The sequence below is a fragment of the Bidens hawaiensis genome, unplaced genomic scaffold, assembly GCF_021521415.1.
Source record: "Bidens hawaiensis isolate Kalapana, Puna unplaced genomic scaffold, B.hawaiensis_p1.1 tig00009413_1, whole genome shotgun sequence".
In the NCBI taxonomy this organism is placed as follows: Eukaryota; Viridiplantae; Streptophyta; class Magnoliopsida; order Asterales; family Asteraceae; genus Bidens; species Bidens hawaiensis.
The window spans coordinates 279,649-351,737 of NW_027491695.1; the positions used below are offsets into that span (position 1 = coordinate 279,649).

Below are 72,089 nucleotides of genomic sequence, written 5' to 3' on the forward strand. Positions count from 1 at the left end.
TTAACACGACTCTGATTTAAAAAGTTTGATTCGTGTATTAATCAGGTCGTCGTAGTAGTAATAATAACAATAACAATAATAATAATAATAATACTTCATTCCTAAAACTACCTAAATAAAATAACATTAATTATTAAATATAAATAAAGGATGAACCTCCCTTATTTACTCGAAATAATAAAAGAATATTAGTCGATTATTACTCTCTCAACATATACGGTAACAGTATACAGCGTCGTCTGGTACATTCGAACAAGTTGTGTTTTGTTTCCACGCTAAACCGTTTCCAGGGTATTTCTATTTCGCCACAATAGTCGTTCGATTTTACCGCCAATAAACGGTTACCGTGATGGCCGGAGTTGAAGTGAAGCAAGAATACACCGAGTTACCCAACGCCAACCGGAAGGACGATTCCGAGATCCCGGTGATTGATTTGGACAGTTCGGATGACGATTCGCCGTCGTTTTCTGGTAATGCCAAGAGATCTAGGGTTTTAAGTGGTGATGTTAATAATAATAAGCGGAAGAAGTCCGGTGACCCCGTGGTTCTTCCGGTAGGGTTTCTGGATCCTCTGCCGCAGACGGTGCCACGTGTCAATGGAAACCGTGTGGTTCCGGAGCAGAGCTGTAAGCAGTTTTGGAAAGCTGGTGATTTCGACGGACGCTCTGCTGCTGCTGATTGGACTGCTTCTTCAGGTATTTCAATTGGATTTATTTGGCAGTTATTTTATTATTTGCTGCTTTTAGAGATTGGTAATGATTGTGTTATTAATTTTGTTTATTTAGTTGAGTCAGATTTAAGATTATGGTGAGTGATATTATGGATGCTGCGTTTCTTAATTTGTAGGTTATAGATTGTTAATGATATTTTAGTTTATTCATAACTGGAATCATATTGATTTTAGGGGATTCTTACAATCTAATCTGTGTTGTTTGTATTAATGAGACAAAAGAAAATAAGTTTTTATCAAAACATCACAGTACTAGAACTGCAGGGGGGCTATTTTATTTTAATTATTTTTTTTTAACAAATTTAAACTAGATAACTTAATGGGTAGTAGACCAGTAAGCACTTCTTAAGACACTCGTTTTCGCCTGGCTTACAGGTTAACAGACATATATGAGTCTTTTGCTGTTTTGGAATTAGGATGCTAATTTTTTTAAGTTAATCCTACATCTAAATATGACATTACAAGTATTACAAATGAGCAAGCTTCACCGTGATTTGTTTGAAAAAATATTGGAATCAAGTTACTAAGTTAGTGAAAAATGACGGTATACTCTTGTAGATGGTAGGCCAGACTATTCTCTAGTATATTGCAGTAGCAAAAGTTACCGTGCCTCAAGGTATTGTAAGCTGATATTCAATCATTCTTTAATCTGGAAAGGCATCAAATAGAAAGCAAGTTTGATAGGTTTATTAAGTATCATGGTTATACATTTAAAATATTTTTTTTAGCACCAGGGCAGTTAGTAAGTTGTTGATTACTCTGTATTTAGTTGCAGTTATATGCTTCTTGGTTTAATTAATGACAAATGGACAATATGCTGAATATTTCATTATGCACTTTAACATTTTATTAACTACATGTCTCTGAGGCTTGATCTCTATGTTTGTTTGAACCTTGAAGTTTGATCAAATGCAATGACCTGTAATTGCAAGCCAGTGTACACGTCTTCCGTTTTGACATTTTATTGAAATTGTTTGAATGCGAAAGTTTTGTGTAGGGGCGTAGGGCCTAATGGCCTATAATTGCTTTTCACTTTACAATTTTGTATTGTTAAATATGTACTTTATTCTATGCAGTCAATATCGGTGGTATCTCGGTTATCGGCCCTCATGTGAAATATTGGTCAGAATATTGGTACCGATAATATTGACCGATGTTTCACCGATTATCACCGATATTTCCAATATCAGTGTTTAAGTCTTAATTTTCAACTTTTAGTGTTTAATGTTAGTGTTTTGAGTCTTAATCTGTTCCTACTTGCTACAATTGTTAGCGTTTTGCAAGTTGCAAAAGGAAAATCTGTTAATCTTAAGAGAGTATACTGAATTGTTAGTGTTAAAGTGCTATATATATAAATTCTGCATGATATTAAAATTATCAATATCCCACCGCGATAACCGATATCTCAAATATCGGTCCTCTACTTTTTCCACATTAACTGCTTAGACTTTATTAGAAGCTCAATGTTTTATATAACTAAAGCAAGTTTTATACCTCACTTTTTCATGTCTATAGGTGGTATGGATCATTTGAGGGTGCATCCAAGGTTTCTGCATTCCAACGCAACTAGTCATAAATGGGTTCTTGGCGGTAATGTTATTCCATCTCTTTGGTTATTTGCATGTAGTTTATTTTTCGTTAATTCACTTTATAGGCGCTTATTGGTTCTATATTATGTACTCATGCAGCTTTTGCTGAACTTTTGGACAATGCACTAGACGAGGTACTTTTCTTATGCATGTGTGTATATATATCTATATATGGTATATCTACTATATAATAATAAATACTTTTGATGTTACACTTATTGAGTCTGCGGGAATTATTTTACTGATTTAAATTTTGTTATCAGGTTTGTAACGGTGCTACATATGTGAAAATTGATATGCTGACAAACAAAAAAGATAACAACAGAATGTTGTTGATTGAAGGTAAGCATCGCTTAGCGATCTACTATTGGATTTTTTTTTGTTAGTTTTTTTTAAGTATTTCGCTCCCACTATTTTGTAGATAATGGTGGTGGGATGGACCCAGAAAAAATGAGACATTGCATGTCTCTTGGATATTCTTTGAAAAGCAGGGTCAAGGATACAATTGGACAGTGTAAGTGGCAGGTTTGAGTTTTGATTAGTTAAGAACGGGCCAATTTGAGTTGTGTTTTATCTTTACTGGTCAGATGGGTAAGACTAAAAAGTAGTTAAGATGGGAAGTGGTCAAATGGAGCGGGTCGAAAGTTGCCCAAGTGTAAGTTTAGTTCTTAACAAACCATTTGATTTCATTTTCTTTAAAAGTTCAATTGTGGTCAAATCTCAACAAAATTAATTTTAAAATGGTACAAATTTTGGACAAAAAGTGCCAATTTTGACCAGAATCTGTTTCTAACCTGTTTAACCCACCCATTTTGTCAGCTATGTCTTTTTTGTATTCTCGGGTCAGGAAGGCTGTAATTTGGCATCTAGAACACTGTGGTTCTTTTACTTACCACCAAATTATTTTTTTAACAGATGGAAATGGTTTCAAGACAAGCACCATGAGGCTTGGAGCTGATGTTATCGTTTTTTCTCGATGCTCTGGGAAACATGGAAAGAGGTTTGTGATCCATTTATATCATTGGCCTGCTTTTTTGTTAGCAACATGATAAGTGTACTGGGTTGGACCGAGTTTTGCGCATTGTTAGTGACCATGATAGCATTTATGTTTCTGAAGCTGTTTAGCTACATTTTATTTTACAAAAACCACTAACTAATAGCATTTAATTTGATATTTGCCTTGAAGGCCTACACAGAGCATTGGCCTATTGTCCTACACATTTCTGCGAATCACAGGGAAGGAAGATATAGTAGTTCCCATGGTAATTAATTTCACTAACTAAAGTTATTTTTTAAATTACTAAGTCCTAGAACTATATAGCCCTTTAAACCTTTTCATAAAATGTTATCTCAAGACAACAGGTAGGTAGCCATGTGATTCTGTGTTTTGTTTAATTCATCTTTTTGTAGCAAGTAACTTACCTTTACTGTTTATTTGTTTATTGTGGTTGTTGACACATCAAAAAGCTTGATTATGAACAAGATGGAGGAGCATGGAAGAAGATGAAACGATCTTCAGCGAGTGATTGGAACAGAAATCTTGAGGCTGTAGTACAATGGTCTCCATTTTCAACTGAATCAGACCTCTTGAAACAAGTAAAGTTGTTTAGTCGCATGGTTTATATACATTAATAGTGTTTTTTAATTATTTTTTTAAAACACGCGCCTATTAATCTGGTATCTAGTATCTTTTTTAAGGAATATGTTATTGATTTATTTTACTTTTATTTGTAGTTTGATCATATGAGGGATCAGGGTACACGGATAATCATTTACAATCTATGGGAGGATGATCAAGAACAGTTAGAGCTCGATTTTGATACCGATAAACATGTTTGTTTATGTTAGCCTTAAATCTACGTAACTCTTTTATGGGTAGTACATGATCAGTATTTCTCAATTGACGTTAAAATTGCATTTTGCAGGATATTCAAATTAGAGGTGTTAATCGAGACGAGAAAAATATAGAAATGGCACAACAGTATCCAAACTCTCGACATTTCTTAACGTATCGTCACTCACTCAGGGTAAACCATAAGTTGTCATTATAAGCTTGTAACTACAAACTCTACATATTGTTCATTGATCATGGTTTAATAATGATATTTTTTTAAAACTTTTCAGAGTTATGCATCAATTCTCTATCTAAGAGTTCCTCATAACTTCCGGATAATTCTTCGCGGGAAAGATGTTGAGCATCATAATATAGTTAATGATATGATGATGACAAATGAGGTCACATATCGCCCGCAGCCTGGTCAAGAAGGGGTTCCCAAGGATACAAATGTAATATTAAAAGATTTAATTCTCTTTTGTTTGTTTTTAATCTGTTAAGAGGTCAAACGGGTGTGTTACTAATACAGAAATCTTACTTATTGCTAAAAGATAGATTATAATTAAATTAATATAGTATTTGTAATAATATGGTTTCAACCAAAATGGAAAACTGCTCACTTTGACCCGTTTTGACTGGCTCGTTAACCACCTCTATTTGAAAATTGTTTCTTGCTTTTTGTAAGTTATTTTATAATTGTTTTTCTCATTCAATGAACAGATGGTTGCTGTAGTTACTGTGGGGTTTGTAAAAGACGCAACAGCTCATATTGATGTACAAGGGTTCAATGTTTATCATAAAAACAGACTCATTAAGGTTTGGCTTTTCTTTATATTTACGGGATGTGCATGGGATGATTTGGTTTTCAGCCCCAATCGAAACCGAAAGTTTTGGTTATTGTAGTCTTTTGACTGATTGGTTTTTGGTTCATCGGTGTTTTTCTTGGTTTCTTTTCGGTTATGGGTCGGTCAACCAGTTTTTTTTTCAACTTTTAACTTTGGGCTTGAAAATTTTAGTTATCCACTTAATTCTTGCTGTGAAGCTGTGATCCCGTATATGCTGTGATTTTTTTTTCTATTTAAATTATTACATCCTTTTTATGCATAAAATCTCCTAGTCAAAACTATATTCTAAACTACTTTCTATGATCTTCATAAAATAGATTTTGTGACTGTAATTTAGCTACTTGTTATTAAAATTAAAACTATAAAATGTGTATTTTATATTTGATAGATTGTATATATGCATTTAGTTAATTTGGTTATGACACACTATAACCGAAACCGACCCCCGATGTTCAGTCAATAGGTTAAAACATAACCAACCCATTGGTTAGTTGTTCGGTTTGGTTCACAGTTTGGTCCAGTTTGAAACTTTGAACTGGCCATGTAACGGCGCTGGCTGTTCAAGCCTTTTCTTTTCATATGTATTTTTAATTTCTAAAACATGTAGTCATGTTTATGTAATATAATCATGAACTTTTCTTTATTATTTTAAAAAAATTAAAAATAATGAAAAGATCGTTCCAACCACCTAAATCGAATCGTTAAACCGACAAACTGTTACCAGCCGACCAACCCAACCTGGTTGGTTTGGTTTTTCTTTTCTTGAAACCTTAATTAGTGGTTTGACCATTTTTCATAAACCAATGTTTCTTGTTTTACAGCCATTTTGGAGAATCTGGAATGCTGCAGGAAGTGACGGTCGTGGGGTCATAGGTTAATATCTATGCCTGGAAAAAGTTTTTTTTGTGCTAATTCACAAATATTTTTGATGGCTTTATTTCTTGCTGTTGGTTAGGTGTATTGGAAGCTAATTTTGTTGAACCAGCTCATGACAAACAAGGGTTTGAACGCACTACTGTTCTTCAAAGACTTGAAACACGCCTTATTCAAATGCAAAAAACATACTGGTATGCATGTGTGTGTGTATGCATATATATATATATTGTTGATGCTAATGTGTTTATTCTAAATATTTTATTTTATAACTTAGCTAAGTAACATCAAACATTCTTGATTCAGGGGTACATACTGTCACAAAATAGGCTACGCTCCCAGACGCAACAAGAAAAATTTGGAGAGAGGTATTTGTATTATTGTTATAGTTTATTGATTATAAATCAATGTTCATAATTTGAGGTGAAATGCTAGAAAAGTATTCTGGCACGTGGTTCGTTTTTAGTAGGATGCATAATGCAAATTTATGGTTAGGAAAATGTGATACAGGGATCAGAGTATTGGTTTTATTATGCTAAATTTAATTTATGGGGAGTGAAATATTAAATTTCACAGCATTAGAGAGCTCATATATCTCTTATCAAACCTTTTTTTTGTTCAGTATTTTCTATTTTTTTGTTTGACACTGTATTATTTTAAGTATCTTCGGTAACATAAATTTTAAAGTAACTTACACGGATGATCCTTGTGGTTGGTCCAAATTTTGGATTTTATCTGTAAAATTTTTAGAGTTATGGATTTGGTTTCCACCCACCTAGTTTGCTTAATAAATGGTTCGTGGGTCAATTAAGATTCCTATTTTGCCCTATTTGATTTCCTGTTATTATTATAGTCGTTATACTGTAACTTTTAATAATGGCTAAATAGTAGTCTTACCTCACCCATGGACCGTTTATGGAAGTAAACTAGGTGGGTGGGGACTAAATTCGTAACTTTTAAACTTTAGGGACGAAATCCAAAATTTGGATCAACCAAACTGACCATTTGTGTATTTCACTTGTTTTTTTAAACTATATTATTAAGCTTAGAAAATATATCTTTTAATTATCATCTTAATTGATGTTTTGTTGATTTTTTTAAGTTTTAATTAGTACCAAAAGAAATCAATAACCTATATTGTATGGTTTTATCCTTATACACACAATGTAACATTTTTGTGGTTATTCTAGAATCTTCTCCTGATTACACACCGGAACCTTCTACAAGGAAAAGTGTCAGGAACATACCGACTCCACAAACAGACAAATCTGCTTCACATAGATCTCTGAAAGAGCCAGTAATAACCAAACCAAATGGTAATGTTAATATTGGAGAAACAAGAGAGAAACTTAATAGAGTTCCAAGTGCAAGTTCTTCCGAGTCAACATCACCTTTGACCGAAAACATTCGGGATGTTGATTCACAAACTGCCATGAATAAACGACTAGCAAACATTAGTTGTTCACAAACGAAAGTTCGTTCAGTTTCGGCTCTCGATGTCCAATATCCTGAACTTTCTGCAGCTGCAAAAGTTATACAAGTTAGCGCGCCACCTCATCTAAGGGTAATTTTGGAATATCTTTTGTATTTTAGAAAAATATACCTTTTCTTGATTCTAGTTAGGGGTGTGCATAAATTTGTTTCGTGCTCAAACATAACCGAAAACAGAATATTTGGTTTTTGAGTTTTTGGAAACAGCCTGCTTTTGGTTTTTGTTGTATCATTATTTGAGATTGAAAATTTTGGGCCGATAAATTGGTTCAAAATAATGAATTTGGGCCTAAAACATTGGTTGTAAATCTTTTTGATAATTAATATATACTTGATATACATTCGTGCAGTTTGTCTTTTTCAAAAATATTGTTGAACTGATACAATGTGTGTAATTAATGCAATTTGTTTTTTTTAATATAAAATTGGCAGTCTTTTATTGTTAACGGGAATGCAACAGCTCCTTCAAGTTTTAGCAATGTCAATTTACATCTGTTGATGGAAGAAAACCTTCAGTTGAAGGAGAGGTGTGTTTATTGTTTTTTTTCCTTTTTATTATTTTATTTTTTGTAATTTTGTTTCACGTATTAATAAATGTTTTTTAAATTTTCATAGATTGAAAAAGAGAGAAGAAGAGATATTAGGTGATCTGTTGAAGGATCTAGAATCCGAAAGAAACCGCTGCAAAGAACTTGAAGCTCAGGTAATTACCGTGTTTTCTTATTTACTTATAAAGTAGCAATAATAATAATAATTATTATTAAAGAAAGTTGCACAAATGGTTTTTATGGTTTGACAATTATAAAATCTGGGGACCAAACTTGCAGTATTATCAAACCACTGGAACTATTTGTGCAATTATTTTTTATTTTTACTTTGCGCAAATGTTATTCAATAGTAATCAAGTTTCTTTGGGAGGTTTAACCACTCTGGTATAATTTTGTTTCTACCGGGTGATATTTTGAAAGATTGACGTGCACATGTATTACCTGGGTCACATTTGTTGCTGACATTGAGTTTATATTATGATTAGCTGGAGGAGGAAAGACAAAAATACGAGGCATTAAACAAGGAGCAAGATAGTATAATCGCGATATTTTCAGAGGAAAGAGAGCGTAGAAATGCCGAGGAGGAAAGTTTAAGGAAGAAATTGAGGGTTTGTGTTGCTGTTGCTCGTTGTTTAATATTTATTTATTTTATCTGTAAAATGATTGAAAATAATTATTAACGGCTGTTTATTTACTTTTGTACAGGAAACGGAGGCTACAAACAATGACTTGATGGAAAAGGTTACACAGTTGGAGTTGGAGAAAATGAAAAGTTTGGGGAATAAATGGGGGCAGTAGGACCATAGTGATTATGCTAGGCAGCGTTTTCTATTTCGTTTTTTCTTTTTCGGGTTACTTTTTAGAATTTTAGTATGTGAACTTTGAATGGGTTGTGATGGTGATCAATTAATCTAGTGAATGGTTAAATTCATAGGCAAGTTTATATGCTTCAAGTTATGGTGAGCTTAATTGATTCTTTTGACTAATGAATGTTAGTTCATGGTGAATTTTGACCATAGTTTAAAGTTTACGATAAATGATGTCTTGAGCCAAAAAAATTGCAACGTTTTAAGTCAAGAAATTGGTTCTCTTTGATTGAAATTGGTTAAAAAGCATGAAATCCAGCAAATCATTTGTTTTGGAAAAAGTTGCAAGGCGATTTCAACAAAATGAAGGATCCACTAATCAAAAGAAAATAGCATAATTCAAAACTGCACCATTTACTCCAATTAAGATATTTCATTTTATTCTTTATGAGATAGATGTCTGAAGGAAGGAACTCGTTGAAAGGTGGGTTTTGTTACCAAGATAAAACATATTGAGCTTTTCTCAAACAAACTTAACGTATCCAGCTTTTAAGACTTGTATGGTTTAATTTTCCACAAGAGATAAATTTGGTATAAGTAATCACTTTATAAGCTTATACTCTTAGTTGAAGTGTATACCTTATATTGCTTGCAAACCATGTTGCAATTTAAAGAACTTAATGCTCACATGCTTAAGAAATTTGACAACATGCCATCATCATCAACTCAAGGAGTTGTTTCTATAAGTGATATCAATCATCTTTATCGACTTAAGTACTTGATCTCATGAATTGAGATTTAAAATTTGAGATCTAGAGACTGGACATTTTGATTATGATGAATTATTTAGGAAAGTTAATTCCATCAATGCAGATTTGTATGAACTGTGAAAGTCGTACATATGTATTCAAATCATGTATTACGATTAGGAATAACTGGGTCGCTTCTTCATGGTTTCACATGCGATTAGTAAATGAGTTAGGAATACGGCTTGGATTAGAATCCACTTTGAATTTTGAAACTCGAATCCAAGTTCATTATTTTAAATCTGCTATGTTAGGATTTTCGACTTTATGAGTTATTATCCTTAATCTATTCATTGCTTTCATTATTAACGTGTGCTAGTTATCTTTTGGTTACACGAGCTGAACTTTTAGGCCGCTTATCTTTTAGTTTGATTCCTGGAAACCGCTACAAAGCGGAGGTAACGCTTGCTAATTATAAGGCATACTAATCTTGCTATTTGGGGTTCCATATGACTGTGTCATGGAATTTGCTTCCGACTTCTTGGTTTTTAATTTTGATTTCCCCCTTGTACTTCAAATAATATATAAACTATTTTAATATTCATTTAATTTGATTCTTTAATCACCTACGTTCGTTAACTTTTAAAAGATTTTCTTTTTGTTGAAAACGCAATTGTATTCAAAGAGAGCATTTTCTTGTATACTAAGATATACGATTGCCAATATCTTCTATGAATATCATGACTTTACATATAATTAATATTATTTTTCTTTTGAAATATTTTTTCATTTGCTATAGCAAGTACATGTACATGTAACAAACCAATACAAATGAAATAAAAAAGAAAGGTAATAATAATAATAATAAGTCGCCAGTAGATCCATCTCCTGTTTTCCTTATCTTCAACCCCATCAAACCAACACACACAGAAATGGCAGGGATAGGGTTATCGTTACCATCCAAATTCACTGACACACCTGCAATAATCTCATCCTCCTCAGCACCTCCTCTTCGATCTTCCGTTAAAATGACTGTTTCCGTTGACGAGAAGAAGAAGACCTTCACTCTTAAGAAATCCGAACAAGCTTTCAATGCCGCCAAGGTTGCTTTATACATCTATCTCCATTCAATTTCCTATGATCTCTTGTTTACTTTATGATTTTGCTAATAACTTTTAACTAATTGCTCCCCTAGTGTAGTGTAGCCGTTTCATTTTTAATTTATCAGACTTTTCGATTGCTTAGGTAAATACAATTGTGTCTTGCTTTCTGTGAATCTCTTCTATATTGTTTTTGTATAGTCATACAGATTAAGGTTTTCAGTATTGGTGCTCATTAACAATTTTGTATAAACTACTTCAAAAAGGGGCTAGCAGCACTACTTGTTTCTCGCTTGCCTTCTATTTCGATCTAAATTAAATCTGTGATATAACATTTTAATTATCTACTTAAAAAAGCTTTACATGGTCTTAAATTCATACTTTTCTCTATTATTATTATTTCGGTATAATTAGATGGATTATGGTTTTGAAGAATGATGTTCATTACCAAATAGGTTAAATGTCTTGAAAATTACCCTGCAAGTATTACATTCATAATTATTTGGGCTAACTGCCTGCACCAAAATGCGTTGAGGTTGAAAATTTTACAGTATGATGTAATGGTAGACCAGAAACCAGGAAACTGCTTACACGTCACTGCTAACTTGAACCAGAATGTAATCAACTTGACACCTATTGTAATTCTTTATATTCAGACTATATATTATTTCAAAAGATAAAAGTTTATTATTTGATTGCACCCTGTGTAATGTAATATACTTGCCAAGTTTATTATTTGATTATTAACAATGGAACATCCTGGTTTTAAATAATATCTCATTCCATTTAATGTCATCTTATGTATTTTATTATTATTAAATGAATGTTTGCTTATTGGCAGGAACTGATGCCTGGAGGTGTTAATTCCCCGGTCCGTGCTTTCAAATCGGTTGGTGGTCAACCTATTGTAATTGACTCGGTCAAGGGTTCACGCATGTGGGATATTGATGGGAATGAATATATTGATTATGTTGGTTCATGGGGTCCCGCAATCATCGGTCATGCAGATGATGAGGTAACATAATACATATGTTTATTAGTTATTACAATTTTTTTTTGTAAGAGTACTTTAAATCACAAAACTATATTATTATGAAAATCAGCAAAAATGTTAAACATATACCCTATATAGTTACCAATCAAACATTCTTAATAGGGGTGTGCATGAAACCGAAAGAACCAAAAAAGTGAACCGAAATATTGGAACTATAACGAAATCGACGGTTTGGTTTTATCTTTTCGTAAAAACCAAATTTTAGGTTCAGTTTTGGTTTTGCATGCAACTTTTTTTTTTCCAAAATACGGTTTTGCCTGTAAATAAAACCATAAAAAACTTTCTGAATCGAATATATAGTAATTTATAAGAATTTAATAATTAGTGTAACCCAAATATTTTAGCCCAAATGTATAATAATCAAGGGTCAAGTTATTCTACAAAGGAAAACAAAAATGAGAAGGATGAGAAGAATTTGTAGCCACACAAAAAAACCCTTCGAAACAATTAAAAAAACTGAATAAAAAAATCATAACCCAAAATTTATTAAAAAGAACGAAAAAAGTAAAAACACAATAATGTTTCCATTGTCTTTCCCGTTCTCATAAAAAAAAACACATTGTAAGTGAAAAAAGTCGTCGTGTCTTTTTGTTTATCATTGTGTTTTATGTTTATTTTTGTCATTGATTGTGTCATTTTTTCTTTATATTGTGTTATATTACTCAACATTGTGCTATGTTTTGTTTGGCATTGTGTTATATTTTTCGATCTATTGTGTCTTTTTTTAGTTATAATTGCGTCTTTTGTTCATTTTCGTCATTGTGTCTTCGATCTCGGCATTGTGTCTTTTCGTCAAGTTTTTTTATATATTTTTTTTTGAACGTGAATGATGGCGGAAACATTTTAGTTTTTTAATTTTTTTTCGTTTTTTATTTATATTTTGAGTTATGATATTTTTATTATTTTTTTTCGAATTTATTTTAAAGGGTTTTTTGTGTGGTCATAAATCCTTCTCGCACTTCTCATTTTTGTCTCCCTTTATATTTTAACTTTACCCTAATAATCAATTGTCATTAATTAACAAAAGGATTTAGGCCCAAAATCGTTATTTTAGGGCAGATTTTTTTTTTTGACCCAAAAATTTCAAGTCCAAATGGTAAAAAACCGAAACCGAATGGTTTTCAGAAACTCAAAAACTGAGTTTTTGGTTTGGTCTGGTTTGAGCCCATCTACCCAAACCGACTAAGCTTGTAAACGAACATGAATAGAGCATGTTCGTAAAACTGTTGGTCCGTTTAACTTTAATTGAATAAAAGATCGAAACAACTAAACAAAGTTTTCTTGTTCATGTTCGTTCATTAAGAACATGAACATGTTTGTGTTCGTTTATGTTCGTTAACATTATAAATGAACAGCCCACGACAGTAAACAAATGAACTTGACTGAGCATAGATGAACAAACATTACTGAACTAAAACCAATTAAAAGTAAATGTGAAAAATAATGTTTTGGGCCTAAAAAGTTATTAAAATTAGACTAAATGGTAATGGGCCAAAAAAATTTAAATAAGTATGTTAAAGAACATAAGTGACCCAACTTAAGCAAACGTAATGTAACGAACATTAATGAATGCAAGCAAACGAACATAAACAAATTTAGATGTTTAAGAACGTTCTCTGACATAAATAAACGGATAAGACACGTGTTCATATTTTTTCGTTTAACTAAATGAACAAAATCGTTTGTTCATATTTGTTAAATAAGCAAATTTCCCGTCTAACGGTTCACTAACGGTTCACTGGACGTTCAGTTTGTTTACAAGCCTAAATCCGACCCATTCGTGCCCCTAAATCTTTCTTTTCCTTAAAGGGTGTTTGGAGGATAAATGCGTCGTTTTTTTCCATGCTTTCCACAAACTGCAAATGTGATTATGCATAAAAATTTCCTGATGTATTTTTTCTAAAAATAACCGAGTCACAGGTACTCGCAGCCTTAGCCGAAACAATGAAAAAAGGAACCAGTTTCGGTGCACCATGTCTTCTTGAAAACACACTGGCTGAAATGGTCATACAAGCCGTACCGAGCATAGAAATGGTTCGGTTCGTAAACTCAGGAACTGAAGCATGCATGGGCGTGCTTCGGTTAACCCGAGCCTTCACCTGCAAAAACAAAATAATAAAATTTGAAGGATGCTACCACGGTCATGCGGACCCGTATCTAGTCAAAGCCGGAAGCGGTGTCGCCACTCTCGGCCTCCCTGACTCCCCGGGCGTCCCCAAATCCGCCACGTCAGACACTCTAACTGCACCTTACAATGACATCACAGCTGTCCAGAATCTCTTCGACACACACAAAGGCGAAATCGCAGCGGTTATTCTCGAACCAGTTGTCGGAAATGCGGGCTTCATTAAACCAACACTCGAGTTCCTAAACTTTCTTAAAACCGTCACGAAAGAAAATGACTCTTTACTTATATTCGATGAAGTCATGACGGGTTTCCGTTTGGCGTACGGTGGGGCCCAGGAGTATTTTAATATAAAGCCTGATTTAACGACTTTGGGAAAGATTATCGGTGGCGGTCTTCCAGTGGGTGCGTATGGAGGCAGACGGGAGATAATGGAGATGGTGGCACCGGCAGGGCCCATGTACCAAGCGGGGACGCTCAGCGGGAACCCGTTAGCAATGACAGCTGGCATTCAAACGCTCAAACGACTTCAAGAACCGGGGAGTTATGAGTACTTGGATAAAGTGACGGGCCAGCTTATCGAGGGGATTTTGGATGCAGGTAAACGGGCCGGGCACGCTATAAGTGGAGGGCATATTAGTGGTATGTTCGGGTTCTTTTTCACCGACGGTCCGGTTTATAATTTTGATGATGCTAAGAAGAGTGATACGGCGAAGTTTGGTAAGTTTTATCGGGCGATGTTGGAAGAAGGTGTTTATTTGGCTCCTTCCCAGTTTGAGGCAGGGTTTACGGGGTTGAAACATACAGAGGAGGATATTCAACGGACGATAGATGCTGCTGAGAAGGTTTTTAAGGATCTTTAGATTCGGCTGTATTGTAGTTGAGTTTTGTTCTTTGTTTATGTTTAGGCGGTGGTGTTTTTGATTTGCAGTTATGTTTGAGTTTGACGTGTCTAGTGTACGTTTATGTTTTACATTATCTATAAGGTAAATTAATTTGTGGTTACTTGCTTATCCAGGTTAACTAGGATTCTAAGTAGTTACTTGAATCATATCATTACATTAATTAAGTTACTAAAAGAGAACATATTTTATATCAAGTGGCCGAATGTTTGAACGCCAACAAACAACTTGACAGAAGCAGACTGGTTATGACCACTTAATTACAACCAATCTTCCATATAGTACTGAAGAAACACGGATCTACTTCCCTATACGGGTCTTAGATCCAATGAGTCCACAAGGTAGAATACGATAACAACCAACACGATATGAGCACAACTCCCCAAAGTCCAGTGACTGGAACCTGCAAAACAGATACCGTTAGCTCGTTACGGGAAGGACAAGAGGGGGGTGGGGGGGGGGGGTCTTCCCGTAACCACCCTCCAACGTGAGAATAAGTACCGTTCTGAAGGATATAAAGGAGCACAACTCCCCAAAGTCCAGTGACTGGAACCTGCAAAACAGATACCGTTAGCTCGTTACGGGAAGGACAAGAGGGGGGTGGGGGGGGGGGGGTCTTCCCGTAACCACCCTCCAACGTGAGAATAAGTACCGTTCTGAAGGATATAAAGTACTTAACTATATAGAAAGAGTACAGTGGGAGTGAATGACTACCTCATGAAGATTGAGAGGATATTTATAGCCGAAGGATGTGAGAAGGTGATTGGGCCAACTATCCTTTTCAGAAGATGCTCATGTAACCACCTGGACACGTGTCCTCAAATGATAGGTTCAGTTATACGTCGCATGTGCATGTATAACAACCCTGAGACGTGTCCTAATTAGATAGGATGATAAATAACCCTGGCCATGTGCACGTTATAACGGACTTGCCAGGTGTCCTTTATTTATTGGACAAGAGATCACGTATTGTCCAAGAAAACATCCTGGCAAACCTTCTAGAAAGTAATTAGTTAATTACAGCTGTCCTGAGGCATTACCTTCTGGTCATCCAAGCGGACGGAGGCTTTGTCCTGCGGATGACTTCTGAGGGTGTCAGGATGCTTCCACATAGGTCGTATGGGTATTCCTTCCTTAAACGGTTATGCGGGTGATTCATATGTTCTGCGGGTGCCTTACGAGGATGAATCCTCTGACCCGCGGGGGTTCTTAAGGGTATTTGGGTCTTTTTGGTACCCTACCTCTATAAGTAGAAACAAATAAAACTCGTAAGAAAGGAGCTGCAATAGACTGACATCATATGTGCTCCATCAGTTTCAAACCGTCATCATAGCAAACCATGAACATCTTTCAACACATAAACTGCCATTAAAATGAGTACATTCTTATCATTTCAACTCGTAATCAGAGCATCACATCAAAGTCACATAAACAATTGATCTATTTAAAGAGGTTCAAACCTCCGGCAATCAATCAATCATCATAACCTCGAACCCCACACGTTGCAAATCCACGGCTGCCATACACGACCTACACGACCCAAAAGTCGCCGGAAACATAGCAACCATAAATAAGGCCAAACCAAACTCCACTAACAATGAACAACAAGCGATGGACTAAAGGCCGACAATTGTTGCAAAAATTAACCAATTTCAAGTACAACACATGAACCACAATGTACACTCGGATGAATCCATTTCAAAAACCATGACATTAACAAATTATACCAGCCAATAAACAACCGATGACACACGCGAGGGTGAAGATGAAGGTTTCGATAAGAACCTTGAACATCATTCAAGCCATAAACACCCAAAAATGCCACTAAAATGAGAATAATCTCATCATTTGAACCCATAATAATCAGAGAAAATCAAGAGGGTTCACCAGCAGAACACACCACCGCTATCAAAATAAAACCCAACATCACCGTTAAAAGAAAGCAGATTTCGGATTCCAAAACTGAAGCCAGCAACAGCCGTGATCGGAATTCCTATGAAGATGGAGAGAGAAACTTTCTGAAAGAAGAGTGATAAAAAGAAGATAAGGCAGGACAAAATCCTGTGCAACCTACACATCTTAATGCACGTGTAACTCAAAACACCTCATGAAATAAGTACAAAGCATCATACACACAATACAACTCTTTAAGCACAATTTTGAAGGAACAGTGAAAATGTGTGGTTAAGAAGTTACAAATTATAATATATAATAACATATATAAATAGTTAATTATATATTATTCTATATTAGTTTTGTAATGGTTCATAAGTTATACTACCATTACTAGTTAATAAAGGATTTCCCTTTGGGTATATATATATATATATATATATATATATATAGAATAAATTAACATCATAACCTAATTTTCAAAAACAATTTTATGTGTCTCATCTCTCCTAAACCGGGTTCCTCTAAGAGTCTTAACACAATCCTTAACTACACATCCTAAAGGAGAACTCGATCAAGATGACAAACATGTCGATTACATAATACAATGTTGCGGTTACTACTCTCCCCGCTGTAACATGTTCATATGTTTAATATTTATCATGTTTTCTATTGCTTTCATGAAGAACTGATCAACATGTGGCATCACAGTGATGTTAATTAATCAGTTCTTCATGTTTTCTCTAACTCTGAAATTGAATCAGTAGACATGGACTAAAACTTGATAAACCCTAATTTTGTTTTCGGTTTTATTGATTTGAAACTAGTTTAATCTCGAAAAGAGTTTTTAAAGTTGCTAAAATTGCTAAAATTCATATTTATAAACTCAATGTTTTCGACATCCGTTAAAATTCATGTTCAACGTTTCGATTACGAAAAATCTGATAAATTAATCATGAATAATTCATAGGGTTCTTAGAATTGTTCATGATGTTCATCATAATTTTGGCAAACAATCTGTTTAGTTGGTGAAGAGATTTTGGTGATTTGTTTTCCTAAAAAAGTGTAACTTTATCTCCAAGTTTGAATAATCTAAATTAATTAATTGATTTCTAACTAAATTAGAAGATAAAATCCACACATTAAAATTTAAAACAAATTTTGAAAATATATCTTAAAATTTTGAAGCCAACCTTATAGGGATAAAACAGTTATGAGCAAGAGTTTGCGGGTTTTTCTAAATGGCTTGCGGGTCTAACCCATAAACCCCATAAACTTGAAAACTCACTAATTATTGAGAACTAAAATGTTGGAAACTACATTATGGAAGCTCATTGTTTCCGAAAACTCTAATTTCTTAGAATCACAAAAAAAAAAATTCTTGATAACCCACCAAAAGCCGGAATAATAAAACCCGAGAACTAATTTTTCTGGATTTCAATCCCGTAAACTGACTTTACCAGAATAGATAATTTGCTATTAACTAAATAGTTTTGTAAATACTTAAGCATTATAAACTTTTACAAAACTAAAAAGGCTTAACTTGAATGAAATTTTAATGTATCACTTGTGCCCAAAGTTGATTTGTTACATCTACCTTATCATTCAAGTCTAACTAAAAGCTTTTGCTAGTTTTGTCTAAAATGGTACAAATGTCTCGCTTCTACCCAAATGTGACGTGTTACATTTTTATCTAGCAAAACTAGTCTGTGCATAATTAAAATAATTGTTTCACTTTTGCCCAAAGACGATATAATAACCCAAAGTTTGTTAAAGATAATAATTTATAATAATCATAATATTTCTAGTTCTAGATTGATAGAAGTATTATCTAAATATTATTAATATATGTATATGTTTATTATATAGCTTTTCATTTGGAATATTTGATAACATGGTATAAGAATATATATATATGAATCATGAATTAAATCAAAAAGTTAGTTACCAGTTTATCACACATCTTTTGAATTTTCAATCCTTATCTCGTCATCATCATCACTTCATTCAACTTGCCTAAATATATGGAACTCCGAAGCCTTCGTTCCTCAATCGTGATCACCGTTTTAAACCCATGAGTTTGCAAACAAACTTCATAAAAACCCTACCGCATACTCTCACATTCTCCCACCTCTCCGACGTGTGACGACTCGGTCCTGCTACAAGTTGTCCGTTGGCGTCTGGCGATACCACTGCCGACAACCATCATCCCTGTAAGTGGACCACCGTTCGAGCCGCCTTCAATTCGTTCTGAACCGACATCACGCTTTCGTGCATCACCGACCGTGTTCTACTGCTTAGGTAATCGTCCGATCCCTTTCTTCTGGTCCGTATATGTTTAAGTATTCAAATATGGCGCGACACCTATGATCGTTGATTTCTTTCGACGACTAACACACAGACCACTCGAGATTTGATTTTCAAAGAAATATTCATGCAGATAGTTTCAATATAAAAGAGTTTGATTGGTTTTGTTTTTGTATATCATAGCTTGTCATCAACAGTGTGCACATGTAAATTAATATGAAGTGCTATATTATAATAATGGGTAATAGGTCACAAATTCAGAATTCTATATGGATGCTTTTAATTTATACTAACATTTTGGATGCTAAAACAAACAGTAGGAATTAAGATTTTCAAAATTTAGCATGTGTTTTGAAAAGGGTGTTTGTCGGGGAAATCAACGAATCACCCATGTAAATTAAGTTCACGAATCTAAAGTAAAATGCCAATAAACCGTAGGTTCTCATAATTGTTGAAGACGAGCCAACTTGTTTACTTTTGTTTAAAAATTAAGGTACGGATTCTGGTTTCTGTCACTCATAGTATAAATTTTATTTTGTTACTTGGTAGTACGGTTCTAGTTTCTTTCACTTATAGTATTAATTATATTCCGTTACTTTGTAGTACGGATTTTTGTTACGCGTCATGTATATTTTGAGTTCAGTTATTTATATAATATATTTTAGTTATATGTTTTTAGTTTTAGTACTCTGTTACCCGAGAATTTTCTGACTTGTCGTTGGGGCGTCAACGGCATGGCACTTGTCGTGACAGTGCGTAATTAAAGTTCACGACGTCTCTAACTAGTACTTGTGAAGTATTAGGGCCACTTAGGGGCGTATGGATCGATCCTAGTTCTGTTCTGATTTCTGACTTCTGATTTCTGGGAGATGGAACAACGCGTGTACGCCACACGTGCTATCTCATTGGTGTATAGATTAGCTAACTGTGTGCCCCTCTGTTTTTGTTTCTGGCTCAGTGTAATTCTGTGTACACGACTTATTTTATGGATATGTTATTGTCGTGTAGTTTGATATATGTTTCTGCATCTGTTTCTGTATATATTTATTATTATTGTTTTATATCCGAATCTGTTATTTAGTATTTTGGGTTATATCAGCATCTGTATTATTATTATATTTAGTATCTGTATTAGTTCAGTTATGGTTTAATACCAGTTCTATTTCTTTCGTTTTTTCGTAAGTTCGTCTTTACATGTACTATTGTTCAATCCATTACTGGGCAATTTTTGGCTCAGCCGTGTTTTCTTTGTCTGTGTTTTCTTATTTGTTCACAGGTAATCCGGGTAATCAGGTAAATCAGTGATGAGAGTAAAATGAAGTTCGAGAATAAAGACTTTTAATTATTTCGTTTATTTCAGGATTTAATAAAATTTGACTTAGGAATTTCTTTTGGTTGTTTTTAACTCGTTGGCTGTCCTTGGATGCTATTTATTTCTTTGAAATGGATTTTGTTTGGTTTATGATATCTGTAATAGTGACACGTCAGCCTTTTCCGGGTTGGGGTGTTACAGACGATGTGTTACAATTATTTTGCACACATACTTAAATAAATTTTAATTCTGTCCAAAGGTGATATATTTTTTGTTTAAGTAGAACTTTTAATTATATTATATTAGTTTGATATTAATAATAGACATCTCACATCTTCAATAAAATATAATGTTCTTCGGATTAATTATTCCTCATTAATCTACCGATCATAAATTTTAATCTGCATGATTTTAATATCCCATAATATTACTCACTATAATTATCTTCTATAAATAACAATCTCATCCAAATCATCCACTCTAATCTCTAAACACAATTGAGTTTTGCTTCATAAAGAGTTTAAATAACATTTAGCTCTTCTCGTTTTGATTATACCTCAAGACATGATATGACAATCCTCCCGCTCTTTCTAATAACAATCATTATATTGAAAACTAGAGCATAACATGGAATAGGTCAAACATAATGTTTTTATGATAATCAAGAACTCATTTAAATAAATGCTATCAGTAGGGTCATTCTAGATTCAGTTTTCCGTAAGAATAATCAACATAACTCCTAAGATACATGCACTTCTATAAATACTAACTATAAGGTTAAATTGCATTACTGAATACATCATAATGTACAATACCATGACCCATAAAGTTAAGGGCTTACACATGAAAATATGTACACTTTTCTAATGCATTACATACTAAAACTTTCTACTAGTACAATTTGTTGCCTTAAAAATGAACTATAACACTCAGAAGTAACAAAGGAATACGAGTGTGTTTATTAGCAACACATGTAAAAGAATAGAATATGGTAGTGGAATATAAGATGTTATTCAACTCACTAGTCACTACCACTAATACCTTAAAGAGGATAATTCTAAGATTAGACAAAATATAAGTACTACTTCTAGCTTTAAGTTCACTAAGAAGAAGTCTCATTGCAAAAATATGTCATTAGATTAGGCATAAACAACAAGGCTATCCATAATTCAAAAGAATATCTGGCTAAAACAGTACTCGTATATTATAATGCTATCTAGGTATGCTAATCATAATATAACAATTAATACATGATAGGTCGAGTATAGTTCAATAAGTTTCTTTACTAATATCAACAAATAACTAACATGAGTGTTAGTGACAAAATTTAAATGTTAAGGTTATTATAACCCATCTGGTTACGCTTTATGATACCTTACATATTCTGGATATCAATCGAAATTTAGTATAAATACTTAAGCTACATTATAACAGTTTAGATGTTTGCATAGCCAACATAAAGTCACTCATACATTAAACTCTCAAATTATTTGTTATCAATATCTAGATAGAAACATTTATATGATAAAACTAGATGATAGTACATACTTTCACAATTTTTGTTATGACGCAAATAAGAATTTTAAAAAAAGACAAATGAGACCTATAAAATTGATCCATTAAAACCAAATTTCATGATAAATCATGACATGGTTGATGAATGTGATTTCTTCATATAATCTCATTCTTGGTGATTTTAATCATGTGTTAGATGCCCTAAACATTACTTGGCTTAAGGAATAAGTATGGGTCCACCATAAGTTATATTTCACAGACATTCGTGAAACTTATTCAAAACGAAATATTCAGACATAATTCTTTTATCATTTAAAAGGCTATTTACTTGTATTTAATTTGACTTCTATGGTCCATGGTCTTAAAGAGATCCATTCATATATACTTAATACGATTTCTCCTAAATGTGTCCCTAAGTTTCTTATGACATATAAAGGAAAGCAAATCAAGTCTAACGTACTTATGACAAATTCCCACATCACGTACATCATTGAAACTCCTTATGTAGTTTTCCTAGAGATATTAAAGATCAGTGGGAGCCTTAAGTGTGTCAATCATAACTTACAAGATTTGTAAGAGGTGAATGAGTGAAAGCTTAATATTATCTCAATTACACCTCTTGTATAAGACATTGCTCCATCACGACACTGTTCCATCAAAATTTATCTCCTTAGAATTTACTACTACTCTTACAAAAGTTTCATTGTTACTTAAACGTGGGCATATTCAGATTTCTTACTAACACGACCTCATATTCAGAGAAACTACAACGACTTACATGAAAATTTCCTTAAGGCTTCTAAGGTCAGTGGTAGCAATAAAAGTCCTTATAATGACTTGATAAAAGTACAAGAGGCGGGTGGAAGAGAGTCCTTAAATTTTACTCCAAATTTATCTCCAATTACACCTCTTGTACACCATATTGCATCAACTCTTACACACTTAGAATCCTGAAAATGATTGCAACCTAACCAAGAGCTAATCCATAAAAGGAAACTTCTAATAAACCCAATAATCAATTCATGAGATCATATAGGTTTTAAAACCTACTAACTTTCAGGATTATATAGTCTCCCTAACTAAAGTTGAAATGGATGTTGGAAAGTTTACTGATCCTACCTCTTCTAGTTAAACTAATAGCATCAATCAATCTTCTGTAGGAATAAAGCTACTATTAGAAAATAACTTCATATGTCAAAATAACATTTGAGATTTTGTTGAAACACCTAAGGGTGTTCATAACTAAATTAAATCATAACACAAACGTTAAGACACAAAGAAGCACGATTGATTGTTAAAGGTTATATTGAAGAGGGAATAAATCATCAAAGAATCTTCTAACTTATATTACAAAAGTTTTCTTTGAGGTTCATCACTGTTCACATAGCTTATCATAGTTAAAAGGCTACGTCAGATGAACATTAAAACAACTTTCCCTAACAATTGACTTACATATTTACATGCTCATAAAACAACCTGAAAGTTCTAAACTGAAGGTCAAAGAACACCTAGTCTGTAAATCAATAAAATCCATGTATGAGTTAATGCAAAAATCATAATGTGATAAAATCTTAATACAATTATTTTCATCGAGAACCACGTGGATTAATGTACCTTCCTCAAGATGAGTGGGAGCAAGTAAAACAAACTTGTCCTTATAGATGAAAATCTTTTGACAAGTATATGTTACATATATCAAAGTACTATTCATACATATTTTGATGTTATATATCTCAGAGACATCTCTTACATAATAGATATCATAACATACCGAGACAGACCCATAGGGACATTAGTTTTGTTTCATAAGTTTGACATTTAATGGGTTTTAACACATGTAACAAACAATATTGCTCTCTTTTAGAGAACAATAGGATCATTGAGATTATTCCCTTATGTTTCTTTAAGTAGAAGCCTTATGTAGGTTTAAGTCTATACTCGTTCAGATATTATTCAAATTTGCAACACACTAGATGCGTCTAAATTAATGTTAAGCATCTAAACGTGTCTTAAAATATCTTTAATAAAACGAAAGACTATAATTTAAAAGAAGAAGTGAGAATCTAAATTGGTTGATTACTCTAAACTTTGTTATATTCAAAGATAACATAATGTAATTTTCGGGATATATTCTTATGCCAGCCGTAGTCATAATAAGCTGATAACAACAGCCTAAGTCATGATCAGTGGCGGAGCTTGAGCTTAGTCGCGGGGGTGACCGAAGTTACAGACTCAAAAATTTTTCTGGTCGACGAATTGGCTCGTGTCGGTGATTCGGGCCGCGTCGGATCAATATGACATCTATATATCTAATTTTTCTTCATTTATTCAAACGATTGTTCTTCCAATAAAAATCAAACAAAATAGTTTATAACCAACAAAGAATTAAAATATTTATGATAACGCGAAAGGAAGGGTGAGTATGGATAAGCAAATTCGGTATTGGTACCAGTACCGATTTGGTACCGTCGGGACCGAATATGTACCAAAGTTTTCAGTTTTGGTACTAGTATTTCCTAACTTTTACCTTCGACACCGGTATTGAACCGAAAATTTTGGTATCAATATCGGTACCAAAATTTTGTGATTTTCGGGATCGGGATTTCGATACCGGTATGGTTCTAATCTCATCCCTAAGGGTGAGTACCTAGATGAAGAATTGCAAAGACCTAAAATATTTATAAAAACAATTATTTTGCTATTCGACTACTATCTTGAAGTTTTGTTTATAAAAACTGCAAGGTTTTATACAAAAAACCAAACGATGGGGGTATTATACTTAAAAAATATATATCAGTGGTGACCGGTAGCATTTTGGAAAAATAATTCTGGGTGATTGCGCTTAATAACTATAATTTTTTAAGAAAAATCACGAAATTTATCCTACTAACGGAGAAAACGGCAGTGACCGGGGCCACCCCGAGTCCCCAAATAGCTGCGCCCCTGGTCATGATGACATAACATGTTGACTAATCACAACACACTTGTAAATAAGTGTTATTGAAAATTTATCAGTGGACTTATAAGTATGTTAACTCCATATAAATTATATATTGAAGACTAACTGTGATAAAGTCAGCTACAATGTTTTCTCAAACAGTAACAGTTCGAGAAGTGTTGCATTAAATTTTGATATGAAATTAACTATTTGTTATAAACGAATTGATGAATATAAATTGTCATATTGTATACCTTCAAGATATGCTTAAGGATCCAATAACTAATGGTATGTCACCCATAAGTCTTATGAAAGCGCTTAATAATTAAGAAGCGATTACTATATAATTGCATATCACACTATTAATGACTAATTATTAATTTTCCTCGGTTTTGATTTTTTACGGCTCTTAATATGTTTTGTATGCATAATGACATATAGACGAATTAATATACAAATTAAACATTCTGAAGGACTTACTTGAAAATTTTGATTATAACTACTTCGATTTTAAACAAGGAATGTAGTATGATTAATGGGGGTCTTGAGGTGATGTTCAATTCAATTACTATATTTCTCTGATACAGTTTAAGTTTAAGGCTAAAATGAGTGTCGACTCCTGATCAGGCTTATCTAATACTCATAGTAATTGTTATTTGTCCTAATGAGAGAAAGCAAATATATATATATATATATTATATTTTTTTATTTATATGGTCATCATTATCATTTATATAAGAATAGATCAAAATAATTAATTATACCTTATTATATATTAGTTTGGTTATTGTTGATGGACAATATTACATTTACTAGCTAATAAATGGTTTCCCATTGAGTGTATATATATAGAGAGAATAAATTAACATCATAACCATATTTTCACATACAATTTTATATCTTATCTCTCCTAAATCGAGTTTCTCTCAAGAAGCCTAACACCATCTTTAACTATACATTCTAAAGGAGAACTCGATCAAGATGACAAACATGTCGACTACATCATATTCTGCTGTGGTTACTACTCTCCCTGCTATAACATGTTAATAGGTTTAATATTTATCATGTTTTCTATTACTTTCATAAAAAATGATCAATACTCTCAATAAATTGAGTAGTTGCACATCAACACTAAGATAACTAGTTTTTTTTTTTTTTTTTTTTTTTTTTCGAACATTGATTTTTGTGATTCTTAAAAGCTCCTATATGTTTAGAACACCATATTTGATTAAATAAAATAGAACCGTTAATGCACCCTGTGATTATCTGAATTTGAATTAACTATAGTCGTGGTCAACACTTAATGCAACAATTCTTTGGCGGCCGCATCGGCATGATGGAGGTTAAATAACAAGACCACCCGCTATAGGGCGCGGTGGAGATGGTTTCTAGGTGCTGTTGGGCGTAGAACATCACCAAGGGGCGCTCTTGGTGGTGGGGTGCCGTTGCTGCTGATGGTTGGAACGCCAAGCGCGGAAGAGGAAAACAAGTGGGCCCCCCTCTCCAACAACTCTTTCAATATCTCTCTCACACACACATACATACATATGCATATATATATATATATATATATATATACGGGGAGGGATATTTTGAGAACTTGATGAGTTGTAAAAACTTTAAAAACTCAATTTTGAACCACACATTTAATTAAATGATATGAAATATGTGGTTGAGATTAAATGTAATTAAAAATTGAATCAAGAGAGAGAATAAATTATTTTGATGATTACACAAGTTTATATGTTAGTTACACATGTGTAAAAAGTCGATTCGGTGTGTAAAAAATACTGTAATTTTTTGTACATTACTTACACTTACGTATAACACACGTGTAAAAAAATCCAAAAAAAAAAATTGTTACGTTGAGTTCTTTTGTGCTCTTTAAACTCAAAGCGGTTCTCAAAAGAAATCAATCATATATATATATATATATATATATATATATATATAAATGGGCGCCTTGGGGCATTAAACCATAGCGGGGCATTATTGGTTGGGGCTTTAATGCCCCCGGTGCTTACGTGGCACTTACGTGGAACTGTGGAGGGGCTTCGATGCCCCCACCATAGAAGATGGTCTTACTGTTATGTAAATGAAGATTACTCATGTGAGGGTGATGTCTAAAAGTAGTCAAATAAAAATACGCTAAAACTAGACATTAAGTAATATTCTAGACTCTTAAACTTAACTTAAACTACTAACCGGCAAGTGTACCGGTCGACTCTAGTATAGCTAAGTAAGTCCGGAAATCGAACCCACGAGACTCTTTAGATTACGAAACTAGTAAATTAGACTCGACTAAAGACACGACTATTTAATAATATTGTTTATGGGGGGGGGGGGGTTAAACTAAATAATAATAAACTAATAACTAAAACCTAATTTAATTAAATAATAATAAAACATAATCATTACTTTAACCTAATTAATAGAATTATTAATAAACATAAACCTAATTGATTAAAATATACTAAACTATTAAAAACACTTAGATTAATTCAGATGATGGAATCAACTACCTAGGCTAGAATTCCCTAAGTTACGGCTATCAATTAACTGGGAAACTCAAGTTATGGAACTGAGATTGTAAGGCCCCGATCCCGGTGCCCTACATTGGACGTTGGATTTACTCATAAACATAGTTCTAAATATCAGAGTTAATTAAAACTTTCGCGGAATAATATAAAAGTCAACAATTCATATCAAATATTCATAACTTGTCTTGTTAAAACATAACTGAAACATAGTATCAAAACATCATGACAAATCTTCAGATACCAGCCTCTTCAATCTTGCCATGTGTCCCGCTTAAACCAGCTGTCTCAGTCTGTTAACCTGCGTGCATACTAAAAGTCAGCCATGCTGAGTGAGTTCTAGTTAATCAGACGTCATACAATACATTCACATACCTACATATGCACCCGAAGGTACATACCTCCATATTTACTTACATACTTGTTGGTGCATGATGTCAGTAGTTCAGGGTCTAGTGTCTGTAATCGAGTTGTTTGGATTTGAGTTTGTATGTAAGCGAAGTTGCTAACAAGTTCGCTGATATAGGCGAACTTTTTAGACAAGCGAAGTTAGTGACAACTTCGCCTGAACATGCCAGGCGAAGTTGTCGTGATTATATATACTAGGTTACGGCTTAGATAGTTGAACAGATTAACAGTTTGTGTATTCGAGTCAGAGAGAGTCTGTATTAGTGATCATAGTATCACGTGCTTACGGTTGGAATACAACGTGTGTTTGGTTATCGTATCGTGTGTTAGCTCGTATTGTTTTCTATACTCGTAACGTCTTACGTAGGGATTCCGCACCTGCGTAGTACGCGATATCTCGTGTAGATCCGGCTGGGAACCTACAATTGGTATCAGAGCTTTTGCTCGATTGTGTGGTTCGGGATTATCACGCGGGTATAGAAATCGTTTCGTTCGACTATTCGCTGGACGAGTTTTCTGAGCTTTTGTGCTATACTCTCCTCATACAATCTTAAACAACCCATAACACCTTCACAAACCTCGAAAAACCCAGAAATCTAATCTGCAGAAACTTCGTGTTCATCAGGCGAAGTTGCCGTCACTGTTAGTAGGGTTTCGGCGAAGATATAAGGTTAAGCGAAGTTATCCACAACTTCGCCTACCTCTTCAAGTTCGCTTACCTCAAGCGAAGTTACCCACAACTTCGCCTACCTCCCAAGTTCACTTAGCTTAAGCGAAGTTATTCTCAAGTTCGCCTGTTCGGCGAATTTAAGAAAGTGAGCGAAGTTACAAATTCACGCGAAGTTAAGATTTAAGCAAAGTTATCCACAACTTCGCCTACATTGCTGTTTGAAAATAAATTTTTTATTTTTTCGGATTTCTTTGAGTTTAGAAAAAGATGTCTTCGATAAACATTACCGAATTAGTAAAGATGGAAGTAGAAGCAGGTTCGGCTACAAAGGCACCTAAGATGCTTAAGAAAACTGATTATGTAGTGTGAAAAGATCGTTTTGAACAATATGTCAAGTATCAAGATGCCAAGATGTGGGTGTGTATACAAGATGGTTACATTCCACCTACTGCTGAGTATGAAGGTCGTGATCAGATCAAGAAATACAAAGAGATGGAAGAAGAGGAGAAGAAAATGTATGAGGCAGAAAGCAAAGCTCATGCAGCAATTACAATGGCTCTTCCACAAGAGATACTTCACACCTTCCGAAAGTATAAAACTGCTAGAGAGCTTTGGGAAGCACTTGAGAACCGGTTTGAGGGCAATGTGGGAATCCGTGCATCAAAAATTAAACTTCTAAAAACCCAATTCTTGGTCTTCAAGTATCTGAAAAATGAATCACTTGATGATATCATCACTAGATATTATCATTTGATGACTGAACTCAGCAACTATTCAATTGCTTACAAAGAAGATGAGATAGTTGAAAATCTTCTTGATGCTCTCCCACCGAAATGGGAGATGTATACTGCGTTGATGAGAGAAGATAAAGACTTTGCTGACTATGACCTGGAGACAACAGTTAACAAGCTAAGAACGTTTGAACTGAACATGGTACGAAAGGAAACACCTACCGATCAGGTTCAAGATCCGGGTATGTATGGTGCAAAGGTTAACTCTGGATCAAGTTCGAAAATTGAATCATCGGCTTATTACTCTAAGGGAGAGTCAGGCGCGAGCTCAACACATGAGGGACATGTATCTCTCAACATGAACGGTGATGTGTGCTATGTAGCTGGAGGGTCAAATGCTTCTCAACCTCAAGCGACCAAGAGTAGTTATTCCCCAAGTGTTTCAAACAACAACTACTCGAAGATGCCCATGAGTGTCAAATCTGCTGAACAGTAGTTTGCTCTCTATGCATCTTTTATTGCTTCGTATGAGAACTACATACAGGGTAAGATCGTTGATCCTGCAGTTTTGGATGAAGACTATGACCAGATCGATGCTGATGATCTGGAGGAGATGGATCTGCAGTGGCAGATGGCTATGATTGTCAGAAGGGTGAAGAGATTCATGAAGAAGACTGGCAGGAAGTTTGTCGGTGAGAGGCCAGGGTTTGATAAGTCGAAGGTACGCTGTTACAACTGTCAGCAGAATGGCCACTTTGCAAAAGAATGCAAAAATGAACGTGTAGAACGCAGTCAGAACAGATCTACACAGCAAAGTGGTAGTGGTAATGACAATAGAGTCATGATTTCAGACAGAACGAAGAGTATAACTGGAATCTGCATGTTGAAGAAGTATTTGAACATGCCAACTTGGCAAACTCGAAAATGCAGATAGTGAGAAGGGAACTTGCCAAAATGAAGCGTACATGGCAGATGTAGCAGACCAGCTCTCCGAGGTAAGTACCGAACTCCCTTGTACTAAGTGTGAACATCTGTCTGAACAACTGACAACTCTAACTGATCAGTTTGTTAGTTTGGATGCGCAATATAAAACTTTAAAAGAAGATCATCATTTCACCAAAGCTAGAGAAAATAGTTACAAAGTAAAAATTAAAGCTAGTGAAACAGATATTAAAAGTCTTAAAGCAAAGCTTGCTGAAAAAATTAAAGTGATTGATCTTAGCTATGAAGTTCTAGAAGAGAAAACCAAACTAATAGCTGAAAGGGAAAAACAGATAGCTGATCACCAGGTAAAAGTGGTGGAACTTAACAGGAAACTGGAGCAATTCAGAAATTCCTCCGCTATACTTGATCACCTCGTTAGTGATCAAGGTTCCCCAAAAAGGGGAGGAATTGGTTATCATGAAGTTCCACCACCTTTCAATCATAATTACACTTATGACCCTAGTAATCAGAAATCTGTCGATGTTGACTATGGTCAGACAGTTCCGGTTAAATTAACGATTAAAGAACCAGAATTTAGTAAGCCTGTTGCAAGTGTTAAGATTTCTGCTCCGAGTCCTGTCTCATCTAACTCGGACAAGTCTTCTGAGTCGAGTGAGACAAAACAAGAGGAAGTGTTACCAAAAAGTGGAGAAAAAAATAAAACACCTGAAAAGAAGTCTCCACTAAACCCGTATGTCCCACCATATGTGAGACAAACGGGCAGTAATACAGCCTCAACATCTAAGACAACTTTTGATAAGAAAGTTGAAAACAGGTGTTGTTTTAGATGTAATCAACAAGGACATCTTGTTGCTGATTGCCCTCTGAAGCAGAGATTCAGAGGTGTGAGGCCTTCGAGAACTGAGAATAGAACTAACGATAATGTTAAAACTGAAAACCCATTAAAATTCAGAAATTGGTCTAATTCAGGTTTTCAAAGAAAAGAATCTCAGTTTTTCACTGCTAACAACCAAACCATAACTAATAATTCATTTAATTCAAGACGGTTTGGATGGCCTCATAGACAATCCACAAGAAGGTATCCTGTTAGGACTCACAGAAATCATTATAATACTAACTTTGGACAGCCAAGGTACGGAATGTATCGACCCAAGACCAGTCGGTCTTGGGTCCCCAGATTTTAATCATCTGCTTTAATCATGCAGGAACAGTTGAACAGGGCTGCCAACAATCAATGGGTTGTGGATAGCGGCTGTTCCCGGCACATGACGGGTAACAAGAAATTGTTACACGAATTGAAACCTGTTCAAGGAGGAAGGGTGAGTTTCGCAGGAGAGAGCGGTGGAAGGATTACAGGAATAGGGACGGTGTCGAATGGAAAGATGACTTTGGAGAAAGTAAACTTTGTTGAAGAATTGAAGCACAATCTGCTGAGTGTTTCGCAGATTTGTGACAAGGACTACACCGTACATTTCACAAAGAATGAAGCAATTGTGTTGTATCCTGGTTTTAAGATACCAGAAGATTGGATTGTTATGAAGGCTCCAAGAGTGAAGAATACGTATATCATGGATATGAGATCGACTGAGATGACCACAGAAGAATCGTGTCTTCTGTCAAAAGCAACTGAATCGGAGTCCGAGTTGTGGCATAGGAGAATGGGACACATTCATATTCGGAAAATGAACTACCTTGTCAAAAATGGGCTTGTGCTGGGTGTTCCCTTGAAGAATTTCAACTTTGAAGACAAATGCTTATCATGCAAAAAGGGAAAGCAACATAAGAAATCCCATCACACCAAGAAGGTCAATTCAATTGTCAGTACCCTAGAATTACTTCACATGGATCTCTTCGGTCCCGTGAATGTAAGAAGTCTAGGAGGAACATCTTACTGCTTGGTGATCACTGGTGATTACTCACGATATTCCTGGGTATATTTCCTGAAGTCAAAGGATGAAACAGTGCAGATGGTAAAGAATTTGATTACCAAGGTTGAGAATATCATGAGGAAACGGGTTAAATTCATCAGGAGTGACAATGGAACTGAGTTCAAGAACTATGAGATGGAGATCTTCTGCTTACAGAAGGGGATAGAACATCAATACAGCGCACCGTATACTCCTCAACAAAATGGAGTGGCTGAGAGGAAGAACAGAACTTTAATTGAAGGAGCCGGAACCATGCGGGCTGATTCGAAACTTCCCGTGGTGTTCTGGGCTGAAGCTGTTGCTACAGCCTGTTATATCCTTAATAGAGTGTTAACTGTTAAAAGATTAAATAAAATATGTTATGAACTTATGCATGGGAGAAAGCCCAACTTGAGTGGTCTTGAACCATTTGGGTCCCCATGTTCGATATTAAAGACCAATTCTAAATTTGGTGAAGTAGCCGACGAAGGAATCTTAGTCGGATACGTCGTTGGGGCTCCCAACAGACGGGTCTTTAATACATCGAACAGCAAGGTTGAGGTGGTGTGTAACACTGATATCACAAGTTACAAATCACCAAAACCAAGCTCGGGACCCGCTGGGGTTTTCGACTATGATAGACTTTTTAAATCTTTTAACATACCTTATCTGGATTTTGCAGAAGTTGAGGAAAGAATTGCTACGAAGATGATATGCGATGAGGAAGACACTTTGGTACAACGACCACAGTGTGATGAATGTCAGCCTTCCTCGTCAAATGCTATCAATACCCCTGCTGCCTCTACTGAAGAGGAATTCATCAATCCGTTTCACTCTCAACATCAATCACCCATGGATGAGCTATCTTCGAACTTGGAAGATAATCTGAATGTCAGTTCGGTTCCGACTACGAGAATTCACAAAGATCATCCTTTGGAGAATGTGATAGGTGATCTGTCCGCCGGTGTACAAACAAGACAAAGCTTGAATGAGCACACCTGTGTTTACACAAGCATTAAAGAATCAGGCATAATCAACGAGTGCTTGTACACCTGCTTTATCAGCCAGATTGAACCAAAGAACTATCAAATGGCTCTTAAGGACAGCTCGTGGGTCGAAGCCTTGCAAGAAGAGTTAGCTCAGTTTAAGAAAATGGAAGTATGGAACTTGGTTGCAAAACCAAGGAATGTGCATGCGATAAGCACAAAATGGGTCTTCAAATGTAAGAGAGATGAGAAAGGGATTGTTATCAGGAACAAGGCGAGGCTGGTTGTTAAAGGCTTTAATCAACAAGAGGGGATTGATTACAATGAGGTGTTTGCTCCTGTAGCAAGATTGGAAGCCATTCGGCTGTTTTTGGCATTTGCTGCTCATAAGGAGATGAAGTTCTTTCAGTTGGATGTGAAGAGTGCGTTTCTAAACGGTAAAGTCGACGAGGTTGTGTATGTTGAGCAACCTCCAGGTTTTCCTGACCCTGACTTTCCCGATCAAGTGTACAAGCTAAGTAAAGCGCTGTATGGACTACATCAGGCACCTCGTGCCTGGTATTCAACCTTATCAGATTACTTGCTTGAGAATGAGTTTGAAAGAGGTAAAAATGATAGCACATTGTTCTTCAAGAGAAAGGGTAGCGACTTCCTACTAGTGCAAGTCTACGTGGACGACATTATCTTTGCTGCATCAAAGGTCGCCATGTGTCAGGAGTTTGAGGCCGTCATGAAGAAGAGATTTGAAATGAGTGCTATGGGTGAACTAACTTTCTTTTTAGGATTGCAGGTTGATCAGAAGAAAGACGGGATGTTCATTCATCAGACGAAGTATGTCCATAATGTTCTCAAACGCTTCAAGATGGAGGACATCACTCCATATGATACTCCGGTCTGCGTCAATCACAAATTGGGTGCTGATTCAGATAACGATGCAGACGTGGACCCAACCCAATATCGGGCTATTATAGGTTCTTTAATGTACTTAACTGCTTCTAGGCCTGATATAATGTTTGCTGTTTGTCTTTGTGCACGCTTTCAGGCAAACCCAAAAGAATCTCATTTGAAGGGTGCGAAGAGGATACTGCGGTATCTCAAAGGCAAGCCGAAGCTGGGGTTGTGGTACTCGAGAGGAGGAGACTTGGAGCTAGTCGCTTACACAGATTCTGATTATGGAGGGTGCAATCAGAGTCGGAAGTCTACAACTGGTGGATGTCAGTTTCTTGGTGGCAGACTAGTGTCGTGGCAATGCAAGAAGCAGACCTCGGTCGCAATTTCAACATGTGAAGCAGAATACATGGCAGCATCCAACTGCTGCTCCCAGGTTCTTTGGATTCAACAACAGTTGCGCGATTATGGTCTGAATTTCTCACTTACTCCTATTTGCATTGATAACACTGCTGCTATCTCAGTAACTAACAATCCCGTGAAGCACAGTAAAACTAAACATATTGACATACGTCATCATTTTATACGGGATTGTGCTGAGAAGAAGCTGATAGAGCTCGAAAAGGTTGACACGTTAGATAATTTCGCTGACTTATTCACGAAAGCGTTTGACAAAACCAGATTTCAAAACCTTGACAAAACCAGATTTCAAAAAAAAAACGTCACTATCGCTTAAAATTATGTCGGTTGCCTCAGTTTGAAGGACATGTCTTCGGATATGTTTGGTCCTCATTTCTACTTGTAGAATATGAGGATAGCCATTAACCAGATGACTGAAAGTGACCGGGGCGGTTTATGATGAATTTTCATTCTTTCGCTGAAAATTAGTCGATCATACTTAGTTAGAAGGACACATACTAGTATGTGGTCGGTCCAGCTGATCCATTGGATCTTCGGGATAGCCGTTCACCTGAAGACTTTGAGTTGGTCGGGGCGATTGATGTTAAAATTTTTTCTTTCTTTTAGGGAGATGAAATTATTTTTCAAGTCTACTACTTCGTAAGAAGTTGCTTTACTATGATTAACAGAAAATTGATCCAACCTTGGAAAATGATAGATATACTGATTGTGTGTGCTTAACTAGTGAAGTTATTAGGCTTAAAAGACTTTAGAACAGTCATTGTATGTCATGGTAGCTTTTTATGGTGCGTAAAAGTAGAAGTGATACTAACTAAATCTACTCGATTTTTTGTGGAAACTCCTTAAGAGTTGTGCATGTCTTCATACATATCTTTCCGAATGATAGGCAGAAAAGCGATTACCCAGTCATACACGAGCCTATGACTGTTCTGATTCCCGTGAAGATAGAGTGTCAAGACGCTGCAGTGATCTAGATTCGGGACTTGCAGTTATTTTCTACTTGAAGTTGTGTATATACATGTTAGATTAAAAAAAAAAAAAGTTCTAGAGTTTATAATGATAATGATTATCAATCAAGACACAAGAAGGTGAACGGGAAACAGAGTCTAAGATCGAAGTGTAATCACTACTTAATCAGACACTACGGGTCGAGGTCAATTCGGGGTGACTTGGGGAAAGCCAAATACGCCTTGAGAATAGATAGGAGGCGTCATAATCTCTGAGTTGTTGCCCATTTAAGTTTTGAGCTTAATTGAACCTAACCCGTATCACAGAAACGATGAAAACCATTTTAAGTAGATTACCTGCTTACAACCTGTTTTCTTTATGTCATAATACAGCTGAACACGGATCTGTGTGACAGTCACGAAATTAGTATGATTCCTGTTCGGATCTTTTCTAAAACATGGTAGTCCCTGTCGAGACTGAAATTTGATCCCGTGTACTTTAATTTTTCAAATTTTTGTTACTTTTGTAATTGTTTGATTTTATACCTGGTTACTTGGTCTTGATCGTATCATTTAACGCTTTACAGGATGTTTTTTAAAACTTTATTGAAAATTATTAAAAGTATAGGGGTTTGTTTAGTAAATACAGGCGAACTTGTTGATAACTTCGCCTGGAATAGGCGAAGTTGTCGATAACTTCGCCTGTACTAACTTTGACCCTATATAAAGGAATTTAAAGGTCAAACGATTTCATTATTTCAAAATATCAGCGAACTTATCTCTCGAAAAATCTAAGCGAACTTATCGATTCCACTGTGTTATTTATCTTCGATTCTAATCCGATTCAAGGTGTGTAGGGTTCTATATTCGTATAATCATTGTCTTTAATGTTAATCACAGGTCGATTCGACCCGTTTCGTGACCTTGATTATTTGAAACCTAAAGACCTGATTTTCAAACTTGTTATTACGTGATAGTAATTTGCATGAACGTCTAAAACTTCATAAAATCATGTGTTACGGAGTCCTCGATCTCCAATTTCATCACCTACACGTCGTTTGATAAACCTAACTGATGCCGATTCGAATTCGGCGAAGTTACAGTTTAGGCGAAGTTATCCGTAACTTCCTTCTGAGGTCTAACTTCGCCTGATTATTGATTTTGAAACAGTTTATGAGGCGATGTTGTGATTAGGCGAAGTTATCCGTAACTTCGCCTGGACCATTATACTTAACTATTATCAGACGAAATTCAAGTTGAAGCGAAGTTGTTTCCCAACATCGCCTCACCTTTAACTTCGCCTATACAGAATTGATCACAACTTCGCTCATGGTAAAAGGAGAACTTGTGATTCGCTTTGACGTTTATCTAACTTAACCTGTTTGTCGCAGATATGGCTGCTGTTGCTGGAGCAGGTGGTGCAGGCGGTGATGATGGAGGTGATCACCAGAGACAGTTCTTCCCGGGTCATAACATGTACATTACATTAGACCCGGAGGCGAGCGGAGTTGATGATTTCCGCGAAATCATCACATTTCTTTTACGCTCGAGGATATTCCACGCCATTACAACAACTCTGCCAATATCCTTGCCCAATATTGAGGATTTCTGGCAGACAGTGGAATACGACTGTAGAGTCGAGCCCCCGGTGATGCGCGCAACCGTCAACAATCATATTGTTCAGTTCTCTTCTGAACAAATCCGGGCGGCTTTACGATTTGGGAACGAGACAAGGGATGACCCAACCGAGTTTGTAGCTCTTTTCCGCGATGGAGCGTTTTTGAGGATGGGATACTCTGGTCCCTTGGGGGATACGCAGAGGAGGAAAGGCTTTCTACTTGACCAGTGGCGCTTTCTCATGCATGTTATGATAGTTTGCATGTCAGGGAGAAAGGCGGGCACTGATGGCATGGGCGCGACCATGCAGTCAGCGATGACTGCTCTGACTTACAACAAGCGATTCAGCTTTAGTCAGATGGTCTTTTATGAGATTGATCGTCAACGAAGAGCGATGGCGCGTGAGCGATTCATCATGTATCCAAGATTCCTTCAAATGATCTTGAATCATGTTGCTCCAACACTTCCTCAGCGCCGTCTGATCCGATATGTTGAGAGTGTGAATAAACGGATCTTTGCCCAATGCAGATCCTCCAGTGCGAGGAGCAAACCCGAGCTCCGTCCTCGACATACTCCACTCTTTGGGTACTTAATCAACCCGGGGTATGTACCTGCTCGAGGGGACGAGTTTAGAGACCCGACACCACAACAGGCAAGAGCACCTCAAGCTATACCTGCTGCTCCTGTTGTGTCACCCGATGAGAACGTGGACCTTGACGCAGAATTTGGTGGTCAACTCTTCTTTGATATGGATCGGGTGGATCCAGAGGAAAACGTACAGGTCTCGGTAGCCAAAGTGTCGACTGTGAATGTTACTAGGACAGCTGCTACGGTGGCTGGCTCTGATTCTGATGATGAAGTGGCAGAGGCCAGAAGGATTATGGTGACTCGAGAAAGACTACATGGGAAAAGAAAGAGAACAGATGATGATAGCGAGTCTGATTATGAGGAAGAGGTACAACAGTTGATCCGGAGGTCAAGAAGGGAACGGATAGGTGCAGGATCAGGAGCCGGTGAGAGCTCTAGGGTGGTACGTTTCACTACCCCAGCACTATCCGGTATGACAATGGTTCCCTCATCCCTACAGGTTACAAGGCCAAGCGCTACGGGTGTTCCCGTGGTGGCTACCTCGTCTACATTTGGCCTCCCACCCACAACTTTTCAACTTTCGGCTCCGGAGATCGTTTCATTGCCGCCTCCGACCGTTACTCCATCGGAGGTCGTGGCACACTTTATAGAGTCGACTGTTGTGGCCACTGCAGGGCTATGACGATACCACCTGCGGTTACGTCTATCTCTACTTCTGAGGTCCCGGTGACATCGGAAATCCCTCCTCAGTACACTCAAGATTTATCGCATATGAGGTTCGATTTCGATGCAACCCTATCAGACTCAGAACGAATAGCAGCACTGGAATGGGTCGTGGCAGAGCAGTCAAGGATTAATCTTATCCAGACCCAGGCTATTCAGCGCCTAGTTACAGAGAATCAGATGCAGTCGTCCCTGCTGGTACAACATGGAAAAATCATAGATGCTTTCAAGAAGTTCTTGGCATCTCAGGGGGAGACGAGCTGTAAAGGCGACGAGTTAAGGACCAAGAGACGAAATGATAGAGACGATGATCCCAATGCATCGAAAGATGCAGGTGGTGAGTTGCCAAGAACTGATCAAGCTCTTGGAACTTCCAGAACTCAGGGGGAGTCGACATCTGCAGCTGGTGGTGATGACGTGGTGGTGGTGGACGTAGAGGATATGGATGATATTATGGTTGGTGATGATAATGTACTACCGAGTGATGTGATAGAGAAAATTGGTGAAGAGATTGTGATTGATACAGAGATAGAAGAGGGAGAGATAGTAGAGGAGAATGTGGAGTATGAGATACCGCAAGTCGAGAACGTAGATATGAGTCAACAGATTGGGAATGATGAGTCTGAATGGGAAGAGCAGCCTAGGTGGAAGGAAGGATATGCTCAGTGGTTCGTCAAAACGAAGAAACCGGCGGTCCCTACAATGTTTAAGAAGAGTTACAACATTAAAGGCTATGCTGAAGCGAAGAAAGGGATTATATGCTGGATATATGATGAGCAGTTGAGGCTCTTCGTGATTAAAAGGTATGACGGTGTTCAGTACTTTAGAAGGATGTTAAGATCGTTGAATACACTACCAGAATGTGAAGTGAAAGACTTAGCCAGATTGGGATTGATAAACAGAAGTGACGATAATATGGCTAGAGTCATTGGGAAAATTGTGTGGAAAGAAAGTATAAAAGAGAAAAAATTTGAGCTGTTGAAGCCACAAAAGGGAAAACTTGTTGAAGACAAGGATAGAGGTTTGAGAGCTGATGGAAAGCCTTGGATGGTCATGAAGTATAAACCGATCCGGTGTTTGAAAGAAGTACCGATGAAGCTAATGCCCAAGGATGTGCTTAAAAACCTGAAGTGGTGGTTTGTAGATTGTGAGACAGCTGAGGCGGTGATGGAAGACGAAGATGAACAAGAGCTGCTTAGAGTGTACGATCCGATGCACTTGGTAAACTTATCGCAAGCTGATTTTCAGGTGTTGAATGACAAGAAGATATTTTATATTCCTGCTTGGAAAGACGAAGCGAAGAAATAACAAAGAGTTGTCTCGGTTTGTGTTCGAGAAGGAGTGCATGCTTGAAGATAGAAGATTGAAGATTACAAGACACGTGTTTGAAGCTAAAGAGATGAAGCTACTGCCAAGGGGGAGTCTGTTGGTGCATGATGTCAGTAGTTCAGTGTCTAGTGTCTGTAATCGAGTCGTTGGGATTTGAGTTTGTATGTAAGCGAAGTTGCTAACAAGTTCGCTGATATAGGCGAACTTGTTAGACAAGCGAAGTTAGTGACAACTTCGCCTGAACATGCCAGGCGAAGTTGTCGTGATTATATATACTAGGTTACGGCTTAGATAGTTGAACATATTAACAGTTTGTGTATTCGAGTCAGAGAGAGTCTGTATTAGTGATCATAGTATCACGTGCTTACGGTTGGAATACAACGTGTGTTTGGTTATCGTATCGTGTGTTAGCTCGTATTGTTTTCTATACTCGTAACGTCTTACGTAGGGATTCCGCACCTGCGTAGTACGCGATATCTTGTGTAGACCGGCTGGGAACCTACAATACTTAAATATACACATACTTTCATTCTTTACTTTCATTCTTTCTTTCATAGTTACATACATACTTTAATTCATACATATACGTTTAAATAGCAATTCGCCCTATAACCTTCGCCGATATTATTAAGGCCATACATTAGCCGACATTATTAGGGCCGGTTCCCTACATTCGCCGACATTATTAGGGTCGGTTCCCTACATTCGCCGACATTATTAGGGTGGGTTCCCTATATTTAGTACATTGTACCATACCTGTCTTTACATACCTTTCTTAATATTACGTGCAATATCCGAAGATCGTTCACATACCATCGTCATAACATACATACATCATTTATATATCATATATATATAGTCATATCTTTGACTATCACCTGACAGCACAAGCAATATCCGAAGATCGTTCATGTACTATCATCATAACATACATACATCTTTCACTTATCATATATACACATCAATCATGCCTTTAACTATCCCTTGACGATACATGCAATATCCGAAGATCGTTCATGCATCGTTAGACAATCATCAAACATAAATAATACAAGGCATGCACTTACCACTTAAGGTAAGTGTATTAACTATCACATCGAGTATGCACACAACCCCGAAAACATAACAAGGAAGTGGGGCTAGAACTCACCTGAATGCGGTTACGTTCATCGTTAATAGTTATTCCCTTATTTAGCTGTGCACGACTAACTGTATAACAATTACACATATCAATTAACTCTCACTCCCCATATCGCGTTTCTAGTCTAATTATAACCCTCAACGAATGGGGGTTCGGGGGCAGCGCCCCTAACAGCAGGGTTCTAGGGGCGGAAGCCTCTAGCGGGGTCCAAGAGGCAGAGCTCCTGGCTGGGGTTAAGCTGCCAGGTCAGCTTGAAAAAATTTTATTTTCTTTAACTGTCTTAACACATTTTCCATTAGGATTTCATGATAATATTTTAATGTTAACCTCTCAATCCATTAAGGTATCTTCTATAATATAATAAAGTTCAAGGGCTATTTTATAATTAAATTATTCTTTTTCTAAGTCCAGTGACCATTCCAAAATTCCATTAAACTTCTAGTTCGTTAATTGACTCTTTAACAAATTGGTTTGTCATAACGAACTAGTCCTTTAAACGAACTAGACCCTCTAACGAACTGGTTCCTATAACGAATTGGAACTTATAACGAACTGGACCCTTGGTGAATCAGTCCATAAAGCGAACCAGTCCATGTAACGAATTGGATCTTCTAATTCGTTATCTCATTTAACGAATGATCAATGCGAATTGGGAGCTAGTTCGTTATCTTATTCTTAACAAATTTGAACACGAACTAAGTGTAGTTCGTTAGACTTCCCTTAACGAACAACTTAGCGAATCACCCCTAGTTCGTAACCCCCCGTTAACGAATTAGGGTTAGGTTAGAGAATGTCAGAACATTCTCTGACATCCCTTTAACCTCGTACCACTTTCCGGCGTCGCCTTTCCGGCGCCGCCTTTGCCGGAAAAGCGAGATCCTGCTTATTTCTCCACCGTTTTCACCGTTTTTCTTCCGTTCGATCCAGATCTGAGCTAGGGTGACCCCTAAGCTCACCTTAGGTTCGGTTTATACCCAATTCCACCCAGATCTCGTGACTCTAACGGTTTAACGGTGTCGGCTCGTCGTTTCGTGACTAAATCTAACGGCTTTTAGTTTATACAACATCATACTGTCATTACCTTGAATCGGGACCGGTTTTCTATCTTGGATTGGCTAGAGAAAGGAGAGAAGTTAGAGAGGTAGCTTAAGTGTGTGTTTTGGTGGTGTATGGAATATGTGTAAAATGAACGATAAATGTGTAATTATGATTTATATAATTATGGATCATGGGCTTATGCCCATGGTATTTCCTCTTTCCCTCATAACCCAAGTCCATAGCCCATATCCATTTAACCCAACACTAGCCCGTCTCACAATAAATCGTATTCTCATTTATTAACCGAAACTAGAAAATGGGATGTTACAAGTCTTCCCTCCTTAAAGAGGTTTCGTCCCCGAAACCTAACTATTACTAAAACAAATCTGGATAAAACTTGCGCATCTCTTCTTCAACTTCCCAAGTAGCATCCGATCTTTTGCGATGTTTCCATATCACTTTCACTAAGGGTATAACCTTGTGTCGGAGTTTCTTTTCTTTGCGGTCAACTATCTCGATTGGTTGCTCAATATAGTTCAACTGTTCATCAACCTCGATGTCCATTAGCGGCACATGCGACGTGTCATCGGCTAGACATTTTCTCAGATGGGAGACATGAAATGTAGAGTAAATTACTTCCAACTCTTCTGGCAAGTCCAGCTTGTAAGCTACTTCGCCCACACGTTCCACAATCTTAAACGGTCCAATGTATCTCGGACTCAACTTTCCCCTCTTCTTGAAACGAATGATTCCTTTCCAAGGCGAGACCTTAAGCATCACATTGTCACCAACGTTAAACTCGATTGGTCGTCGCCGCTTATCGGCGTACGACTTCTAACGGTCTTGCGCGGCCTTCATCCTTGCTTTAATTTGATCAAACTTTGAAGAAGTTTCTTGCACAACTTCTAAACTTCCCATCTCTTTCTGACCAATCTCTCCCTAATATAACGGGGTTCTACATCGTCTACCGTAAAGCATCTCGAATGGTGGCATACCAATACTTGAATGGTAGCTGTTGTTATAGGAGAACTCTGCCAGGTGCAGATGATCATCCCAACTCCCTCCAAAGTCTTAAACACAAGCACGTAGCATATCCTCAAGGGTTTGGATCATCCTTTCAGACTGTCCATCGGTTTGAGGTTGATACGCCGTACTGACGTTCAATCTCGTTCCCATAGCTTCATGGAACTTCTTCCAGAATCTCGAAGTAAACCGAGTATCTCTATCAGACATGATCGATAACGGTACTCCATGATTAGATACAAACTCTTTGATGAACAAACTTGCTAATGTTTCTGACGAGATAGCCTCTCGTATGGGCAGAAAGTGAGCACTTTTGGTCAAACGGTCCACAATCACCCAGATGGTATCATGATGCTTAGCTGTACGAGGTAGCTTAGTTATGAAATCCAAGGTGATGTGTTCCCATTTCCATTATGGTATCTCCAAAGGTTGCATCTTTCCATAAGGCTTCTGATGTTTGGCTTTGACATGTAAACAAGTTAAGCACTTACTGACATAATCTACCACATCATTCTTCATACCCGGCCACCAATAGTCTCTCTTCAAGTCTTGGTACATCTTATTGAATCCTGGATGGATTGAATACCTTGACTTATGAGCTTCGTCTAAGATTCGACCTCTAAGATTTCTATGGCGTGGAATCCACATACGGTCAAACCTAGTCTTAACACCATGCGTGTTTTCCGTCAACTCGTCTTGCTGACCGAAAATCCTCTCTTTCTTTACTAGCCCTTCCTCTACTAACACTTCTGACTGAACCTTGACGATTTCTTCAAATGGACTTGAGTTCATAATCAACTGGTATGACTTCACTGTTGCAATGACTTCCTCATTCTTACGACTTAGCGCATCGGAGACCACGTTAGCTTTACCAGGGTGGTACTTAATATCACATTCGTAATCCTTTATCAGTTCTAACCACCTTCTCTGCCTCATGTTCAATTTCTTCTGCTCGAAGAAGTACATTAAACTTTTCTGGTAAATATAGATAGTACACTTAGTACCGTACAGATAATGTCTCCATATCTTGGGAGCATGCACTACCGCTGCTAGCTCTAAATCATGCGTCAGATAAGTAATCGCATGGACTTTCAACTGTCTAGACGCGTAAGCTATCACTTTTCCTCGTTGCATTAACACGCAACCTAACCCACGATGCGAAGTATCAGTACAAAAAACCAAGTCCTTTTCACCATCGGGTAGAGCAAGGACTGGAGCTTGCGTGAGTCTCCTCTTTAACTCCTCAAAAGCTTCTTCTTGAAACTTACCCCAACTGGATACTATCGACTTTCGGGTCATGCCGGTAAACGGTGCGGCTATCTTGGAGAAACCTTCGCTGAATCTCCTATAGTAGCCAACTAATCCTAAGAAGCTTCGTATATCAGTCGGATTCTGCGGAGTCTTCCAATTTGTTATCGCCTCAATCTTAGCTGGGTCCACGGAAATCCCTTCAGGATTAATCACGTGACCTAGAAATTGCACTTCTCGCAACCAGAACGCGCATTTCAAAAACTTAGCATACAACTTCTCTTTCGTCAGAGTCTCCAATACTTCTCTCAGATGCTCGGCATGATTAGACTCGTTTTTTGAATAAATCAATATATCATCGATGAAGACGATAACTGACTTATCCAACATCGGCCGACACACCCTATTCATCATATCCATAAATGCTGCATTGTTAGACCGAATGACATCACGAGGAACTCGTAGTGTCCATACCGCATCCGAAACGTTGTTTTAGGGATGTCTGCCTCTTTCACCTTCAATTGATGATAGCTTGATCTGAGATCTATTCGTGAGAACCAACTTGAACCATGCAGTTGGTCAAACAGATCATCAATCCTTGGCAAAGGATATCTATTCTTTACCATAAGTTTGTTCAACTCGCGATAGTCTATGCACAACCTCATACTTCCATCCTTCTTCTTTACAAATAACACTGGTGCGCCCCACGGGGACACACTAGGTCATATGAAACCTTTGTCGAGGAGTTCTTGCAGTTGGGACATCAGTTCTTTGATTTCAGACGGTGCTAGACGGAAAGGCGCTTTCGCGATGGGCTGGGCTCCTGGTATTAAATCTATCTGGAATTCTATCTCCCGCTCCGGTGGCAACCCCAGAAGATTCTCAGGGAATACTCTGGGTAGTTGCGCACGATAGGAATGTCTTTCATTTCTCTTGTCTCGACCATAACATTGACAACATACGCCAGGTAGGCACTGCACCCTCGCCTTAATAAACCCTCGGACTTTATCATCGAAATGAAATTAAGCCCTGAATTCTCTTTATCACCATGAACCGTCACCACACTACCATCCAAGGACTTTAATTTTATTATCCTACTCTTACACACTATCTGAGCTTCATACTCGGACAACCAATCCATTCCCAAAACTACATCGAACCCTCAAAAGGTCATGACGTACAATGTAATAGGGAACTCATGTCCCTCTAACTCTATCTTGCAATCCTTAGCCGCCTTCAATATTAGAACTGAGGTCTCACTCACGGTTTCTACTTTAAAAGTTTCAGGCACACGATAACATTTTATTTTTGCTAACTTACTAAATGCCGTAGCCACAAAGCTCCTATTCGCGCCAAAATCAAACAGTATTGAAGCAGAAATACCGTTTACTAGAAACGTACCTGTCACGACATCAGGAATCTGTCTGGCCTATTCTTGAGTCAGCATATAGGCCCTAGTCCTTGGTCTCCCTTGTTCAGCGTCTTTCTTCTCACTCCCTCCAGCTTCACCACTCGTACAAGTCCTCGCCAAGTGACCTGTCTACTCACACTTATAACACGCGGGCTTTGCTTGACAATCTTGAGCAAAGTGCCCCATCAGACCCAGTGCCCCACTTGCACTCTCCAGTGTGCATCTTCCCGCACGTCCTAGATGACCTCTTCTCCCACAATCTCGGCTGCTTGTTCTTAGGGTTCCACAACTGTGTACCGGGTCGTTTAGCAGGAGCGACCCATTTCTTATCCTTCTTCTCTTCCGCCACCACATCCTCTGCCGCCAAATCATCGTAAACTATTTATGCCAACCCTACAGCGGAATCAACAGTACCCGGTCTACCAGCCTTGACCAAGACGCGAACATTCTGTGGCAGTCCCCTAAGGTAACACTTGATTCGCTTAGCCTCATTATTCACGATGTCTGGTACCAACCTTTATATGCGGTTGAATTCAGTGTTGTACTCGCGGTGTGTCATCTTACCCGCCTTTAGATTCAAGAATTTCATTTCAACCTTCTCAACCTCTGCATCGGCACAAAACCTCTTCATCACCAGTTCCTTCAGATCATCCCACCTCATCGCTTTGATCTCCTCCTGTGTTTTCCTCTGTTCAACAGATTCCCACCAATACATAGCTTCGTCACCAAAAGACTGAGTAGCATAACCCACAACCTGGTCGGGACGATATTCTCTGATAAAGATAACCTTGTCCATCGTGGTTATCCATCGGAGAGTAGCGATTGCGTCTCTCAAGCCAGTTAGCTTCGGTGGATCATAGCCTTTGAACGACTTGTAGTTGCACCCACCTCGGCCTTGTTTCCTATCATCGACTTTCACTTACTTAACCACACTTGATTCCTCCTTCTCATTCTCATCATATTTCTTACTCTTTTCCCCGGACTTCTCAGCAGTTCTAGCCTGGATTCCAGCAGACTTTTCGGGATTCATGTTCTTCACAGCAGTTGCTACCGCTTGAGCAATGGCAGCTTGAATTGCGGGATCCAGTTGGACCCGTTCGTTGTTGCTTGGGTTTCGTCCAGCAGCGAATCCTTTATCTCCTGTGTTGGAAGCTGCTTCTACTAAAGGTTATTGAACATGACGAGGCCTGCCACGTCGTCCAGTGCGGCCTCCTACTCCAACAACTGCCCTAGATCCAGCCATCGGATTCTGGAAGGGAAAACACAAACGTAATCACTCAAGGAACTATTTAGTACAAGTATAGTAAGGCTAACAGGTAATAACAGTGGCTAGCTGTGATTAGCTGCTCACGTTACTTTTCGTGTCCTATACACTTCCTTGCTAATTCTACTTCTAACAGTTAGACAATCAAACAGTTCATATCATCACATACTCCTATCCCTAGCAATTAAGCTAGCATTCATACATTCTTTATTTAGCAATTACGCAAACGTTCATTCATCATTCTACTTTACATGTGAATTTAATCACATACTTTACCTTTACTTAGCTTGCTTGAGTGACACATGGCATTCTCGTACTGGCATCTTCTTTCTTTTCTTACTTTAATCCCATTCTTTGTTCGAGTCTAATCATGTAGGATGCTTAAATCTCTTAAACTTTGCTCTGATACCAACTTGTAAGGCCCCGATCCCAGTGCCCTACATTGGACGTTGGGTTTACTCATAAACACAGTTCTAAATATCAGAGTTAATTAGAACTTTCGCGGAATAATATAAAAGTCAACAATTCATATCAAATATTCATAACTTGTCTTGTTAAAACATAACTGAAACATAGTATCAAAACATCATGAAAAATCTTCAGATGCCAGCCTCTTCAATCTTGCCATGTGTCCCACTCAAACCAGCTGTCTCAGTCTGTTAACCTGCGTGCATACTAAAACTTAGCTACACTGAGTGAGTTCTAGTTAATCAGACGACATACATTACATTCACATACTTACATATGCACCCGAAGGTACATACCTCCATATTTACTTACATACTTACATACACACATACTTTCATTCTTTCTTTCATACTTACATACATACTTTCATTCATACATATACGTTTAAAGAGCATTTCGCCTTATAACCTTTTCCGATATTATTAGGGTCGGTTCCCTACATTCGCTGACATTATTAGGGTCGGTTCCGTGCATTCACCGACATTATTAGGGTCGGTTCCCTACATTCTCCGACATTATTAGGATCGGTTCCCTACGTTCGCCGACATTAATAGGGTCGGTTCCCTATATTTAGTACATTCTACCATACCTGTCTTTACATACCTTTCTTAATATTACGTGCAATATCCAAAGATCGTTCACGTACCATCATCATAACATACAAACATCATTTATATATCATATATATATATATATATATATATATATATATATAGTCATATCTTTGACTATACCTGACAGCACATGCAATATCCGAAGATCGTTCATGTATTATCATCATAACATACATACATCTTTCACTTATCATATATACACATCAATCATGCCTATAAATATCCCTTGACGGTACATGCAATATCCGAAGATCGTTCATGCATCGTCAGACAATCATCATACATAATCATACAAGGCATACACTTACCACTTAAGGTAAGTGTATTAACTATCACATCGAGTATGCACACAGCCCCGAAAACATAACAATGAAGTGGAGCTAGAAACTCACCTGAACGCGATTACGTTCACCGTTAATAGTTATTCCCTTATTTAGCTGTGCACGACTAACTGTATAACATTACACGTATCAATTAACTATCACTCCCCATATCATGTTTCTAGTCTAATTATAAACCTCGACGGACGGGGGTTCGGGGGCAGCGCCCCTAGCAGCGGGGTTCTAGGGTCGGTAGCTCCTAGCGGGGTCCAAGGGGCAGAGCCCCTGACTGGAGTTAAGCTGCCAGGTCAGCTTGGAAAAATTTTATTTTCTTTAACTGTCTTAGCACATTTTCCATTAGAATTTCATGATAATATTTTAGTGTTAACCTCTCAATCCTTTAAGGCATCTTCTATAAATTAATAAAGTTCAAGGGCTATTTTGTAATCAAATTATTCTTTTTCTAAGTCCAGGGACCATTCTGAAATTCCATTAAACTTCTAGTTCGTTAATTGACTCTTTAACGTATTGGTTTATCATAACGAACTAGTCCTTTAAACTAACTGGACCCTCCAACGAACTGGTCCCTATAACGACTTGGACCTTATAACGAACTTGGCCCTTGGCGAATCAGTCCATATAGCAAACCAGTCCATGTAATGAATTGGATCCTCTAATTAGTTATCTCTTTTAACGAATGATCAATGTTAATTGGGAGCTACTTCGTTATTTTATTCTTAACAAATTTGAACACGAACTAAGTCTAGTTCGTTAGACTTCCCTTAACGAACCACTTAGCAAATCACCCCTAGTTCGTTAACCACCGTTAATGAATTAGGGTTAGTCAGAGAATGTCAGAACATTCTCTGACATCCCTTTAACCTCATACCACTTTCCGGCGTCGCCTTTCCGGTGCCGCCTTTGCCGGAAAAGCGAGATCCTGCTTATTTCTCCACCGTTTTCACCGTTTTTCGTCCCGTTCGATCCAGATCTGAGATAGGGTGACCCCTAAACTCACATTAGGTTCGGTTTATACCCGATTCCATCCGGATCTCGTGACTATAACGGTTTAACGGTGTCGGCTCGTCGTTTCGTGACTAAATCTAACAGGTTTTAGTTTATACAACATCATACTATCATTACCTTGAATCGGGACCGGTTTTCTATCTTGGATTGGCTAGAGAAAGGAGAGAAATTAGAGGGAGAGCTTAAGTGTGTGTTTTGGTGGTGTATGGAATATATGTAAAATGAATGATAAATGGGTAATTGTGATTTATATAATTATGGATCATGGGCTTAAGCCTATGGTCTTTCCTCTTTCCCTCATAACCCAAGTCCATAACACATATTCATTTAACCCAACACTAGCCCGACTCATAATAACTCATATTCTCATTTATTAACCGAAACTAGAAAACGGGATGTTACAGAGATCGTATGGATTTCTAACAAGTTTTAAGACTCACCAGTTTTAAATATTAAACTTCCTTACGGTTATTTAATTATTTATGTTTAAGTATCTTTATAACGAAATCCTACCTTACAGCGCGGAAATCAAAGATAGCTAAGCGGACTTAATTGACTTAATAGACTAAATTGACAATCAAACCTAGACGGACTCCTTATGAAGAACTAAATCTAGCAATCCTGACCAACAAAGATCTATTAATAACCTATCACCTTACAGCTTCTAGGCTAGCAGCTCATTTTTATTTATTTAATTAGTTTTATTGTTTCTATGATCTTAATGCATATCAATCATAAACTAGTCAAGAACACACAGTAAATGACCTAATAAAACCCTATCCTATGAAACAATCAACAAGGGCAATGTGAAACAATAAATCCAAATAAATAAAACCAAGTAATCATACGCATAAATTAACTCAAACTCAACAATTTACTTAAAGCATAAAATTCATAACGTAAAGAAATCCCAATCAAAATCAAACCGAACAAAGGTTCATCACGACCTAGGTAGTTTATGAAGTTTAGCCTAGAATCGTGTAATCTAAATCAAACGAAAGAAATAAAACCGAAAACATGGTGAAAGTATAAGAAACAGATAATTAAAGATGATAAAATAAGATTCACTTGCAAACGTCTAACTCTTCACCGGCTTTTCTCGTGCCTTCAAGACCTCCACGAAACTCGAATAATAGCTCTGAAAAACTCCAATTCCGTCTGATGGCAGCAGGTTATGTTTAGGTTAAATTTAAGGATGTTTAAATACTGAAAAGAAGGCCCAACACTTAACGAAAAAGAACTAAAAATAACATCAGATGGCCCTAGGCGCCGCGCGTCCATTAAGTGCCCGTGGGGTCGTGCAGCGCGGCGTGTAATAATAGGGGGCGGTTCGACTGGCCTGGTCTGACCGGTTCTCTTTCCGGTTCCTTGCTGACGCGTTCCGGCTTCTCGTTTAGGCTCGTTTGAACTCGTTTTTCGCCCTTTCGATCACGATCAACTCCCGGAACCTACAAAACATAATAATGATAGTAGTATACAAATCTTGACTAAAAACGAACAAAAAATATTTAAATATTAAATAAAATATACAAGGGAAATATATATATTTAGCATTATATCAAATATCCCCACACTTATTCTTTTTTCGTCCCTGAAATGTCTAATGCAGTTGGATCAGAATCGGAAAATACTGTCTTAAAACATTTAGGTTAATATAATGCTCAGATAAACACAAATACCGCGATCACCGATATTGTTGTCCACTTAAACCCATGCCTTAATCTTTACGGGAATAAGATCCGACAATAAAATTACTCAGTGGTTTACACAATTAAGACCCGCTTATTTTCAGCTTTTACCGGGCCAGACCATCCCAACTTGACTTAAACCTTAAAATTAGCAGATTTAAAACTTTTGTTACTCTATTTGTTTTTTCATGAATAGTTAAGACGATCAAGGGTATTGTTTATCCACCTAAGCTTAAGCATCAAAGTCTACCAAGCAGCCATTAGATACGATTATGGTACAATTAATTAATAGCTAGTGTTCCCCATTACATGACATACCCCCGTTATCAAGCAATACCCCGAACCATCACCATAGGTGAGCATGCAAAATTTCATCTGTAGGGTTTACATGTAGCGTGTCCCTTGTTGTCCGTTTCTTAATGGTAGTGAGACGCGAGCAAGGGGATCCCACATGACTAACAGCGTGGATGATCAAGTAAGTAGTATATTTGTACTTTTTGTACGTAGTGATCATGTTTATTGACTTATGTGGCAGAAAACTACGGGTTTGCACTTTTGTAGCTTTATTTTAAATATCCACAATCCCACTTAGGAATTGAGAATACCAGATGAATAGACTGCATACATACCCATGGTCTCCGGACCCGAGGCATCCCATCAATACAAGAATTAAGGTTATAAAACCATACGCCAATGAAGTGTAAAACACTAAAACTAAGCAGTTTAAGATTTATATCACCGGCTACACGGCATACTCTAACGCTAAACCTACCAAGCATCATACGATAACATATTCAAATTTAAAATTCATAATACTTATAACATTTTCACATTTTCATACCAATAATTAAGGCTTGAGTATGGCCCGAACTTTCATTACTTATCTTCCACGGAAAAAAACGCTTTAACCACATAAGATTTTCGTTTTACTCATTTTATCAAATTGCCCTTTCATTCTCAAGGCTGAGCCTACCGATACATCCCAAGTTAAGTGCGTTTTCTTTTATATTATCTCATATTATTAGTAGTTTGAAAAACCAATTTCTGATAAATATCATCATCTCCCACTTTAACGCATTCAAGGGACATTTATTTTTTTTATTTGTTTTTTATTTTTATATATTTATTTATTTATTTTAACGCAAACTAAGTAAAAACAAAACTAGAATTTGTTTAAACACTTGTGTCCCATCCCCACACTTAAATTTTGCATTGTCCTTAATGTAGGCACGGGAAACACGACTCAAAAAGAAAATTAAAAACAAAAACTAAAATTATAAAGAAAAAGCTAAGAAAACTAAAAACATAAAAATAAAAACATAAAAACGAAGTACAATGGAAAAGACTTGGCTGGTAATATGCGAGACTGTCAATGTGCCAGTCTATTTCCATGGGTGCTCTCCTTACCGACCGCTCACCATGATTTAGCAACTCATTCTCTCTTTCTGAACGGACACGGTCACTCCTCTCAACAAACCTAAGTAACATCAAGCACAATATCTAGAAAATAAAGGTTACTTATAACTCTTAAACGGTCACCAAACTCCAACCCTCCAAACCCAACCAAATAGTGTAGAATAATATCAGTACAGACCAAATAAAAATAAAAACATCATAAAAAGAAAAAAAAAAGTAAAAACATCCCAAAAGATACAAACTCCCAAAGCTGGTGCGTCATCCCCACACACAGTCCTCATCCTCATCCTTTTCTTCTTCTTCCTCCTCTGAACCCTGCTCATAAGTGTGATACAACTCTGCATTATCAAACTCTGGATTCCCCGGTCCATAAGACGGTGTCCTATAACCATAACCCGAACCACCCGAGGCACTCGAACTACCCAGACCCGCAACATCCGGCTGTTGAAGATAATCAGGCAAACCAATACGTAACCCAATCATCAACTGCCTCATCGTCTCATCCCGCCTCTACTGATTTTCTCTCATAATCCTCCTCAAATCATCACACTGCTTAGTCACATAACCCCTCAATTCATCACATTGCTCAGTCATATAACCCCTCATCTGGTCAAACTCGGACTCCATTCGGTCATACAACGACTCCATAGTAATAGTCTCGGGGCGAGGCTCTAACATGATCGTTATGCGTTATGACCTCTACAACTAATGTGCGAAAAGCTATCTATATATGTATATATATAGCTTTTCGCACATTAGTGGTAGAGGTCATAACGCATAACGATCATGTTAGAGCCTCGCCCCGAGACGATTACTATGGAGTCGTTGTATGACCGAATGGAGTCCGAGTTATATAACTAGGTTAGATCCCGTGTTACACACGGGTGGAATTATATAAAACTTCATTCACACACACACACACATATATATATACACATATATATATGTATTATACATTTTAATGAATTGTAAACGTCAGATAATCTAACATTATTAATATAAGGTATCACATTGTTGTTTAATTAAAAGAATCCAACATACAAAGATAAACATATAAAAATAACAATTTAAAACATATTTCTAACTTATACCATTAAACAAAAAAAACATATTAATTAAAACTTCATCATATACTGAAGTCATATATTGTAAACTATGAAGCGTAAACATGTATATGTTGTAACATAAGTTGTGTGTTATAAAAACTATTAACATAAGTTGTGTGTTATAAAAACTATTTTTATTAAAATTATAAAACATATAAGTACACAACATAAAAAATGCTATATATACAATGAGATATAACAATTATAATTTTGATTAAAACGTTTAATAAAGCTATAATAAAATCCAAACTTCGTAACTTAAACCACAATTTAAATCCAAACACCCATACATCCAGTCCAAACATTCATAAATAATCTCCAAAAATCCAAAAAAAAAAATAATAATAACAAAATCTCAAACTTTTAAAAAATAACAATAAAGATAATTAATTGCCTTTATTACTCAATAAATGGTGAGTATAACCATTTATTTAATTGAAACCTTTTTCAACTTAAGACTTAAGAGTTAATGTTTAAAATTAAATTGTTTATTAGGTGGATAATTTATTTATAGAAATTGTATACTTGACATCTTATGTGGATAACCTAGTTAAATAACATGTGGAAAAGATGTGTTGCTTTAATAGTATAGTAAGATAATTATTAAAAACTACGATTCACAACTTAGTTTTAAAATAAAACGAATAACCTAACTAAGCTTCACACAAACGACAAGTGTACCGGTCGCGTAACTGTAACATCCCGAAATTTCTAAAAATAATATTTAATATATTATTTATTTATGGTGGAAATGTTTACCTGAGTTAGTAGTGAAATAATAAAATAATAAAGATAAAAGGATAAGTATACTAATTAGATGGAATTAATTATGGACCAAAAAGGAAAGATGAGCCTTAGGTCCATGGGCTTAAGGGGGTATAAATACTCCTTTAACCCTAATCCTTTCAATTTCCATCCATTCTACACCTTAGCCTATACCATCAAAACACACACTTAAGCTAAACACTCTCTACACCACCAATCCATCTTTATAATTTCGGATCATATTAAAGAAAGATCAAGTTTGTTTATTATCTACAATAAAAAGTGATCATCAAAGTTTAACTAGGACAAACATTAAGCCTAAAAGATCGGCTCGTTTAAGGTACGTGTTATCCTAAAGATCGTTCACTAGATATTGGTTTCCTATGAAAAATTATGGAACCTTAGATCTGGGTCTAAGGTTTAATAAAAAATATAAAGTTGATGTTGAAATGTGAACGTTATGGGTCGGATTCATTGAAATCCTTAGTTAAGTTCAGCTCGTTTAGTATTCTAGATCTAGCTAAACCGGGTTTTGAAATCGATAAAGGTTCAAACTTTATACCAAAATGAGTTAACTCTTAATGATATAATAATAATGAGAGTAATATGGATAAGAAAAATAGAAAAATGATAATGATAATGATAATGATAATAATATTAATAAATAGATGTAGCACTGTAAGGAAGAAAGAAAACTAAAAGAAAAGAAAGAAAAATAAATTGAAATCATGAAATGCGAGTTCTCTGTTGAGTTCTCTACCGAGTTCTCTGTCGAGTTCTCTGCCGAGTTCTCTGTCAAGTTCTTTGTCGAGTTCTCTGTTGAGTTCTCTGCCGAGCTCTCTGTTGAGTTCTCTGCCTTTGAGTTCGTGGCTACTCAGTTTTCTGTTTTGACTTTGGCTTTGAGTTCTTGGCTACTCAGTTTTACCGTTGGCTCCGAACATAACCGGAACCAGGTGAGTTTCTAGCCCCATTTCCTTGTTATGCTTTCGGGGTTGTATGCATACTCGATGTGATTAGTTAATACACTTACTTTAAGTAGTAAGTGTATGATATGTGAATGTTTGTGAATAATATATGTATGAAAGATGTATGTATGATATATGAATGATATAGAAAAGTTTAAGGGTATGTATCAAAGTATATAAATAAAAAATAAAAAGAAGGTTATGCATGAATTGACGGTAAGAGGGTGACAGACCCTAATAATATCTGTGAAGAAAGGTGGGAGACCTTAATAATATCTGTGAAGAAGGGTAGCAAATCCTAATAATATATGTGAAGAAGGGTGGCAGACCCTAATAATATCTATGAAGGAGGGTGGCAGACCCTAATAATATCTATGAAGGAGGGTGGGAAAATCTAATAATATATGTGAGGTTATAGGGCGAAAGGCTCTTTAAAACGTAGAGATAATTAGGTATGTACAAGTAAGATAAAATATGAAAGAATGAAAGTATGGAAGTAAGAATGAAGGTATATACTGATGCGTGTATGAAAGAAAGTAAAGCAGGTTAAGTATGTAGAATATGAACGTATTGTATGTTGCCTGATTAACTAGAACTCACTCAGCATAGCTGACTTTTAGTATGCACACAGGTGAGTAGGATGAGACAGCTAGCATGAAGAGGGCAAATGGTTTTAGAATAAAGAAGCTGGCATCTGAGGACTTAAATTATGATGTTTAAACTCAAAGACATGTTTATTATTGTTTAAATTGTAAAACTCGTGTAATGAATGGTTGTCCCTTATATATTTCGCGAAAAGTTTTAATTCACTATGATATTTAGAACTGTGTTTATGAGTAAATCCAACGTCCAAGTAGGGTACCGGGATCAGGGCCATATAGTAACAACACAGTCTAGTAAGTCCGAGTATCGAACACGAAGACACGTGAAGTGGCTCAGATCACTAACCCTAACCAAGTCCTACTAAATAATATATTTGTTTAACTTATATATCTAAACTAACTTAACTACCTGACTTAACATAACTTAACTTAACTAACGAGGAAACTTAACGGATCTAACGGAGCTCACAAATATGATAAGGGAACCACCAAGGTAAGGATCCTTAACGACTATCAATGATACTCGGGTACCAACAAGCCAATGTAATCGGGTTCTAAGGATAAACTAACTAGACAATGATAAGGCACAGTTGATTATCTAAGTACCCTAATGACTTACCACTAGGTCCATGTCTAAGTCACAAATCACTCTAAGGCTCGTAGCCATAAAAATCCTAGGGGAAAATGGGTAATTCAATATTAAGGATCCTATCACTCGACTTACAAATTAACCTAATCAACGGCTAGAAAACCGCACGTGGTCTCGAAACAGCTAACTAAATCAACTAGGCCAAAGAGACAAACCGACCATTAATGTCTTGGTAAAACTAAGAGGGAGTTAACTACTGGTCTAAACAAATTCAACCTCACAAACCCTATGATGATATCTACCACAAACAACCGAAAAAACCAAGTAATCAGTAAACATGCAACCCTAAACTAAACACGAAACTAATTGATGCAAATTAAGATCACACGAGGTTCAATGAGATCAAAACTAATAAATCACAGCAGCAATCACAGAATAGAGTCACAAAATATAAACTTGACAATAGAAAATCAATCAAAGACTCGTTAATTACCCAAGACAATCATCTAAACATCATTAATTCACCAAACCTAGGCAGTTCAATGGGTTTAGCTACTCATCAAAATATTAAATGAAAGCTTATAATAACTAGTAGCAAAACTCATGTCTAAGAATTCTGAAATAAAGAAAACACAATTAAAGAACGAATTCGAATGGTTAATGAACCAAAAACTTCTCATTCTCTTCAATTCTTGCTGTTACTTTTGGTCCCAACTCCCTTTTTTTCTTCTAACTTCCTCTTCTCCAAACCCTCCTACCGTATATTCAAAATATATCTATTTTTTTCCGTCCAACTCATGGAAAACCTCCTCTGTTAAAAGGTTTCTTAAACAACCTACAAACTACGAGTATAAACGCTAAGCCCATCAACACAGAGAAGCTTGCTAACCGTCTTATCTTTACTCCAGCCCAAAAACGAGGTAGTTTATGGCCCATTCAGAAACACTAGCTCATCAATCATCATATCGTTTTTTTCCAATCAAATTGTTTTGTTTGATGATTTACTCCGCCGAATCTTATAACGTGTTTACATATTTGAAATAATGATATGGTTAATAATAATAGTTTAATCATTCAATAAAGTTTAAATAATTCAAGTCACCATTTTCTTAATTAACTCGTATAAACATTTTTCATATTCTTAAACTTTAACTTCATTATATATGATGCATTTCCAATTTAAATAACATTTAATAGTGTTTGTAAAATGCATCGAACAAACAAACTCATTTTAGCTCGTTGTCTCTTGAAACTTTGAAAACTTTAAATATGATTCGGAGCAATTATAGTTTGTTAAAAACCAAATCAAGCACTAGTAAAAGTGCATGAAATATTTATATTATTTATATATAATTTAGAGCACATCAAATATTTCTACACTTGAACCTTTTTCGTTCCTGAAAAGGCTATTCGCAATGGAATCAGAATCTGAACCTGATCTTTAAAATATATAAGTTATCTTATATTTAATGCATAGATAAATGCAAAAACCGCGATTGCCAGTATTTTTGTACAATTAAACCCATCCACCGACCTATCAGGCCTACCAAATGCTTTTAAATTTACTTTAAGTGCATAAATCAGTATATGGGTCCCACTCTTGGAAAGCCACAACTAGACCTACTCCATCTCAAGCATTTCAATCTAGGGTCAAACAAACTGGTTGATCTATCACTGTAAGCCAATAACTCTTTAATGGTAATAAGAATTTGCACTTGGGTGGAATTATATGGATGAATGGTCAAGTGAAAGTCATACGAGCTAATCCTATTCATTAACTAAGTGAGACCCGAGCCTTAAATTTATCCATACCATTACTATGCCGGATTCTCTCTAGATCTAAGTTATTCTCCATAATGTGTTCATCCCTAATGTATCAATAAAGTATTATTTAACGTATTCGTATTCGTTTACAGTAACAACACAGTCTAGTAAGTCAGAGTATCGAACACGAAGACACGTGAGGTGGCTCAGATCAATAACCATAACCAAGTCCTACCTAAATAATATATTTGTTTAACTTATATATCTAAACTAACTTAACTATCTGACTTAACTTAACTAACGAGGATACTTAACGGATCTAACGGAGCTCTCAGAAATGATAAAGGGAACCACCTAGGTAAGGATCCTTAACGACTATCAATGATGCTCGGGTGTCAACAAGCCATGAAACCGGGTTCTAAGGATAAACTAACTAGACAATGATAAGGCACGATTGATTCTCTAAGTACCCTAATGACTTACCACTTGGTCCATGTCTACGTCACAAATCCCTCTAAGGCTCGTAGCCATAACAATCCTGGGGGAAAAGGGGTAATTCAATATTAAGGATCCTAAACTCGACTTACAAATTCACTTAATCAACGGTTAGAAAACCGCACGTGGTCTTGCAAAGGCTAACTAAATCAACTAGACCAAAGAGACAAATCGACCCCTAATGTCTTGGTACAACTAATAGGGGGTGAACTATTGATCTAAACAAATTCAGCCTCACAAACCCTATGGTGATATCTACCACAAACAACCGAAAACATCAAGTAATCAGTAAACATGCAACCCTAAACTAAACACGAAACTAATTCATGAAAATTAATATCACACAAGGGTCAATGAGATCAAAACTAATAAATCAAAACAACAATCACATAATAGAGTTACAAAATATAAAATTGACAATAGAAAATCAATCGAAGACTCGTTAATTACCCAAGACAATCATCAAAACATCGTTAATTCACCAAACCTAGGTAGTTCAACGGGTTTAGCAACTCATCATAATATTAAATGAAAGCTTATAATAACTAGCAGCAAAACTCATGTCTAAGAATTATGAAATAAAGAAAACACATTAAAGATCGAAGCCGTATAGTTAACGAACCAAAAACTGCTCCTTCTCTTCAATTCTTGTTGTTACTTTTGGTTTTGACTCCCTTTTTTTGCTTCTGACTTCCTCTTCTCCAAACCCTCCTACCGTATATTCAAAATATATCTATTTGTTTCCGTCCAACTCATGGAAAACCTCCTCTGTTAAAACGTTTCTTAAACGACCTACAAACTACGAGTATAGACGCTAAGCCATCAACACAAGGAAGCTTGCTAACCGTCTTATCTTTACACCAACCCAAAAACGAGGTAGTTTATGTCCCATTCAGAAACACTAGCTCATCAATCATCATATATATATATATATATATATTTTTTTTTTTCAATCAAATTGTTTTGTTTGATGATTTACTCCGCCGAATCTTATAACCTGTTTGCATATTTGAAATAATACTATCTACATATGTTAGGAAAGAGTCATACATTTCATCTAATCTCTTTAAATTGTCACATGGAATTCTGGCATTTTTTTATTTTTTTCTTTTCATTAAAATACTTTTCATCAAATCTATTTAAGTTGCCACATGACATTTTGGTATTTTTTTAATTGTTTCCTTTTCATTAAAATAATTTTCATCAAATCCATTTAAATTGCCACATGGCATTTTTTTTATTTTTTCCTTTTCAATAAATTATTTTTCATCAAATCTCTTTAAATTGCCACGTGGCATTTTGGCCTTTTTTTATTTTTTCCTTTTCATTAAAATTAAAATTAAATTCACATATAGCGGGTTCTATAAACAACCAGACTATTTCAAAGGCAATTCCATTCCATCCTTCAGGCTTAAACCTAACAATTCCCATTGGTCGATGCTCTTCTCATTCAGAATTAATTTGTAATCGATGTCTTCAACTTTAAAGGTAATCCTTAACCTTAATTCTTTGATGACAATCGGAATTGATATGTAATTTTAAACACTAATTCTATGATGACGATCGTTAATCGTATTCTAATGTAATCCGATTGGACTAAACATATTCAATTTAAACGATTCCATTATGCATATTCAATACAAATTCTATTTGTAGATTCTATTGGAATATACATATGTAATCCTCAACCCTAATTCTATAATGATTATACCCTAATTAAAGTATAATTTCGATTAGACTATACATATTCAATTAACGATCGTTGTCATCTTTTGCATTCGTCTTCTACATTAGAATTATAAGGTTTGTTTGATTTATATTTTTACTTGTATTTCAATGATTTTCATCAACATGGGTATCGATTTATCAAATGCAACACAAAATTAAAACATTCATCGGTGATTCGTTGGTAAAAACACGAGTTTTGATAATTAATTATATCCTTTTGGTTCTTTGATTAAATCCAATTTATGAAATGGGACTTCTCAAGTTTTATAACTTTGGTTTGAAATTAAAGAGTTCTATTCTTATTTCTATATAACTTTGTATAACATGGCCTAAGTTTGACTCAGTCGATACGATGATGCAATGGTTTCAATTCATCAAAATTTATCATGTTTATCTAACTCGGTGTCATAAATCAATCAAATAAACTTTTAATTGTTACAATTCTGATTTGTAACATGATTTAAAGTTTGTGCAGATTGTCAAAAAAACAACATGGTTTTGAATTTGGGCAAATAAATGAAGAGTGTTGAGGTATTTTAATGTGGCTATGGTTCAAAATTGCTCAATTAAAGGAATTTAGTTTTAAAAACTAGCTTCATATCACTATGATATCCTTTTATGGGCTTTATAGATCCAAGTGATATAAACAAGTTGGAAAGATAACCATTTTATGCATTAAATGTCAATTATGGTTCTTTGAAGTGTAATGTTATGAAATGTAATAAGACTTCAAGTGCCAAAAAAATATATATATCTAGACCTCTCGACCCCTTTCATTAGACCCTTTTTTCTCTAGAGCTCATCAAAGAGCTTACTGAACTTGCCATGGACCATTTTGTTTGCGTCTTCATTATCTCAGCTATTATATGTTGGTGCATGATGTCAGTAGTTCAGTGTCAAGTGTCTGTAATCGTGTTAGTTGGATTTGTGTTATGTATGTAAGCGAAGTTATCACAAGTTCGCTTGATATAGGCGAACTTGTGGAACAAGCGAAGTTAGGGACAACTTTGCCTGAACATGCTAGGCGAAGTTGTCGCCTATATAATCAGCTAGGTTACGGCAGTTTTAGAAAAAAACAGAGAATTCATTGTTAATCTAGTTGTAACGAGTCAGAGAGTTTGTGTAATCAGTGATCATTGTATCACGTGTTTCCAGTTGCAATACAACGTGTCTTTGTTTATTGTAACGTGTGTTCGATCGTGTTAGCTCGTATCGTCTTCTACGCTCGTAACGTCTTACGTAGGGATTCCGCACCTACGTAGAACGAGATATTCCGTGTAGATCCGGCTGGGAACCTACAATTGGTATCAGAGCTTTTGCTCGTGATTGTGTGGTTCGGGATTATCACGCGGGCGTAGAAATCGTTCCGTTTGACTATTCGCGGGACGAGTTTACCGAGTTTTTGTGTCCTACTTACTTCCCACCATCATAAACAACCCATAACACCTTCGCATACCTCGCAAAATCCAGAAATCAAACCTGCAAAATCATCGTGTTCATCAGGCGAAGTTGCCGTCACTGTTTGTAGGGTTTCGGCGAAGATATAAGGTTAAGCGAAGTTATCCACAACTTCGCCTACCTGTCAAGTTCGCTTATCTCAAGCGAAGTTATCCAGAACTTCGCCTACTTCACAAGTTCGCTTATCTCAAGCGAAGTTATCTACAACTTTGCCGAATCAGGCGAATTTAAAAAGGGGAGCGAAGTTAAGAATCAGCGAAGTTAAGACTTAAGCGAAGTTATCCACAACTTCGCCTACAGTACTGTTAAGAATAAAATTTTTATTTTTCGATTTTCTTTGTGTTTCGTGAAAGATGACTTCAATAAATATTACGGAACTGGTGAAGATGGAAGTGGAAGCGGGTTTAAGCACCGAAGATGCTTAAGGGTACCGATTTAGTGGCTTGGAAGGATCGGTTTGAACAATATGTCAAGTACCAAGATGCTAAAATGTGGGTGTGCATTCAAGATGGATACATTCCACCAACTGCTGAGTATGAGGGTCGTGATCAGATTAAGAAATACAACATGATGGAAGAAGAAGAAAAGAAAATGTATGAGGCTGAAAGCAAAGCTCATGCAACGATAACTATGGCTCTTCCACAAGAGATTCTTCACACCTTCAGGAAGTATAAAAGTACTAGAGAACTTTGGGAAGCGCTTGAAAGCCGATTTGATGGTAATGTGGGGATTCGTGCATCAAAGATTAAACTACTTAAAACCCAATTCTTGGTGTTCAAGTACTTGAAGAATGAATCACTTGATGATATCATCACTAGATATTATCATCTGATGACAGAACTAAGCAGTTATTCCATTGCTTACAAAGAAGATGAGATCGTGGAAAAGCTTCTTGATGCTCTCCCACCGAAATGGGAGATGTACACCGTTTTGATGAGAGAAGACAAAGAGTTTGCCGACTATGACTTGGAAACAGCAGTCAACAAACTAAGAACTTTTGAACTTAACATGGTTCGAAAAGAGACACCAACTGATCAGGTTCAGGATCCAGGAATGTATGGTGCAAAAGTTAACTCAAGTTCAAGTTCGAAGTCTGAATCATCTGCTTACTACTCAAAGGGAGACTCGGGCGCTAACTCAACACATGAAGGTCATGTATCTCTCAAGATGAATGATGATGTGTGCTTTGTAGCTGGTGGATCAAACGCTTCTAAACCTCAAGCAAACAAGAGTAGTTTTTCCTCAAGTGTTCCAAACATCAACTACTCTAAGATGCCCATGAGTGTTAAATCTGCTGAACAGCAGTTTGCTCTCTATGCATCTTTCATTGCTTCGTACGAAAATTACATTCAAGGTAAGATTGTTGATCCTGCAACTTTGGACGAAGATTATGATCAGATCGATGCTGATGATCTGGAAGAGATGGATCTGCAGTGGCAGATGGCGATGATTGTGAGAAGGGTTAAACGGTTTATGAAGAAGACTGGTAGGAAGTTTGTTGGTGAAAGACCAGGTTTTGATAAGTCAAAGGTGCGATGTTATAACTGTCAACAAAATGGACACTTTGCGAAAGAGTGCACAAATGAACGTGTAGAACGCAGTCAAAACAGGTCTACACAACAGAGTGGGGGTGGTAATGAGAATAGAGCCATGATATCCAGATAGAATGAAGAGTACAACTGGAATCTGCATGTTGAGGAAGTGTTCGAACAGGCCAATTTAGCGAACATCGAAACTGCAGGAAGTGAGAAAGTGATTGGAGAAAATGAAGCCTACATGGCAGAAGTGACAGACCAGCTCACCGAGGTAAGTACCAAACTCCCTTGTACTAAATGTGAAAATCTGTCTGAACAATTGACAACTATAACTGATCAGTTTGTTAGTTTGGATGCTCAATTTAAAACATTAAAAGAAGACCATCATTTCACTAAAGCTAGAGAAAATAGTTACAAGGCAAAAATAAAAGCTAGTGAGAAAGATATCAGAAGTCTTAAAGCCAGTCTAGCTGAGAAAATACAAGTAATTGATCTTAGCTATGAAGTGTTAGAAGAGAAAACCAAACTAATAGCTGAAAGGGATAAACAGATAGCTGATCACCAGGTGAAAGTGGTGGAACTAAACAGAAAACTTGAGCAATTTAGAAATTCCTCCGCTATACTTGATCACCTCGTTAGTGATCAAGGTTCCCCAGTTAAAAGGGGAGGAATTGGATATCATGAAGTTCCACCACCTTACAATCATAACTACACTTATGATCCTAGTAATCAGAAATCTGTTGATGTTGATTTTGGTCAGACAGTTCCGGTTAAGGTTACTATTAAAGAACAAGAAGTTAGTAAAGGCGAAACAAGTAAGCGTGTTTCGAGTGTTAAGATTTCTGTTCCTAGTCCTGTCTCATCAAACTCGGACAAGTCATTCGAGTCGAGTGAGACAAAAGAAGAGGCAGTGTTACCAAAAGGTGGAAAGAAACATAAATCATATGAAAAGAATTCTCCACTAAACCCGTATGTCCCACCATATGTGAGACAAACGGGCAATAATGCAGCCTCAACATCTAAAACAACTATTAAAAAGAAAGTTGAACACAGGAGTTGTTTCAGATGTAATCAATTAGGACACCTAATTGCTGATTGCCCTCTGAAGCAGAGATACAGAGGTGTGAGGCCTTCGAAAACTGAGAACAGAACTAACAGTAATCACTATAATGGTAAAAATGAAAACTCATCAAAGTTCAGAAATTGGACTAATCCAGGTTTTCAAAGAAAACGATCTCAGTTTTTCACTGCAAACAACCAAACCATAAGTAATAATTCATTTAATTCACGAAGGTTTGGATGGCCTCATAGTCAATCTACAAGAAGGTATCCTTTTAGGACTTACAGAAATTATTCTGATACTAACTTTGGACAGCCAAAGTACGGGATGTATCGACCCAAGACTAATAGGTCTTGGGTCCCTAGATTTTAATCCTCTACTTTAATCGTGCAGGAACAGTTGAACAGGGCTGCAAACAATCTATGGGTTGTGGATAGCGGCTGTTCCCGGTACATGACGGGTAACAAGAACTTGTTACACGAATGGAAACCTGTTCAAGGAGGAAGAGTGAGTTTTGCTGGAGAGAGCGGTGGAAGGATCACAGGAATTGGGACGGTGACTAATGGAAAAATGACTTTAGAGAAAGTGAATTTCGTGGAAGAACTGAAGCATAATCTGCTGAGTGTATTGCAGATCTGTGACAAAGACTACACCGTGCATTTCACCAAGAATGAAGCGATCGTGCTGTATCCTGGTTTCAAGATACCAGAGGATTGGATAGTTATGAAGGCTCCAAGAGAAAAGAATACGTATGTTATGGATATGAGGTCGACTGAGATGGCAACAGAAGAATCTTGTCTTCTGTCAAATGCAATCAGAATCGGAAGTCAACAACAGGTGGATGTCAGTTTCTTGGAGGCAGATTAGTGTCATGGCAGTGCAAGAAGCAGACCTCAGTCGCCATTTCAACCTGTGAAGCAGAATACATGGCAGCATTGAACTGCTGCTCCCAGGTTCTTTGGATACAACAGCAATTGCGCGATTATGGTCTGAATTTCACTCATACTCCTATTTGCATGGATAACACTGCTGCTATCTCTGTGACTAACAATCCCGTAAAGCACAGTAAAACTAAACACATTGACATCCGTCATCATTTTATATGGGATTGTGCTGAGAAGAAACTGATTGTGCTCGAAAAGGTTGATACATTAGATAATTTCGCTGACTTGTTTACTAAAGCGTTTGACAAAACTCGTTTTCAAAACCTTGTTGAGCTGAATGGGATGATCAATCCCGAGTAACCGTGTTTTGTGTTTTTGTTAAAAAAAAAAAACGTCACTATCGCTTAGAATTATGTTGGTTGCCTCAGTTTGAAGGACATATCTTCGGATATGTTTGGTCCTCATTTCTACTTGTAGAATATGAGGATAGCCATTAACCAGATGACTAAAAGTAACCGGGGCGGTTTATGATGTGTTTTTATTCTTTCGCTGAAAATTAGTCGATCATACTTAGTTAGAAGGACACATACTTGTATGTGGTCGGTCCAGCTGATCCATTGGATCTTCAGGATAGCCGTTTACCTGAAAACTTCAATTTGATCGGGGCAATTGAAGTTAATATTTTTTTTTTGGGAGATGAAATTATTTTTCAAGTCTACTACTTCGTAAGAAGTTCCTTTACTATGTTTAACAGAAAATTGATCCAACCTTGGAAAGTGATAGATATACTGATTCTGTGTGCTTAACTAGTAAAGTTATTAGGCCTAAAAGACTTTAGAACAGTCATTGTATGTCATGGTAGCTTCTTATGGTGCGTAAAAGTAGAAGTGATACTAACTAAATCTACTCGATTTTACGTGGAAACTCCTTATGATTTGTGTATGTCTCCATATATATCTTTCCGAATGATAGGCAGAAAAGCGATTACCCAGTCATACACGAGCCCGTGAGTGTTCTGATTCCCGTGAAGATAGCGTGTGAAGAAACTGCAGTGATCCAGATTCGGGACTTGCAGTTGTTTACTACTCTGAAGTTGTGTAAATACTTAAAAAAAAAAGGTGTGTTATTGATACATTCTAGAGTTCATAATGTTCATACTTCTCAATCAAGATATTAGAAAGAGAACGGGATGAAGAGTCTAAAGATCGAAGAGTACTTACTATTTAATCAGACACTACGGGTCGAGGTCAACTCGGGGTGACTTGGGGAAAGCCAAATAAGCTTTGAGAATAGATAGGAGGCATCATAATCTCTGAGTTGTTGCCTATTTAAGTTTTAAGCTTAATTGAACCTAACCCGTATCACAAAAGCGATGAAAACCATTTTAAGTTATTTACCTGCTTACAACCTGTTTCTTTATGTCACAATACAGCTGAACACGGATCTGTGTGATAGTCACTTAATTAGTATGATTCCTGTTCGGATCTTTTCTAAAACATAGTGGTCCCTGTTGAGACTGAAATTTGATCCCATGTACTTTATTGTTAAAATTCTTTTTTACTTATGTAGTTGTATGATTTTATACCTGGTTACTTGGTCTTGATCGTATCATTTAACTTTTTAAAGGATGTTTTAAAACTTAATTGCAAGTTGTTCAAATTATAGGGGTTTGTTTTGTAAAGTTTAATATCGGCGAACTTGTGCATAACTTCGCCTGCAATAGGCGAAGTTATCCATAACTTCGCCGGTATAACTCTGACCCAATATAAAGAAGTTTTAAGGTCAAACTGTTCATTATTTTCATAAACCGGCGAACTTATCTTTGAAACCCTAAGCGAACTTATATCTCGACTATTACAGTCGTCCCTGCTGATAGAACATGGCAAAATCGTTGATGCTTTGAAGGAGTTCTTGGCATCTCAGGGGGAGACGAGCTGTAAAGGCGATGAGCTGAGGACGAAGAAGCGAAATGATCGAGACGATGATCCCAATGCATCGAAAGGTGCAGGTGGAGAGTTGCCGAGAACTGAACAAGCTCTTGGGACTTCCACATCTCAGGGGGAGTCAACAAGTGCGGCTGGCGGTACAGGTGATGAGGTGGTGGTCGTGGATGTTGAGGAGATGGATGATGAGTTTGTAGGTGATGATGATGTATTACCGATTGAAGAGATAGAGAAGATTGGTGCAGAGATAGTTATTGATAATGAGATTGAAGAGGGAGAGATTGTAGAAGAGAATATTGAGCATGAAATTCCGGATGTTGATAAGGCAGATATGAGTAAAGAGATTGGAAGTGATGAGACGGAATGGGAAGAGCAGCCAAGATGGAAAGAAGGCTATGCTCAGTGGTTTGTAAAAACGAAGAAACCGGCGGTCCCTACTATGTTTAAGAAGAGTTACAACATTAGAGGTTATGCTGAATCGAGAAAGGGGATTATATGCTGGATATATGATGAGCAGTTGAGGCTCTTCGTGATTAAAAGATATGATGGTGTTCAGTACTTCAAAAGGCTGTTGAGATCATTGAATACATTGCTAGAATGTGAAGTGAAGGACTTAGCCAGATTGGGGTTAATAAACAGGAGTGATGATAACATGGCTAGGGTCATTGGAAAGATTGTTTGGAAGGAAAGTATAAAGGAGAAAAAGATCGAGCTGTTGAAACCACAGAAAGGAAAGCTCGTTGAAGATAAAGATAGAGGGATGAGAGCAGATGGCAAGCCTTGGATGATCATGAAGTATAAGCCGATCCGATGTCTAAAAGAAGTGCCGATGAAACAAATGCCCAAGGATGTGCTCAAAGATTTGAAGTGGTGGTATGTTGATTGTGAGACAGCTGAAGCAGTAATGGAGGACGAAGATGAACAAGAGCTGCTGAGAGTTTATGATCCGATGCATCTAGTGAACTTGTCTCAAGCTGATCTGCAGGTGCTGAACGAGAAGAAAATATTTTATATTCCTGCTTGGAAAGAAGAAGCGAGGAAATATCAAAGAGTTGTTTCGGTTTGTGTACGCGAAGGAGTTCATGCTTGAAGATGAAAGACGCAAGATTGTTGAAGATTACGAGACACGTGCTTGAAGATAGAGATATGAAGCTACTGCCAAGGGGGAGTCTGTTGGTGCATGATGTCAGTAGTTCAGTGTCAAGTGTCTGTAATCGTGTTAGTTGGATTTGTGTTATGTATGTAAGCGAAGTTATCACAAGTTCGCTTGATATAGGCGAACTTGTGGAACAAGCGAAGTTAGGGACAACTTCGCCTGAACATGCTAGGCGAAGTTGTCGCCTATATAATCAGCTAGGTTATGGCAGTTTTAGAAAAAAACAGAGAATTCATTGTTAATCGAGTTGTAACGAGTCAGAGAGTTTGTGTAATCAGTGATCATTGTATCACGTGTTTCCAGTTGCAATACAACGTGTCTTTGTTTATTGTAACGTGTGTTCGATCGTGTTAGCTCGTATCATCTTCTACGCTCGTAACGTCTTACGTAGGGATTCCGCACCTACGTAGAACGAGATATTCCGTGTAGATCCGGCTGGGAACCTACATTATATTTACTGTTATCTAATCAAGATTGGTATGTACGGTTATTGTTTTGTGTTTGATTTCTTTAGAAGCAATCAACCATTGAATTTTAATTTTGTTTTTCCTTGATTGATTTTGGGTGTAACTGTTATCATTTTTTATCAGGCCGAACCATGTTCAGTTTCTTGACCCATAGAAGTTGAGAGGCTTGATCGATAGAGCTAAAGGCCTTATTTATACTATTGCTAATGTTTTTGCAGCTATTCCTGACTTTGTTATCACTACAAACATGCATTACTACAAAACAAAGTAAAGATTGATTGTTTGGGATCCCCAATTACATGGAAACTATTCTTAAGGTTTGGAATTTTTCTATTATAATTTTGTGTCATTATTGTTTTTTTTTTCAATTTGGATGAATACATTTATACATATACAGTAAATGGGTAATGTTTATAGAAACAATACAGACATAGTGAACCCAAGTCTTGGGGGTGATGTTTAAGTAATTGAATGTGTTTCGTATAAGAAAATGTAATTATTTATTTGTGCATTTAAAATGTTCTTGAAAGGTTTTTTCATTTGGTAAAGAATCATCATCTTTGTATCAACTAATATACTTTGAGACGTTTTTGAAATTAAAATTGTAGCATTTTTTTTTAAATTGAACTTGAATGATATTTCACATTTTTTATAAGAATGTAAGGGTGATGATAATCAACCATTTTTAAAATAAATATTTTAGTATCTTGATGTTAAAACTGATTAATATAGGTATATGAAAGGAATTAGATTTTTGTTTAACAAATGGAGTTGGGGTCTGCATTCTTGTGGGAACAGTAGCGCGAGAGCATTATGTTACTCGCTCTCAGCTCTTCTTTCACAATAGTTGGAATTACAGCTAACTTTTCAGTTTTTTGTTATGCTGAGCCGACAAACCGTTGCCCTTCATTTGGACGAGCGTATTTTTTTTCCTCATCATATTGGTGAAAGATATATTCTTTAATATAATACTTATTAATATTGTAAAACTTTGAATGCTTACATCATTATTATTTTTGTAATTCTTCAGTCTTTCTTAGATAATCGGCTGGGTTTTGATTTTGGAATATACAATGATGTGTATCGTAGTCGCCCGTGGCCTTTCTTTTAATCCACTGCATGCATTTTACATTATAAAAGAATAATTATATGCAAACTAATTTCCAGCATTTGATGTCAAATATTATGTTCTTCCCTCAAGCATTGATCTTTGGAGGGCTCATATGGTCTACCGGCTTTTTCGACATTCTGTTCCCGAGAACGGGCTATCATGTGTTGGAATCAACGAGGTATTTAGTAAAGTGAGTATTTATTATTATTATTATTATTATTATTATTATTATTATTATTATTATTATTATTATAATTATTATGTTTCTAAATAGTTTTTTTTAATAAAATGAGTATTTTTTTAATTTAATTTTGTACATGTTATTTGTTCAAACACATTTTTAGAGTTTAGGACCTCTTATGGTCTTTTTTTACATGGGTTTTTTTGTTGATTTTTTCAGATTTAGTTTCGATAAAGAACAATCAAAGTATTAGACAACTTTTAAGATTTAGTCTCCATGAAAGCTTACCAATAGATAATTTTAAAGTTTTGTAACGTTTGTTAACTACTACAAAGCACTAATGTCTATTACGTGTATGCTATTGGTAAATTTATGAAATTTACAAAAATGTTTGTAATTGTTTATATTATCATTTTTTATCTTTTTTATTTTATTATTACCCTGTGTACTGCATGTGTTTTTGTTTTGTTTTTTTTAATTATATATTTCTTACTAACCCGTGTATAACACGGGTTCTAACCTAGTGGTTAATAATAATAGTTTAATCATTCAATAAGATTCAAATAATTCAAGTCACCATTTTCTTCATTAGCTCGCATAAACATTCTTTTATATTTTTAAACTTTAACTTCATTGTATAAGATGCATTCACAATTTAAATAATATTTAATAGTGTATGTAATATGCATCGAACAAACAAACTCATTTTAGCTCGTTGTCTCTTGAAACTTTGAAAACTTTAGATATGAACTCGAAGCAAGTATAGTTTGTTAAAAACCAACTCAATCACGAGTAAAAGTGTATGAAATATTTATATTATTTATATATAATTTAGAGCACATCAACCACATTTGAGTGCAATTATTTAAACACTAGAATTCCACCCCATTCCTATCCCCATCAGACCCTGAACACCACAACTTATTCCCCTTGCACTCGGCCCTCTCTGCCCTTTCCACCTAGTTTCTTGAAGACACGTTATATGTACCCTACGCTTTTTAAGTACATCTACCAACTCCAACAACTTACTATTTAAGTCACCTGTATTCCAAGAGCCTACATGCAATGTATACCCCGCATCATTCCCATTTCCTACCCTACCTGCACCCCTCGAACAGGTCTCAAGGATAAATCATAGCTCCTACCGTAAAGGATTGTAAACTAAACACATAAGCACACAAATTTGTAAGCGCAAGCACAGGCGCACACGCAGGATAAATAGAAAAATGCGTGCTCACCCACAAACTCACTCCTGGTTGCCGCCCGTGAAGTACCAAAAACACACAGAAAAGTGTTGCTAAAACAATGAAATATATAATAATTTATTTAGATTTTATTATTATTAACTTTTGTTTTAGAAAAAGTGTGTGTTTTATTAAGGGGTTAAGCACGAAAATGAGTGAAGGATTTCGTCCAAAACGTGCTTAGGTTAATATTTTAGATTACCAAATGTTTAGCTACAAAAATACCCGATTCCATCAAATTTGTCACACTCCGCCAAAACATAAGCGCCGGCAAGTGATGTCATGTATACCATAAGCGTATGATTATTGCCATGTAACATCCCGAAATTTCCAAAATAATAATAAGTATATTATTTAATATTGGAGGAAAAGTTTACTCTGGCTAGCGGAGAAATAATGAAATAGAGTAGGAGTTAGTATGGGTCGGCTAGTGTTGGTTAATGGATATGGGTTATGGACTTGAGTCATGAAGAAAGAAGGATCAGACCATGGGCTTAAGCCCATGATTCATATTATAAAATCCTTAATTACCCAATTATCATTCACTTTCTCATACTCCATACACCACCAAAACACACACTTAGCTCTCTATCATCCTACTCTCTCTAAGCCGAAACCAAGAAGAAGAAGAAGGAGAACCGATTTCCGACCCAAGGTAATGATAGTGTGATATTGTAGAGGTCCAAAACCGTTAGATCTAGTGGCGAAACGATAAACCGACACCGTTTAACCGTTGAAGTCACGATATCCAGGTGGAATAGGGTATAAACCGAACCTAAGATGAGCTTAGGGTTCACCTTAGCTCAGATCTGGATCAAACGGGACGAAAAATGGTGAAAACGGTGCTGGAATACGTTTTTCCGGCCACCACACGGTTTTCCGGCGAAGGCGGCGCCGGAAAGGCGGCGCCGGAGTTGGCTGGTACGAGGATAAGGTAAATATCAGAGAATGTTCTGACATTCTCTGACCTAAACCTAATTCGTTAGCGGAAGGGAGACGAATTAGCCTTAGTTCGTTATGCCAGTTCGTTAGGGGAAGATAACGAATTAGCATTAATTCGTTATGTCAATTCGTT

At 36.5% G+C, this 72,089-nt stretch overlaps 2 protein-coding genes across 2 annotated transcripts; both read left to right on the forward strand.

Annotated features, from left to right (window-relative positions):
* The first annotated feature begins 323 nt into the window (after positions 1-323).
* On the forward strand, positions 324-8,889 carry LOC143532231 (protein MICRORCHIDIA 7-like). Its single transcript, XM_077027342.1, has 20 exons — positions 324-695; positions 2,246-2,320; positions 2,419-2,453; positions 2,583-2,661; positions 2,741-2,833; positions 3,235-3,319; positions 3,506-3,581; positions 3,787-3,915; positions 4,054-4,152; positions 4,245-4,346; positions 4,444-4,605; positions 4,874-4,969; positions 5,820-5,871; positions 5,954-6,065; positions 6,178-6,239; positions 7,062-7,435; positions 7,795-7,889; positions 7,978-8,065; positions 8,396-8,518; positions 8,616-8,889. The coding sequence occupies exons 1-20, from the start codon at positions 350-352 to the stop codon at positions 8,706-8,708; spliced, it is 2,376 nt and encodes a 791-aa protein (XP_076883457.1). The 5' UTR covers positions 324-349; the 3' UTR covers positions 8,709-8,889.
* A 1,570-nt stretch (positions 8,890-10,459) lies between these two features.
* LOC143532232 (glutamate-1-semialdehyde 2,1-aminomutase, chloroplastic) lies at positions 10,460-14,677 on the forward strand. The gene is made up of 3 exons (XM_077027343.1): positions 10,460-10,565; positions 11,404-11,577; positions 13,537-14,677. The coding sequence occupies exons 1-3, from the start codon at positions 10,491-10,493 to the stop codon at positions 14,602-14,604; spliced, it is 1,317 nt and encodes a 438-aa protein (XP_076883458.1). The 5' UTR covers positions 10,460-10,490; the 3' UTR covers positions 14,605-14,677.
* Positions 14,678-72,089: the final 57,412 nt, after the last annotated feature.

Excerpts from the sequence above, each read along its gene's own strand:
- LOC143532231 (XM_077027342.1), top strand. The coding sequence starts at position 350 with ATGGCCGGAGTTGAAGTGAAGCAAGAATACACCGAGTTACCCAACGCC. Across the intron at positions 2,834-3,234 it reads CAAGGATACAATTGGACAGT|ATGGAAATGGTTTCAAGACA; the intron begins GTAAGTGGCAGG and ends TTTTTTTAACAG. Across the intron at positions 6,066-6,177 it reads CAAATGCAAAAAACATACTG|GGGTACATACTGTCACAAAA; the intron begins GTATGCATGTGT and ends TTCTTGATTCAG.
- LOC143532232 (XM_077027343.1), top strand. The coding sequence starts at position 10,491 with ATGACTGTTTCCGTTGACGAGAAGAAGAAGACCTTCACTCTTAAGAAA. Across the intron at positions 10,566-11,403 it reads AAGCTTTCAATGCCGCCAAG|GAACTGATGCCTGGAGGTGT; the intron begins GTTGCTTTATAC and ends GCTTATTGGCAG. Across the intron at positions 11,578-13,536 it reads TCGGTCATGCAGATGATGAG|GTACTCGCAGCCTTAGCCGA; the intron begins GTAACATAATAC and ends ACCGAGTCACAG.